General features: G+C 44.8%; 1 long non-coding RNA gene across 1 annotated transcript; it reads left to right on the plus strand.

Moving 5' to 3' along the window:
* The first annotated feature begins 15,584 nt into the window (after positions 1–15,584).
* On the plus strand, positions 15,585–52,063 carry LOC134480164 (uncharacterized). The gene is made up of 3 exons (XR_015627241.1): positions 15,585–15,745; positions 50,368–50,478; positions 50,653–52,063. It is a non-coding gene; the product is annotated as an uncharacterized LOC134480164 (long non-coding RNA).
* The last annotated feature ends 20,026 nt before the right edge of the window (positions 52,064–72,089 follow it).

The raw sequence follows: 72,089 nt of genomic DNA on the forward strand, positions 1-72,089 counted from the left end.
GCCCCGTCTACTGTCTCCTTCCTAGAACTTGCCAGAGCCTCTCAAACATACTTAGATTTCTTCTCAGCCTCGTATAAAGTCTAAAGATGGAGCTAAGAAAGTGTGGTCTGTCTTTTCAGAGCACACGAATCAAAGCTTGGAAGACTTGATTCTTTAGAGCCTGCTTAAAAGTTGGCTGGGTGACCCTTTAAGAGTCAGATGCCTCTTGTCAGCTGGTGACCCTTGGGCAGGTGTGGCGACTTCTCAAGGTTTAGTTTCTTCATTAGTTCTGCTTTACACAGGTGTGTTAAGAATTAAGTGGTTACCACAAGAAAGTTCCCAGTACATGAAAATCACCCAACGCTAGTCAGTGCTACTGTGTTATCAGATGGCAATTCCAGTACATTCTAAATGGAACTCAATTTGCAAGCATTTAGTTTAAACAAAGCCCCCTTGGAACACCTTTATTGTGGAAGGCATAGTTTGCCTGTGGACTCAAAATGTCTGTAGGGTCTTGTTCATCGGGCTTCCTTTCTGACTGAGGTGCTCATGGAGAGGGCACAAAGCTCAGAGCCAACTGGGATAGCTCTGAACTTAGGAATGGTCTGGTCTGCCTCATCTCCTGGCATACAGACCCAGATATAACTGGCTGGGTCTGAGGTGATGTGAGCAGAGTCTGGGCCCAGTGGGACACTGGTTGAACAGGTGAGTAGCATAAAGGGTCTTATTTAAGGAACCAAGAATCATGGCTGGGAAGATGACTAAGTCAGGAGATGCCCAGGGTTTGATCCCTGGCACCCATATAAAAATCCTGGCATGGTGATAGAAGCTTGTCTCCTTGTAACTGGAGAGGTAGAGATAGCAGAGCTCTGGGGTTTGCTAATCTGCCAGCCCAGCCTAACTGGCGAATCCCAGGACAACTGAGGGGCCCTGTGAGGAAAAACAAGATGGATGGTACCTGAGAAAGAACCCAACTCAGGCTTGTCCTCTGTCCTTCATCTGTATTGACAGAAACTTGTGTGCTCATCTGAACACACACACACATGCCTCATTGCCACTTATTAAAATCACGCAAGCACATGCACACACATGCACACACCCCCATAAGCATGCACTCTCACACACACACATTACCTGCCCACCCACATCCACAAACAGAAGGAAGCCAAGAGTCTGGGCAAGAAGAACTCACACCTTACTTTACAGAGTTTCTGTAGCTCTTTGGGTAAATTCCCAACACGGTGCTCAGCAGTTCTGCCTTTTGGAACTTGATACTAAAACCCCAGACTCCATAGGAGCCAAATGACCTGGGTTCCAACTCTTGTTCTTCCTGCCATCGACTCCTCTGTTCCTCTGAAGAAGTTATGTCCTGCGCCTCAGTTTCCTGGTCTTTGAATGGTATAATAATGGCACTTGGGTTAAAGGTAATAACAGAGTTGAATGAGATGATGTGCAAAGTGTCCCCAGAAGAGCCTGGCAATTATAATCTTACAGTGTCAACTGCATGACATCTCAGTGGCCTTCCTGTTGTGGCCTCTGACATCTGACATACTGAGCTCCCCCTTACCCTCCACCCCCACTGTGGGGAATAGGGACTTGAAATCATTGTTTCCATGTTGTGAAAGTCCAGCCCAGGGATCATGGACACCATGAGAACTGGGTACAAGACACTGGAACTGTCGGGTTGAGTAGGGTAAATTGCAGTTACATTGGGGCTGTCCTAAACTTGCCAAGGAACAGCAAGGTCCAAAATGGAAGTGAGAGCAAAGACAGATGTCAGCTAGGAGGCTGCCAGAATTCAGAGTCGAGGTTAGGGGTGGAGGTGGTGGTGGTAGGGTTTCCATATCCAGGGAGCACAAAATGCAGAATCAGAATCAAAGGAAGGAAATCAAGAAGAGGGTAGTGGAGGTGCCAAACCTTGGGAGGAGCTTTGAGTGATTCAAACAGAAGAGATCAAGGGCGCTGTCCTTTGACAGTGGCTGGGTTTCAGGCCAGGAGCTTGGGTTTCACACAAGGAGCATGGTGTAGGTAGTGGTGAGGCTGTTGTGTAGGGAGTGGTGTAGGTGGTGGTGGGGCTGTTGTATAGGTAGGCTCCGAATGGAACCCCCTCTTTCTTGCACATACCTAGACATCTGGTACCTGCCAAGAGGTCCAAAGATCTGGGAGGAAGGGCATGGCCAAAGGCTGCTGGAACCTCTGCTATATGAGTATCCACAGAAACCAAAAGCAAAAGGCCCCAAGGCTTGTGAGTCTTTAAAACAACAAACACTACGAAAACAGTTCTGTAAAATATTTACATAATAACCAGAAGATTAGAGTGGAAATTAAAACAACTCAAACCCTGCATCTAAGAGCTAATCATCACTAATGGTTTGGTCTCTTCCTTCAGCAGACTGAGGGGCTTCCAGGCTCCCACAGGGTCCCCCTTGTTGTCCTAATCGAAGGTACTCCTGAGAAACAAAAGAAGCCCCTGATGGTTGGTTAGCAATTGTAGTCTCAGAGTGAGAGCCCAAAGCTGTCCCCACAGCCCCCTCCCACTCTAGCCAGATTTCAACCTTCCAGCCCCTCTTAACTAAGCCAGCAATGCTTGGGGAATTTTGTACTGTAAGTTTCGTACGCATCTTCGCATGTGATCACACACGAAGGAGCCCAGCTCTGCAGGTTGCCCTGTTATCTGTTTCCCCCCACTCCCTTTTTCGACACAAAATGTCAAAGACATCTTCCCAGGTCAATAAGTATAGAACCACATTATCATTTTTAATGATTGCGCACCATCTCTCTCTTGTATGTCTCATGCTTTACTGAATTGCTCTCCTATTGATTGGCACGTAAGTAAAATTTTGCTGTTACAAATAAGGCTTTCACAAACACTCTTGTACTTATACTGTTTCCTACTTAGGCAATTATTCCCATAGGGTAAATTCGAGAACTATTAAATGAACAATCATACACAGTTTATACTCTGATAGATAAAACTGTATAGGTTTTTACCTGCTAGCCATGCAAAAGGAGAACCGTCTACTTTGTCATCTGGGTAATAAGCAAGGTGCAATTTGTGAGCTTTAAAGAAAGATCAATGCTGATCAGATGTGTAAAACCATCTCATTCCTTATCTTGGATTATGGCAGAGGCTGTGTGTTTTCTGTGTTTCCCAACCATTTGTATTTCTTCATTTGTGATTTGTTTGAACATTAAAAACCACGAGGGCTGGTGAGCTGGCTCAGCGGGTAAAGACACCTGCTGGCATGCCGGGTAACCTGAGTTTGAGCCTGGGACCCACAGAGTAGAAGGAGAGAACTCTCCTGAGTCAGTCTATGACTCCCACACATGTACCTTTACACACACAAACATACATAAACACACACACGCACACACACGCACACACACACATGCACTTTCGTGCTCATGCAGGCATACACAAAATAAATAATTAAATAAATAGGAATATTTTTAAATCATGAGGATAAAGCACAAATAGAAGAAAGTGCCATTTTATAAAAGAATATTGATTTAAGAAAAATAGTTATAATGAATTCCAAAATAATTGGAGTATGGTCTATATAATATTATCATTAAAAGGTCTTTTTTTTTTTTTTAAGAAAACATAGAGATAGATAGATAGGCAAAGACTGAAGACCTAACACATTCCGAAGGGTTAACAGGCCTGGAGACATGCAATTAAAATAGTGTTAATAAGAGGGCAACAGCAAAAGCCCCATAGGTTAATGGAAACCGTAGCTGGGATACTAGGAACTAGGTATACGTTTTTAAATTTTATTTTTTAATTACCTTACAAACAACAGGTTTCCTTATGGTCTTTTCACACCTATTTGGTTTTGGTTGATTTTGTCTCCTCCCGCAACCAATCTTCCTCGACCCCAACCCCATCTTTGGACTGTCCCTTCTGTTTTCATATCAAATATGTTCTCCATTTAAAGAAAAATAACAACAACCAAGACAAGCCGGCTGGCAAAGCTTGATGTCTGGCCACTGAGTCTGGCGATGTTAGTTGGATCCCTGGGACCCACCGGGTGGAAGGAGAGAGAACCAACTCGCACAAATTGTCCTCTGGCTTCCACAGGCACGTGAACACATACAAGGACTAAATAAACAAAATCAAGTACACCCAGTAATCATTTTAAAGCATCCCCTTTGTTTCCAACTTCTCCGCGATGAGAATGATGAGTTTTCTAATTTTAAAGACCCCCCTAAAATAAATAAACCTCTAGAGCCATCCATAAAGCCTCCCAGCATCCTTTCTGTGGTTGGCTCTTTCGTGCAGCTCCTTGTGTGTGAATAGCCACAAAAGAAGACATTTTGTGCTAAGAGGACCTTTAAATGACATTTATTTGCCTCTTCTCCCCTCATTTAAAAATGAGCAGATTGCAGCCCGGAGTGGTTCAATGACCCAGCCAAGGTCTGCCAGCCAGAAAGACCCGGGGAGTGAGGGAGGGCCACCTCTGGAGACACCTCCAGGGTGTCACGCCCCACTCCCCTCCCCTGTTCCAGGTGCCTCTCTGCAGGAGCAGATCTGTACTAAGCAGTAGGTGGCCAGTTGTGGAAAAGGAAACCTGGAGTCTTTACTGAACAAGAGAGTGCAAGTCTGGTCAGGGCTGGAATGAAGCCAGCCTGAGCGAGCGTAGAGGAAACCAAGGCAGTTCCGACTGACTTTGGCTTTGTGGCCCGCAGACTAGTCCAGGCCTGCCGGCTGGGGCTGGAATTTCAGGTGCGGTTGGGGGACTTCCTCCAATCTCCCTGACCTAAGAACCACAGAGTGGAGCACCTGGAGCGGGGCCTGGGTTCAGCCTGCTCCTCAAGCCTCCCTCTCAGAGCAGGATGGTTTTGCTGAGGGATTTGCTGTTGAGGTTTTTTTCCTTTCCTTTCAGGACTCTGTCTGAGGCTCTGCTCCACAAGGGTTAGAGAGCAGCGTACAGCCTCTGGAAATCGGTTCCCCTGCCACATGACATCAGTGGGTTATATTGCAACTTTCCACATGGCTGCCCCGACACAGGCTGCTATGTTTATGAAAATTCTCTTGATACCAGCTAGGAGCCTCCTTGGCGCCGGAGGCTGTGTGCTGCTTGGGCTGTATTCTGTGCCGCTGACACAGGTTCTGGGGAAGGCCAGCGCCCTGCTCTCCTCACCCAGCACAGGGACACCTGTCTACAAGCTTTGGTTACAGAACTTCTGGCGCCTAGAACCGGGTCTCCTGACAGGAGGGGACAGCAGGTGGGGGTCAGGACCCCTGTGTGGCCAGTTCTCTCATTCTTTGTGGCTTTGGCTAAACCGTTTTACTGAACCCAGTGGCAACTTTTTCTTCTAGTCCCCCAAACCTGGGGAAAAGACCACTGTTCCTCATCAGTGATGGGAACCGGGACTCCGTGGATCTGGGAGAGAGGTCTGGGGAACTGAGGCAAGACATGCTGTCTCTGCCAGCTTTTGCTCTCTTTCTCCAAACGTGAGGGGTAAGGTTATTTACTTTCTCAGGTTTGCTGGCCTGCTTCTCTCCCTCCCTTTCCTCGTTTCCTTCTTCTAGCCCCCATTTCCCCCTCACTTCCTCTTTGTCACCACACCCACTTTCCTTTTAACTTGGGTTATTTTGAGATCGAGTTTTCCAGTGTTGCCCAGGCTAGCCTTTAACCCAATGACCCAGGCTGTCCTTAACTTGCCATCTCCTTCGTCAGTCACCCAAGTGGTGGGACCATAGGTGTGCACCACCATGCTTGGCTTTCCAGTTTTAATAAATAAGCACACCAAGTCACTATGTTGTGACACTTTCAAATCCTCAGCCTCTAAGATGAACCAAGATGATCCTACTGCTGATGCTCGAGGACCCACGTGTCCTGGGCAATCTCCACTATGTGTTGGTGCTTAGAAGGTTAACTCTGAGTAAACACACACTCTTCTTTAGCACAGGAAGCCCTTGGACGTGAGTGTCTCTCAGTGCTCCCGAGTGCTGTGATCCCAGGAGAGGGCCTTTCCTAGCCTCAACTGCCTGGTCCCTCTCTTAGTACTTATGGTGTTGTTAGTCACATTCTATCGAAACATTGTCTGTGATGGTAGCTAAGCTTAGCATGCAGCAGCCATGATCTGTAGTAGTCATTCATTCAATACTCACTAATTCATTCCTAGGCCTTGGACACATGATCCAGTTGGGGGTCCACCATGATTCAGTATGCATTCTGAGATCCTCTCCACACCACCTCCCCCTGACCAAGGACAAGAGAACTGCAGCTAACATGAGCTGATGTCTCAGCGGGTTCCAGTTCCTGCTCTGTAGCCTCTGTATGTGCAACCCTTACAGCGACCCATAGCGGCGTACACTTCCCTTATCCTGCTCTCTGCTGCTTAGTAAATGGAGCCACGGGGAGGAGAGACGCATGGTCTGAGAGCGTCGATGATGCAATGTAGGTTCAAATGCAGACCGTCTGCCTTTAGATCTGATGACCTCAACCATCACATCATCTGACACCCCAAAAGCTAAGAGCAAATCTAATCTCCAAGACAGGACTACAAAGGGTCTCCTCGAGGAAGGTGGGGAAGGTCAAGGTCTAGTGAGTGGGGGCCTCTAGAGCAGAAACCTAGTCTGCACTCTGAAGATACACATGGCGAGAAGCCTCATCTCTGACCAGAAGTTGCTATGGTCTCCTCTGCCAAGAAAGGGAGCCGGCAGCAACTCCACCTTTGCCTACCCTGTCCCAGCAGAGCATCGGGCAGACGTTTATCATCCCAGGAGGACTATACTCCTTGCCCTTGGACATGTTATCATAGACACGGTGGGGTTCCTGTGCTTGGCGTGTGTGAGCTATGTATATGTGTGTGTAAGTATGTAGGTGGGTGTGCGCATGCGTGTTCAGATGTGCGTAAATGTGTGTGCATATGCAGGCTCTCTCACTGTGACTGAACTCAGCAATTCAGATAGAGTGGGTGGCTGGATTATAGGAATGTGCTATCACTGTGCCTGGTGCTTTACTTGGTGTCCTGGCTAGGTGTATGTCAGCTTGGCACAAGCTATTGTCATCTGAAAGGAGGGAATCTCAATTAGGAAAATGCCTTCATAACACCCAGCTATAAGACATTTTCTTAATTTCTGGTTAGTGGAGAAGCCCCTGCTCATGGTGGGTAGTGCCATCCCTGAGCTGGTGGTCCTGGGTTTTATAAGAAAGCAGACTGGGCAAAGCTATGGGAGCAAGCCAGTAGGCAGTACCCTTCCATGGCCTCTGCATCAGCTCCTGCCTTCAGGTTCCTGTCCTGTTTGAGTTCCTGCCCTGACTTCGATTGAGGATGAACCATGATATGGAAGAATAAGCCAGGGCTGGAGAGATGGCTCAGTTGTTAAGAGCACTGACTGCTCTTCCAGAGGTCCTGAGTTCAAATCCCAGCAACCACATGATGGCTCACAACCATCTGTCATGATATTTGATGCCCTCCTCTGGTGTGTCTGAAGACAGCTACAGTGTACTTATATATAATAAATAAATCTTTTTTAAAAAAAAGAATAAGCCATATAAACCATTCCTTCCCTAAATTGCTCTGGTCATGGTTTCATTGAAGCAATAGTAACTTGGTTTCTGGGGATCTGAACTCAGGTCCTCCAGATTGCACAGCAAGCACTTTACAGACTGAGCCATCTCTCTAGCCACACACTAGCTTTCAGGGACCAGCTTCTTGGAGTTCTATAAGAGGACGATACTGCCAGAAAGGGTTAAGAGGATACCCAGAAGACAGAAACTACCAGAAGGCGAACTCAGAACCCTGGAGTCCCTGATAGTGGAGACTCAGGTCAGATGAAGGACCTCCCATGTTTCCTCGCTCCCTGAAGCTCCATCTGTCAGTCTAAACCACTGTAGGCTCAGTCCCAATCTCCTTAGGAGTGATTTAGAAGGGGCCTGCAGAGCAGTCATCCCTTCTATTATAATGGGCATGAGTCATAATTCTCAGCCACCGTAGGCCTCTCCCTGTCTCTGCCTCCTCCCTAAGGCTACTGCTCAGAGGCATTTAGGGTAGATTTAAGGTCAAAATCAAATCAGAGTCACCAAATTCGGTGTCAGGCCAGGCAGGAGGGATGGGAAGCTCGGAGTTATAGTCTGGAAGGTTTCGCAGCTCCTTGGAGACTATTAAGTGAGTATATTTTATGGCCAGACACAATGCTGAGCGAACCATCTATAAACCAATTACCAGAAACTTCCCTGCACACCTTGGAGAGCGCTCGTGGACTCGCGGGTGGGTGGGTGAAGAGGACCTGTGCCTTCCTGCCAATAGGTGTTCCCCAAGGTTCCACCTGCTGGTGGCATCCTGTCGGGCTCACCCCTCACAATGCTGAGGTTCCAGTGGGAGGGCTCCACAGGAAGGGTCAGCCATGGAGAGTCCTTATTCAAGGCCACAGGAGCGACTGAACTGGGAGGCACCAGAGGGCCTCCAGCCTCTGAGTTCAGCTTTCTCTGCTTCCAAGACACCCAATCTTTCCTCAAGTCCCATGGGTGATGGCAGAAAGCAGATGTCCCCTAGGAATCCCATTACCACTCCACTCCAGATGTTGTTCTTAAAAATCTTACAGGTCTCAGGCTCAGGTGGTGCCCTGGATGTTGACAGCTGGAGATGGTCCATTCTTCACCAGGCATTCCCTATCCAAGTCCTGGGCCATTTGATCTGAAGTGCATGCATTTCCTCATCAGAATCCTTCCCTCCCTCCCTCCCCCCTCCCTCCCTCCCCCCTCCCTCTCTCTCCCCTCACTCCCCCCCTCTTCTCACTCATATCATAGGCCGCACCAAGTCATCTCCATACCACTTACCACAGTCTGGTGAAGGAGGCAAAGTCTGTGAACCTGGTAGATGAGGACACCTAGGCGGTGTGTGGAGGTGGACAGTGGTCACACGGGTGAGGGAGATCACAGGGGAGGGAGGATGCTTGCCTAAGCTCACATAGGTAACAGTGAGCTCATGCTTTTCCCTCTATCCAGACAGGGACGGAGTGGCCAAACCAAATGAACTAGAATGAAGTCGCCATGGCCTTCTGGTACAGTTTGGATGCTGAGTATCTCCCAGAACTGCATATATTAAAGGCTGTATCTGGATGCCGATGTTGGGAGGCCCTGTGGATCTTTAGGCATTAGAGCCTCAAGAGAGCTCAATAGTCATTGGTGGCTGTGCCTTCCATGGGTCCCCCATTCCTCGTTCTCTCTCTTATTTCTGGCTGCAAGGTGAACTATTGACCCCAGCACACTTCCCATCATTGCCAATCAGGACACCCAGCATAAGCCCAAGGCAGTGGGTCCATCTTAATCATAGACCGGGACTTCCCAAAATGAGGTAAAAATAGACCATTTCCCTCCTTATTAGAATGTTAAGTGTTCTGTTTCAGGGGGAGAAAGGCTGACTGGTACCCTCCCCTCAAGAAACTCCAGGTATATCATCCATTCTAGAAGTTATCTCCTGTTTTAAATAGATGGGACTTTAGGAGAGAGTGGAGCCTTAGAAAGTGAAGAGAGAGCCAATGATCTCCCCTCCCCTTTGCAGTCCCTAAGTGTGAGTCACCCTGAACAGCATCTGCTTCCTGACTACCCCTGTCCTGGGAATTCAGCTCTGAACTTGTGTTGGCCATCTCTGAGGACCTGGCAGAGGCTCAAGGGAAGCAAACCCCAGAGGACCCAGATGCTTTTCTGTCAGGTCCAGCTGCCCTGAGAGTTGACGGTTTGACAAGTGGCATTAGCATAAGAACCTCCACAGTGGCAGCTGCCAGCTCTGTGCCAGAGCCTACGGTGCCCCCGCTTGGCACCACTCACTGTCACAGGGGTGGATGCTTGCCCACCAAAGGTGCATGGCTGTCTCTCACACCAGCACCTTAGCCTCTATGCCTGAAGTAGGGAAATCTCTAGCTGTCTCCTCAGCTGCCCATAGCCTTGCCTCTCTCCAGTCTCCTCACTTCTTATCTACCTAGAAGGCTCTGCTCTATTTCTTCACAGAGTCTCCTCTCTAATCTGGATGCCTCAACTTCTTTCTATCCAGGGCAAGAGCAGGCTTTCCCAAGGTACTCCTTGAAGATCTTAGTCTTGTAAAGGCACAAGGGTCAGGCTTCCTGGATTCCATGCTCAGTGTCCTCCCAGGAAATGACCCTTGGGACCAGGAATGGAGACATTTGAGTTAATGGTCTTGTTAACACAAATGGCAGGGATTCCAAGGTCAAGTGAATGGAGGAGCTGGCGTGTAGACAGGATAGTGTGAAGAGACAAGGAGAGCTCTTGCTCTGGGAGTTCCCTCACTTCCACTATCACAGCAAGGTCTTAATGCCCCTTTTCCAATCTTTGTGACTCTGGCCCACAGATAGAAGCTTCCATAAATATTATCAGCACAAAGTAAAATTGGGAGAAAACGAAAAAGTATCAGTCACTGTTATCAAATAGCACAGGAGTCCTCTGGGCAGTACTGTGGCCAAGCTGTGTGAGCAGAGCCCAAAGCTCAAAGATCCAGTATCTCTTTGTCCCTTTTCTTTCCCTGCTTTGCCATACACCTGGCCCACTGCCCTCCTTAGTCCAGCCTTGAACCTTTCTGACTCTCTTCTTATTTGTCTGTCCCTACTCACAGAGCCTTCCAGAACTCTCAGCTAAGGAGCCCCAGGTACCTCTCACCACCATGACCTCTTGTTCTTGGTTTTCATTACAGTCATGAAGAATGAAATTGTACATTTTTGTGAAGACAGTTAAAATGATTTAATAGACATCTCAATATAAAAGCCCTCTTTTCTTTTGCAAATTAGTGCTATAGCTGGGGTTACTTATACACAAAAAATTTAAAATCAAATAATATCGTAAGATTTTGTTGAAAATTTATCTGGGCTGTAACTCCTCTTTCCTCATCCTCTAGTGACAATCACTCTGACTCTTGCCTGGTTCTCCTGTTATCTAGATCTTTTCATTTAAATAACACACTGTAAAAAAATATGTTTTTAAACCCAAAATTTTATTATATAGTTTAATTTAGTTTAGTTTTAAATACATAAAAATTTCAAAAGGATTTTTGGTGACAAATCATAAATTCTAAATTTTGCAATTAATGTTTTTAAAATTATCTACCCATTTATCCATCCACTATCTACCTACCTACTCACCCACTCATCCATCCATCCATCCATCCACCCACTATCCACCAACCTACTCATCCATCCATCCATTCATCCATTCATCCACCCACCCACCCATTCATCTATCAACTCACCCATCCATCAACTCACCCATTCATCCACCCATATACCCATTCACCCATACATCCACCCAGCCACTCACCTATCCTCCTACCCATGCACCTATACATCCACCCATCCATCCATCCAGCCACCCACTCATCTCTCCATCAGCTCATCTACCCATCCACCCAGCTGTCCTACCTTTGTTGCATGTCAGTCAGCTGCAGATACAAATGCACTTTATCTTCAGAAGCTTCACCTTGTGTCTCATTAGAGGTCAGTATTTGCTTCTGGTTTGTTTTGTTTTGATTTTCTTTTGAGATAAATTTTGCTTGTAATGGAATGTGTAGAGTGTGAGTGTACCAACCCCTGGGTTCAGAGAAATACATCCTACTATGTAACTAGATTGTCACAAAAATCAGAAGTGCTCCATTGCCCAAGGGCTTTCTTATCTACCTCAGAGAGTGCCATCTGTTACCTTAGGAAGTAGGTGGCCATTAATGTGTGTTCTCTTTGTGTGTCCTTCTTTCCCTGTGCTCTTATCTCTGTCCCCCCTCTTCCTCTTACATCAAATATAAGTGAACAGCTTCTGACCCTATCTACCGACTTCCTATTATGCCTCAAATCTTAGCTCATGTTGAGTCACAAGGCTTGTCATGACTTAGATAGGGAAGTGCAACTCAACCTGGGCTATAAAGTAAGACTACATATTTTAAAAAGGCCTTAGCTCACAGCTTTGTTTTCCTTCCTATAGGAAAACACCACAATCTAAAAACTTCAGTCAGTGTCATCTTCATACACAACGATAAACAAAAACCTCTTTCCTGAGACAGCGCTGTGCAATGGTCCTCTTGGACAACTTTGTTCTCTTCCTCATTTCTGGTTAGCTTTTTTTTTTTTAACTATGTAACACACACACACACACACACACACACACACACAGAGTGATTTAACAGAACAAGAAAATTATATCACCCTTATTTGCTACCTGAGCAAATGTATTAGATAATCTATAACTTATTTTCCCCTGAGAAGCTGCATTCCATCAGTTGAGAGCGGCTTTCTCCAGGCTTTCAGAAGCCTCTCATCTCTGGTGCGGGAGACATCACCATCATATACCTTAGACCTTTAACGACCCTTTCAATCTGCAGACCAACATCTCTCAGCTTGGGAAAATTTTCTTCTATTATTTCTTTGATAATTATCCCCTCCATTTTCTCTGAACCTTTCTAGCATTCCTAACGGTCAAATGACCAACCTCCTGAACTGATACTTAATGTTCTCATTTTCTTGGCCATTATCTGCCTTTCTCTCCCTCGTATTCTCTCTCTTTCTGTTCCACTTTTGGGGAAATTTCATCTATTTTATCTTTCAAACCTTTTATTGAATTTTGAATTTTTGCTATCACTTTTAATAGCCAGGAGCTCTCTCCTGTGCTTTGATTGCCATGTATGATAGCCCGAATCTACACCTATCTGTGATCTCTCTGCCTCTCTGTCTCCCATCCACTGTTTTTTATTTCAGGTGGGAGCTCTGCTTTTATTTCTGTGAGGACATTATGTATACATATATGAATGTGTGCGTGTACATTTGTACATGTCTGTGATATGTAGATGTGGGTGTGTGTGCACAGGTGTATACATACATACATGCAGAAGCCAGAGGACAGCCTTGGGTGTCATTCCTCAGGCACCATCCACTTATTTTGGATATCTGGACTTTTCTCTGGCCTGGAGCTCATTAAGTAGGAAACCTTACTGACAGGAGTTCCAGGCATCTGCCTATATCTTTCTACCTAGTACTGGGATTATAGACTAACACCACCATGCAAATATAGCACATATACTTATATATAGTTTTGATGGTTAAGTTTGGGTCCTCGTGTTTGTAAGGACAGAACTGTACTGGCTGAGCCATCTTGCCAACTCTTGTGTTTCAAGTTTTCTTCTACTCTTCTATTGCCTCAACTTCTTCTAACTTCCTTCTCTTCCTTTCAGCTTGAGTGGCATCATGATGATATAATATATATTGAGATCTATAGTAAGAGTTCCTTGGTTGCCCATATCTCAGTGAAGGAGTCCTTAAGAAAACCTGATTGGGGATCCAAGAGATGGTTCAGTGGTTCGAAACACCTGCTGCTCTTCCAAGGGACTTGGATTCCCAAGACCTTCATGGTGATGAACAACTGCCTGTCACTCCAGTTTTAGGGAATCCAATGCCCTCTTCTGGTCTCAGCAGACACCAGGCATGTGAGTGGTGCATATACATGCATGCAGGTATTCACACATACACAGAATCAAAATAAGTAAATCTTAAGCCCTAAATAAAAGTTAGAGCATTACTAATTCCCTATTATGTTTTTTAAAAACAAAAATAGAAAAAGAAAATCTGATTTGCAGTTCTCTGGGCATGAGTGGGTCCCATCCACTGGTGGGTTCATGAGATGAATAGTTAGGGAACTGACTTTCCTTGGAAGGACAACCCTAGATCAGTAATGTCTTTCTTTCCTTAAGCCAACTGGGGGAGGGGATCAACAGTGGCCCTGTGGTGCATAGGTTGTCCTGATGATGTCTTCAATGATGTCTTCCTTCTGTCTGAAAAGTGCCTTCCCTCCACTCATCTTCTGAGAATGGCTCCTCCCTCTCAGCCTGGGCAGAAAGAGAGACGTTTGCTTGTCTGCACAGGTCAGGTGAACAAGCTTCAGAGCTAGCCTTCTGTCTCTCCCACAGTCCCCCATGTCAACCACCCCTAGCTCCTCAGGCCTCCTGGGATCCACAGGGCATGACTTCTTTTCCACCCACATTTTCCTTCTCAAGCTGGCCATTCAGACTTCTTCCATTCTGTTAAGACAATTACCTGAGAGCATGTGCTTAGATCTCCCCCCAAATAAGACATTTCCTCCCAGTTTCTGTCACTTCCCTGTCCCTTTTCTTGGTGGGATGTTGGTGTCCTGAGTCTCACATTAGTGGGACATCAGGAGGGAACTGTGATAAACAATCATGGCCGACCTTCCGGATCTAACCTGACGTCTGTGGACCTAACATCTACCTTCCCCACAGCCTAGCACAGCCCTGAAGATAGACCCTTACCAGCTTCCTTTCTCGGCATTCTCAGCACCAGGCAGAGTGCTGGACACACAGTGACAGCTTAGGGAATAGTGTTGACGAAATAAAAGCATGGAGGCAAGGAGGTTTTACAGGGAAGAGTGCTTGGTGGCATAAAAATCAGGACTGAGTTCGGGGCTTGGCAGTGAAACTTGGCCACACTCAGAAAAAAACCAAACCAAACCAAATCCCCTTAGTTCCATCCATTCAAATATTCTGAACAGAATCCCCCAACCAGGCAGGTGAAGGTCCTGGTGAGCCCAGGAGCTCAGAGGCACAGTCTGGCTCCAGCGTCACCCTGACCCCGCCCCCCTACACACACACACACACACACACACACACACACACACACACACACACACACACACACACACACACACACCGGCATGCAGTCCCACTCACTCTCCACCCGGGGAAGGGCCTTCTATCTCATGCCTGCAGGGGAAGGAACCAGAAGCCTCCATTCTAGAAATCTGGAGTAGAGAGGGAGGAGGAAGAGGAGTGGGTGAGGGGAGAGACAGGAGTGGGAGGGAGGAGGGAGCGTTGGAATAAAGGAGGAGGAAGGAAGAAGGGTAGAAATGGGAGGAAAGGGTGGGAAAGGGAGGAGCAGGAAGAAGAGGCAGAGGAGGCCTCGAGAGCCAGGACCAAGCACTGATGCTGGATGAGAAGCTAAAAACACAAGGCTTCCTCCCCACCACTGTCTTAATGTAGTTTTTTTAAAATAAGGCAGCCTCTTTCTAGTTCTCCCCTTCCACTGTCATTTATTTCAGTTTTTATCTCCACAACAAAAATTCCTTCCAACTTTCCCCCCCTGTCTCCCTCTAATGCTCTTCACTCTCAAATGCTAATAACCTCCAGCTGCAAACGGCTTAGAAGTGGCTCTAGATTGTTTGATCTTTGGCCTGTGATCCGCTTTCATCTTCTGCTTTCAAATGTTACTTTAGATTTACTTTAACCTATTAACATGCTTGGTATTCATAGACACGCACACTCCAAAGCAGCTTCTAAGCTCCCCCCGCCTCACCCCCTCCCCATTTCAGCCAGGCAGGAAACTGAAACTCCCAACGCAGACCAGAACTTTCCAGTGCTGGGTGGAGGAGGAGGTCTGAGAGGCAAGAGACTGAGTCTGAGGAGGCTATGCAGGAGAATGGTGGGAAGGGAAGAAAAGGAAAAAGAGAGGAGAGGATTGCAGAGAAGAAAACAGAGAAGAGAAGGCAGAACGAGCCCGCGCAGGGGCGTGGGGAGAGGGGCAGAGAAAGGGACCAGGGCCACAAAAGCCAGAAAAGTGTCCAGGACTGGCAGTCTCCCTGCTAGTTACACGCAGTCTAAATCTGCGCTCTCCAGGCAGAAGATGGGGACCCAGAGCCCGCTGAGTTAGCGCCCGAGATTTCCAGCTTGTGTTGAGCTGGGATGGCTGGCGTGTTGTTTCCACAGGAAATGAGAGGCATGAATATGGATGAAACTCCTCACCGAGACCACAAGGGTACAGTTCAATTATTTGCCATATAAAGTAGCACGCGAGGATACTTGGTGCTTGATCATTTCTTCTGTGTACAATTGTGTGTGTGTGTGTGTGTGTGTGTGTGTGTGTGTGTGTGTCTGCGCATGTAGGGGTGTGTGACTGTGACAGGGTGTGAGGAGGTGGCTGGAGAAGGTTCCCCAAGCACCTACGGGAGATCCTTTGAAAGGCATCATGTCATTCTGTCCCTTCTTGAATGCTCCTGTGACCTGAGCCCTGGAGATGATATGGGTGAGGGGGCTTCCTACTTTTCCACTTGCACACCACGGCAAAACACACATGCACTCACTACACACACACACACACACACACACACACACACACCCCACACACACACACATATATGTGTACACACACTCACACATAGACACACATGCATATACACACAGACTCACAGCACCACAACACACACACTCACTCACAGCATACACACACACACACACACACACACACACACACACACACACTCAGTCACTTTCCCCACAATAACTACAGCCTCCAAATTCACCAATAGACAGAGGCCCAGAGGACGACTGCTGATCTTAAATGCTTGGAAAGCCTTGAAGCGGAAGGAATCCCAAGCCCACCATTTCCCCAACTCTACTCTATTGTCTGGGAGAAGCAGATGTTTCTGTCTCCTCTGAGCAAAACCTGGCTGGCTGTAGAAAGACTCCAGAATCCTCCTAGCACTCTCTGCAGAGGAAAAGCCACTGAAAGGGGCAGTGGAACCTCATTTGTAGTTAGAAGTCTCGGGTGCAAGTCTCAGGCCAGTGACTCAATGTCTCACCTCAGCTTCCTCATCTGTGAAATGGACTAACACCCCTCCTTGAGCTGGGCTAACAAAAATAATCCCAGTGAGGCTCTAACTGTAAGTCACACAATGCTCGTCATGTAGCAGGTACTGTCTAAAGTGCCTTATAAATATTAACTTTCATAATCCTCCGTTAATCCCGCTTAATCCCCCTTTAACCCTATGAGGTGGATACTGTTATTAGTCTCATTTCCTAGATAAGGAAATGGAGACACAGAAGGTTTAAGTAATTTGCACAAGGTCACACAGCTAGGGCTATTATGTTCATTTTAGACTAATTAGGCTGTAGGGGTCAAATGAATTCATCAATTACCTCATCCCGTTCCTTGACATGCCTTGGAGATGGGGCCACTGCTACTAGTTCATGTCGAAAGGAGCGGGCCAATCTCACCCTAGAAATCCAAGTTCATTGCCACGGAAACCCAAGTTCCTTAACATGTTCTGACGTGAGGGCGGATCTCCCAGAACAGGACTAACCTTGCTGTTATTATCATTCATGAGTATCGGTGAAGCTGCAACATGAGGAACTCTTGTCTGGGCAGTTAGAAGCCAGGTGCTAAGGAAAAGGCAGTGTTCCTAGGCTGTCTCCTTGCTTGAACCTTCTTTAGGGCTGTCTGTGACCTTCCTAGTGTGGCAGGTAGGTTGCTGTCCTGTACAGGAAGAAGGACAGAAGCTTCCCTGATGGACCCACAGCACAGGGGTCCTAGCTCAGTAGATTCTCTTCTGTGTCTTGACTCTTTGGTTTCCCATGATGATGAGGGCATTAGCTCCAGGACTAAGAGACAGGCGATCCTGGCTGGGCCCACCCATAGGTTACTCTGGTCCCTGAAGCAGTAGATCCACCCACTTGAGATCCATTGACAGCCATAGTCTTGCTCAAACATCACTGACCCCGCCGTCTTGCAGACCTTGAGTTTAAGTGACTTCAGCGTGGTCATACAGAATCTCCTTGTCAAACGCAACAGCACATCCCTTGGCACTCTACAGTTTTACCATGATCATGGTTGAGAGTTAGGCTAGGAAGTCATTTTGTAGGCCTCCTGCAACTGACACACCCATGACTCCACATTTTCTGTAAATGTCCTGGACCTGGGTCTGCTGGTGATCTGGTGGAATCTAGGTTTAAGGTATGGCTTCTTCTTCTCTCTAGACACTCTCTCCTCTAACTTGCCCAGCTCTCCATAGCAGTGGCCTTCATGGTGCCAGAGCCCCTTGCCAAAATTGAACTCGGCCTTTCTATGTATGCACCTTGTGCCACCATGTATTCAGCTGACCAAGGCTTCCCCATCTCCTTAAATAGTGTGGTGTTTTTAACGAGTGGTGACTTCTGGATGACAGGGCCTTGAGAGTGCAGTTCTCTTAGAAGGATCTCTTTTTACACACTGACTTCCCATACAGCCCATTGAGGTCCCCTGGGAAAGAGCTGAATGTCAGGCAGAGCTTCCAAGTGAGGGGCTTAGCGAAGGCACATGCTTGCAGGGAGGGAAGGGCATCCGCACCTTTCCTTCCACTGATAGCATAACTCCAACTCTGTCACTGTTTACAAGACAGTTCTGAGCACCGTGGTCAGAATCCAGATGTGCCTATTCTGGGCCGCAATGAGTGCCCAGCTTCTGTTCTCTGCAGTGCGAGGTCTCCTACCTCTAACTCAGAAGATGGGACTGCAGGCCAGGAAGAGCAAGTCTCCATTTTGGTGTAGTGGTGAGAGCAAGGCTGGGCTAATCAAGGTTCTGTTTTTGCAGCCACTTGGCATCCGTTGGTGCCAGGCCCAGCAGGGAGAAGCTCAAGGAAGCTGGGAGGGGCTGTAGGCACAGAGGAAGTGAGCCCCTTTCTTCACACCACCCACCAGCCCTCAGTTACTGGGAAGAAAGGCAAATGAACCCAGAGCACAATACCCAGAATACACTGCCACTCTTGCTTCCTAGGGGGCTTGCTGTAAGTTAAAGCTGGGCTCCTCCTGGGGGCTGACATTTTCCCTGGTTCAAACAACATCTGTGCCTCGCTGAGCTTGGCAAAGGTGAAGGAGTCAGTCACTGCCATTATGAGACAGAATGGAGAGCCACCCCATGTCCCTGCCACCCCCACCGAGGGACGGTGGGCAAACCCACGCAGATACCCACACATGTAGCTATATATGCCCCCCATGTTATACAACATGTATAACTGGAGATGCTTCTCACACTCACCTGTGACTCTAACAAGCTCCACGCCTACTGATGTGCTGTGGTACAAGTATGCTCTTCCACAAACCCTTAGGCTTATACAAGCACACATGTTTACATGCATGTGTTTGGCGCGAACAGCAGACAGGTTCTTGCAACTTGTCCACCCTTGTTCTTCCCTACCTCAGGTCACAGCCCCTTCCCTGCCACTTGCCTCCACGCTCTGACTGGGCAGCGACAGTAGGGGCTGCTGAAGATTCAAAATAAATGCATTCTCTAAGAGGGACCGGCTTCCCCTCCAGGCTCTAGGCCAAATCTCCAAATGAAATCAGGCTGGGGAGAAATGAACAAGTGAGATGCAGAAAACAATGTGAAGAAGAAACTCTGAAGATAGGAATAATAATAGAAAAAAAGGTGAGTTATTTTTCAGCTCACTGGCTTTCTGAAAAGTAATATAAAGTTGGCCAGTGTCTTCTTGGAATCGACCTTTCTGAGCCGAGACCCAGGCCACACGCACATCTTTTTCCTCTCTTTCTATTACCCGAAATTTGTATGGTTTCATCTCCTCTGATTCTCTTTCATTTGTGCGCCTGTGCAAACCCCTGTGTCAGGGGCTTGTTCCTAACCTGGCAGGCCCACCAGGCTGCCAGCATTCTTCCTGGGCCTCCTGCAGGGCTGAGAATTGAGATCCTCCCAGGGCCTGCAGCCTTCCTGCTCCAGCTCCTCCACCCACCTGGCCTCCAAGCTGTCTTTGTTCCTTAGAGGACTCTCTTGTTCATTCCTGTAGACTGTCCTGTTCTCTCTGTGGGCTTAGGGGACAGGTCCTGGAGCAAAGCCGAGCCCAGAGTCTGCTGCACCCTGAAGCAGAGCACATTCCTGAGGAAAGAGTGTGTCCTCTTCAGTGTGGCTGCTTCAAATTTTCTAGGATAAAGATTCAGAAGGGGCCAGGGCCATTGTTAAGAGTAAAAGCATTGTTTGTTTGCTGCAGTTCCAGGGAACCCTCTCAAGGGAGAGGTGTGAAGGTCTTGCCTAGAGGTATTATTTCTGCTGCTCTCTCCTCTGTCACCTCCTACCCAAGGTGTGTGCACACTCACACATGCACATATGCACAAACACATGTGTGAGGTCTTCAAACATATCCATGCACATATACCCACACCCTCCTCAAACACTCCTACTCACCTATGTGTGTATATACTTTAAATGCATCCCTTTAAGCACAGGCATGTACCTTTTAAAACACATGGATGCAAGTACTTTAAATACATCCACACAGATACACATACATGCACATCTCACAAACACATACAATTACATGTATATACCTCTAAAGAGACCAACCATGTGTGTGCATGCACAAACACACACACACACACACATACACACTGAGATACATGCATATGTGTGTGCTGATACATCAATCATATGCACATGTATACACCTCACGAACACATGCAAATCTATGTGTGTGCAGCTCTAAAGAGACCCAAACATACGAATAACCATCTCTAGGTGCACACACATGTATTGACACATCTTGAGCACACCCTCACAGTCACTCTTATGCACCCAGGTGTACATTCGTGTTCTTCTGCAGGGGTGCCTTGCCTCTCAAGGCAATCCTGATACTCTTTTGGTAGCCTGTTTCCACTCTCAATGTCTTTCCAAGGAGGGTGTGGGGGTGCTTGGAAGTCCGAATCCCTGTTGACTTTTGCAATAAATGTATCAACATTGAGTTTCACTCTCCCAGCCCCATGTGATTCTTTGCTGAAAAGATAAGTGAAAGATGACTTACTCCATATCACGTGTGGTCCTGCAGCTGGACCAGTGTGCTGTGCTCTCTGGGTTCACCTCTGTAGCTTGTCTTTTGCTACTTTGGGGGTTCTTCTCTCTTCTACCCTTTTTCTTTCTCCTTTTCAACCCCGTAACACTAGATAGGAGAGAGAAAGGTTAGAGAGAAAAGGAAAGAGATCCCTAAATAAAGTGGGGGGTGGTTTTGGAAAGGGAATGATGTTATTGTTAGTTACTTCCGGCTGATTAGGGGCATTGAGTTCCTTGGGGCAAGTTTGATCTTTGCAGTTAGGATACCTAATTTCTTCCTTTTGTCTCTTCTTTGCACACGACTATGTAACAAACTACAACCAATAGCAAGCAATGACAACCAGCAACCAACCTACAAACCCTCACTTCTCGGGGCCCTAGCATTCATATACACCCGCCCCCCAATTCCAAATGTTACACAATTGTAAGAACAACCTGCAGCTGGAAAAATCCTGCCCCTGCTAGAGCTGGAGGCAAACAATCATAGTCAGCTGCTACGGCCACTCTGAAGCAGCCCCAAAGCCCACACCTGAGGTTAAAATGAAAACGTATTCTTATATTTCTGTGTTTTTGAAGAACCCCAAATTCCAGAATTTTTACCACACACAACAAGAGTTAAGAAAGCCTGCATGGGTAGATATTGAGTCGGGAAATGGAAGAATGGGGATACAGGGAAAAGTGACCAATTTATCTGTCTATCTATCTATCATCTGTCTATCTGTCTATCTATCATCTATCTATCTATCTATCTATCTATCTATCTATCTATCTATCTATCTATCTATCTATCTATCTATTTTTGCCAAAGGAAAGTAGAAGGAAATAACCACTTCTTGTGGCCTCCTCCTGTGCCAATGGTCCTCAACCTTCCTAATGTTGCCACCCTTGAATACAATTCTTCAGGTTCTGATGACACCCCAACCATAAAATTATTGTCATTGCTACTTCAGAAGTGTACTTTTGCTAGTGTTATCAATTGTATTGTAAATATCTCATATGCAGATGGTCTTAGGGTTACCCCCATGAAAGGACCATTTGGCCTCCAAAGGGGTCACAACCCACAAGTTGAGAACCATTGTTTTATGCATTTCGTCACCTCATTCAAATTTGTGAAGTGGATGAAGTATATGAGGGGCTCAGGATGTGTCTTGAGGGGTGGAGTGCACAGGACAGTGCTGCTTACTGACGTTAGCTCATTCTTGGCTGCTTTCATGAATGGACCCTTCCATCTTTAATGCTATTCTATCATTACCCTCACGATTCAGTCCTAACGAGAGAGGTATTGGCTGTCAATCTTACAGGCGAGAGTTATGGGTCTCAAAATAGGTGAATGACTTGAGTCTATCAAGTGAGCACCCCCCCAGATCTCAGTGGGGCACACGGTTTCTCCAGCTTGCCCCTTCTCAGTGGGAGTCGGTAAGATGCTCTGACTGAGTTAGTCTGGAATCCAGGCTGCTTCTGTCTGAGGCTTTGCTGCCCATCAGGTTCTTGGAGCATCTCAACTAGGAAGGAAACAGCAATCAAGGATCGTATGTGGCATCCTTTTTTGATCAATGCCCTGAGATGGCACATGTCACCTATGCTCACACTCCACAGCTAGAATATAGTCATGTGGCTGTAGGGCACACCAAGGAGGCTGGGTCACACACCCTTGTTTGGAGGAAGAAGGGGAGAATGCAGATATTGCTGAGCGGTGCTCAGTGTCACACAGCTGGAGCCCACTCTCAGACACAGCTCTTTGTCTTCTAGGCTCAGCGATCTCCTGTTCTATAGTTTACAGTGAAACCTTAGGCTTTACCAACAGAACTTGGCTCCCGCTCTTTGTCCTAGGTCTAGAAGTGTTTTCATGTATAAGCATATTAACAATCATGAGCATTGTGTTTGATGGCTATTTTGGCTTCTGTGTGCTCTGTTATATACACTCTATGTAACCTTAACTACTTCCTCATGAAGTAGATTGGCCATTCCACTTCAGAGATCCTAGGCAGCTCATCTGAGTTTGAGAGGTAAAGAGGCTGCAGGTCTAGGGCTCTTAAATCTCAATCTTTCTCCTTTCCACTACATTGCTATGGCTCCCATCAGACATAGGATTGGTGGTGGGGTAGACAGGGAGCCATCTTTTTGTCTAACAGGATAGGATACCCTGATGAAACTGCTAAAGTTGTCAGGAGTGAGTAAAGTTCTTGCAGCCTCTTTGTGCTGGGGATACCTGGAAGCCTGTAGCTGTTGTAGTTCATCTGGATTGATAGCCATAAACTTGGGAACACTGGGTCATACAATTTTGTTGGGTACAAATCTTGGATACAATCCCCCTCCCCATTAGAAGATGAAAAACATTCATTCCAAGAACGATCTGTAATTGATGGTAACTTAGAGCACATCACTTAAAGTTCCCGGAATTCGGTTTCTCTACCGTTTCCCTTGAAAATGGAAGACTGCAGCCCCCATTCTTAAGTCTGCATCACAGCCAACACTACAACGTGCCTCTTTTCATACCCTTCCTGCATACCCATGACAGAATAACCTTTTTTTTAAGCCACACATGCAATTTCTCCACACTACTCTTCTGCTCCATAAACTATGGCTGTCCTCTGCTATAAAATTAAGTCCAGAGCCCCTGCCTTTCTTTGGGCTGAGTGCTTATGTTGGCGTAGAAATCTCAGCTCATGTCTGGACAAACCATACCAGGCCAACATGGTTTCATGTGGTGAGGTTTAATATGAGGACGAGATAAGGGAGAGGGATGAGAGAGAGAAGAGTAGAAGAAGAGAGGAGTAAAGACTGGCCTTGAGCACGAGGAGGGAAGGGGGGGAAGGGGGATGGGGAGAAAAGGGAGAGAAGGGAGAGAGGGAGAGAGGGCAAGAGAGCCAGAGCAAGGAGCAAGAGAGAGGGGAGGGGGCAAGCAGCCCCTTTTATAGTGTCAGGCATACCTGGTTGTTGCCAGGTAACTGTGGGGCAGAGCATACCTGGCTATTGCCAGGTAACTGTGGGGGTGGAGCTTAGACAGAATGCTAACAGCTTATATTCCCCCATCCAGACAAAAAATCCTTCTCAATTCCCCTAAAACACACCAGATGCTCTCACTGAGATGCCTTTTTCACCCTCCTGTGGCCCTATGAATAGGTGGCCCTCCTTGCTTGTCCATCAGTGCCACCTCTAAAATCCCTGGGTTAATCACTGCTCACTTTCAATCTTATGTTGGCACCTTTGGGTATCCAGATAGCCTCTGTCCTGGAGAGCTTCTTGGTGTGTGGTCATTTCCACCCCTAGGTATGTAGACACACGGACGATCACAGACTCTCTGTGGTACGTAAACGGAAGATTTGGGGCTGAGGCCAAACAATACTTCAACTAGACATAAGGAGGCAGCCTTGGCAAAAAGCCCTGCAATTTCCCTGCATCTGTCTGCGGAGCTCACTGTGTTCATGAGCTGAGTTCAGATTTCCAAGCACGTTGGGTTGTATTTTCTTTGCCTACTGAGGGGACAAACCCAGGTGTCCCATAGGCTAACCTGTCAGGAGAAGCAAGTGGGTAGCTACCTTTAGGGAGCTCCTCAAATTAAGCTCTTTGGCTTTTTGCCCACACTCAACCTTTTTTTTTTTTTTTCTTTCCACAGCAGGCTGAAGCCAGTGAAGAAAGTAATAGATTGGGACTGGGGTGCTCAGGTTAAGTGGGCCGCTTTGTGGAGCTCATCTATAACCCTGCTGGAGCCCAGAGAACAATACGTTAATTAGAGTCGACAGCACGGCTCCCATCAGCCATCCATCCTGTCCACGTCTGTAGGGCCTTCCCCATGGACACACTAGCCCACTCCCTACTCTGAAAGAGATTTATTCATTATCAATGTGTGTCTATGAGAGGGACCTAGTGGGGACTGAAGAGGGAGAGAGGGAGATGTCAAGAGGGACAGAATTCGAAAGAGGCTGATCCTGATCAGCTGGCAGAAGATCAAGGGGCGTGTTTGGGGGCTGGAGATGGGGTGTCCCCAATTAGGGGGATAAAACAAAGCCACCTGGTTGAACAAGTGAGCCAAGAGCAATGAGAAGAAATGCCGTGTGCAGGACGGACAAAGTCTTGGCCAGGTTTGAACACAGCTCCCTTTAAGGCCGGAATGGTAGAAAAAGGAAGTCACAGAAGATGATATCCTTTTCCCCTAGAGCTGTGTATCTCCAAGATTCTACTTCCAAAGCACCCAAAGATGCCCACCAAAGGAAGGAGTGACACCCAGAGTAAGCAGAGGAACCAAGGTCAAATGTCAGGGGGACTCACTTACCAAGGGGCTGAGAGAAAGAGGACTCAGGAAGGCCAAGCATGGCTTCTAGAAATTTATTATTTTATTAGTATTCAACACAGGAAGGTTTTTTTTGGAAGAAAGTGAGCTATATCTCCTTGTTTCTGGGTTTTGTTACTTGTGTATTGCCAAGAATTTTAGAGATGACATAACCAGATCTCTTCAAGGTGGCATAGGAGCCTTGGGGTTGATAAGTGAGCAGGTTGGAGATGACCAATCTGACCAGTTCCCTCTCCTCCCCTCCCCTCCCCTCCCCTCCCCTCCCCTCCCCTCCTCTCTTCCCCTCTCCTCTCCTCTCCTCTCTCCTCTCCTCTGCTCTCCTGTCCCCTGTCCTGTCCTGTCCTCTCCTCTCCCCTCCCCTCCCCTCCCCTTCCTTCCCCTCCCCTCCCCTTCCCTGCTCCCCTCTCTCTTTCTCTGCATCTGTGTGTCTCTCTGTCATTGCCTCTGTCTTTCTATGTGTCTAGTCTGTCTCTCTTTATATGTGTGTGTCTAACTCTCTCTCTCTCTCTCTCTCTCTCTCTCTCTCTCTCTCTCTCTCTCTCTGTGTGTGTGTGTGTGTGTGTATCCAGAAGTCAATATTAAGAATTTCCCTTTATTGCTCCATTTTATGTTTATTGAGACAAAACTCCCTCACTGAACCTGGAGCCCACCAATTTGGCTATAGGTCTGGCCAGTGACCTCCAGGGAACTCCCTGTCTACCTTACCAGGATTGAGATTATAGTTTCTCACCACATACATCTTTTTACATGGGTGCTGATGATTCAAAATCAAGACTTAGTGCTAGCATGGTAAGCCCTTCACTGAGTCATCTCCCCAGGCCTCGGTCAGGGAACTTTGATGACCTTTAGTAGTCAGTAGTCACTTGGGATGAAGGACAGTTGAACTTGTGCAGGACCTGTGGCTTTGCACTTTTAGCAGGCTTCCAAACTACACCCCTATTTCTGCTGTGGGGAACCTTAGCTTGAGAAACACTGGCCAGATGATTTCTGAGGCTTCTGATTCCCACGTCCTATGACTCAGTCCAGCCTCAGGACAGAATTAGCTACCCCTCTGTCACTCATCTTCCAATGGTGGGAAGACTCATGTTTGTGGTGTCTGTGTCTCTCCCAAGCGGACGGACTTTTCTCCGGTCATTTCTGAATTCTCCCAGTCCAGGCAGTGAATGTCACGTTCTGTTCCCAGCAATTCCTGAATGGATGAGAAAAGCCCTACAAAACGCAGGGAAGGCAATTCAGGCAAAGTATTATCAACAAGATTTAGGAAGAAGCCCACGGAACACAGCAATAAAACCTGGAAATAACTATCCATTTCCTCCCTACAAAACGTCTCATTTCCGAGTCCATAAACGCTCCCCCCTCCGGATCCCAGGCCCATCTGTTTTGTAAGTGTGTATAATTATTAGCATCATAAAATCAGTTGCTATACCTAATGTAATTATCAGGAGCCAAAATAATATCAGGTAAAGGCAGGGGAGGGAGGCGGAGGCTTGCTCACTGCAAACTCAGACTGGTTCTTAAATGAGAGGGAAGTAGTCACATGAGAAGATAAGAATTCTTTATGGGGAGATTACACTTCCAGTGGAGGCTTCGAGACTGCTTTGAGAATAAGGCTGAGCTAGCTCATCTCCGAGGAAAGAGCAGCTACTTGGCACATGCCATGGGTTTAGCTGGTGTTGGGAATTGGAAGTTGGGATCTGTGCTTCCTCTGTGACCAATCTACAGCCTCTCTGGAGGCTTGGGGAGCATGCCCTTCCTTCCAGAGGCACTGCCAAAGCTAGTTCATTCTTTTCCATGCTTTGGCTCGACCTCCGGAGGGTTCAAAAGTAAGTTTACAAAGCTTGGCTGAGATACTAAGTCTGCGGTGAGTCCCTGACTCAGGAAGAACTCAGGCCTCCTGCCTTAGTGTCTGGTCACAGTGTCAAGGCTGGTTAGTTACCCACGGAATGACTGAGCCGGAGAGTCAATGGATGGAGTGATGGATGAATGGAGAAGGTACAGATGGTGACAGCAATGGCTATTACAGGAGATGGTAAGCATATGCCGGTTCCTCCGCCCATGTCTTATGGTGCTGGTGGGAGGTAGTACACTGCTCACCGAGGCATTCTGGAGAGGCTGGCTTTGATTTACTTCAGCATGCTGACCACTAGATCAGTCCAAATGGGACAGCCATCTTAGCACAGGGGTGGGCTCTATACCACCAGCGTACCAGCTAGTGGTATCCAGAGCTAAGATCCAAAGGAGGCTCTGCCTTCTCCAAGGTTCAGCACCTTCCACAATGGCATGGAAGACGACCCTGAGCCCTTAGAATCTTCTGTGCACTCGTTGGGCCAGAACTCAGTGTGCCTGTCTACTGAAAACACAGGCTGTTACCATTGTTGGCTGAGATGTTGGTCTGCCTTCTGGATCCATCCCTGAGGATTCAAAGCTGTCTTAAGAGGGCCTGGAGGGGAGGGGGTGACAGTTCTCAGTGCCTATTGTCTATTGGTTCAAATGGGTTTGTCAAGCTGCCTTAGCAATGTCTCATTTGCTCGTTTGCCAGAATCCAAATCCAATCTGATGGTGGAGGGATTCACTCTATGGCCCTGAGATCTGTGGCTAATGTGACCTCCCCGTCTCCTGCATCCCTTTGCTGCTGAGGACCAGGGTCCCTTCTCCAGGTCTAACTCCAGGAACATTAGGGATGGATGGGGAGTGTGTCAGCCAGAGGGCAGATGGCTGGGGTCCAGGCTGTTGTACTGTCACTTGTTTGTAGGGATGGTGAGCACCAGAGGCACTAGCAGTGCGATCTGGGAGAGGTGGGACAGCTGGCCTGGTAAACTTAAGTGTCTCTGCAGCCTTTAGAGACAGCTCCATGTAAGCATGTTTCCTCCCGTCTCTGTCCCTTGTTCCCATGCCAGTAACCTCTGGTGGTCCCCCAGGTCTCTTCATGCCTAAAGGCCTCTCTCTAGTCTCCATTGCAACTACACAGCAAGGACTCCCTCCTTCCTCCTACACTAGCTGAGTAGGTGAAGAGCAGGGGAGGGTTCTGGGAGCTCCTGGCCATGGGCACCACAATGACACCTTTCTTTCTTAAGGCTTCCCTCTTTCTTTGCTTCCAACATAATTTTTTATTTTTTTATTTTTTATTTTTTTGCATTCAGTACCTTCCAGTCTGGCTTGCTGCAATGCTAGGACAGGCCCTGCCAGAGCGGGGCACCAGCCAAGCCTCGGGGAAGCTTCTGCTTCTACTGATAAGTGTCCCGTCTTTTCCTTCCCCTCTGGCAGGGTGGGGATTCATGCCCTCCCTTCTGAGCTAGGGAATTAAAGCAGGGAGCTGGGCTTTGGCAACCGGCCTTCTCCCTGGCTCTAGGCCTGCACTGTCTCCATGGGTTTCTCTCTCAGACTCACTGTTGCCTGATTAAAAATGATTCGTTCTTGCAAGACAAAATAGGGTCTTGTCTGGAGTCCACCCCAAAATGAGATAGAGACTTAGAGTTCCAGAGCGTCAGAACTCAGTCCATAGGAGAGAGGGAGCATGGTGGGCAGTGGGGTGGAAGTGGGTTCCCACTTCCTGTGAAGGGAAGGGTTGCATGTAAGAAAATCTGTTCAGGCTGTCTCATGTCCAACCCAGCCTTACCTGTTTGAAGAACCACAGACAGGGTGCTCTCGAACCATGGACGCACAAAGCAGGCACAGTGGGTGATACATGCCAACAATCCCAGCCCCTTGAAAGCTAAGGTAGGAGAAGTGTCATACATTTGAGGACAGCCTGGGTTACATAGTATGTTTCAGGATAGCCTGAGCTACAGTGTCTCAAGCAAAACAAAGAAACAAAACAAGCCAAAAGAAGTTGCTTGACCTGAGGGTTTGGTTCCTGCAAGGCGGTTGGCGGCGGGGTGGGGGTGGGGGGTGGGTGTAGTCTGGGTCTTTGTATTTGGCTTCCAGATGGCTGCCTTCTCTGTCTTCCTACACTGATGTTCCAGCTTTCTTTGTTGGGGCTCATGAGTTGCATTAGCACGCTCAGCCGCCATAACAAAGTGTCAGCCATGATACAGACTAAGCAACAGTACTTATTTTCCTAAGTTCGGGAGGCTGAGAAGCCTGAGCTCGAGGTAGGAAAGCCTGTCCCTGTTGTCAGAGGGCTGTCTTCTCCTTGAGTCTTCACACAGGAAAAGGAGGACATCCCGGAACCTCCGGGACAGTACCATCACTAGCCCTGTCAGGTTAAGTCCTTACCTTCATGGCTTTCTTTCATCCCCATCATCTCAGAGGTCCTGCTTCCAAGTACGGTGACTCTGAGGGCTGAATTTCAAAATAAGAAAATTTCAGGGAAAAAAAAATTCAGTCCTTGGTGCCAGTCATACTGGGCTAGAACACACACTGATAACCTTACTTCAATGGGATTTTCTTGGTAAAAAAAAAAGTGTCTATATACAGATACATTCTTAGACAATCAGGGGCGTTATGGTGTTAACAGAAAAATTGGTGGGAGACAATGTCACTTTGTAATACCCAGTTTCCACAGACTGACTGAACCCCAGTAGAAAAGACACTGTGATTCCTTTCCTTGGCCCTGCTTGGTTTTCTGGGAACATGGTACATTTAGAGTCTCCTCAGGGGCTCCCTGGGCTGAGCCTTGGTACCCAAGGCCCTTAAGGTTGTTCTGCTCAGTGTTTCCAGATTCACTCTCAGCTGCCACTGCTCACGTGGTCAGCTTTCAGAGTCACACCTTCACTGCCCAGCCACTCAGTCAGTAGAAGACAAACACACAGAGTGGTGTGGTTGTCATTTCAGGAATCCTTTGAGATGTTAGTACAGAGCCATTCTGAGCAGGAGAGAAACACATTATAAGAAGATCTGGGATGGGCCTGCAGTTTAGGGATCGGGGAAGAGATGAAGACAGGAGCAAGAGAAGGCAGGGCTGAAAATTAATCTAACTCTCCATCCTTCTGAGCTCGCCATCACTGTCATGAAGGAAACCTCTCTTCATATTTCTCTCTCCTAGTAGGATTATCCCCCGGACATCTCGAGCAAGAGATGTTTTAAATCTTCATTTAGAATACACAAACACTGGAACTTTCCTTTCTGAGCTAAGTAGCCCTTACATGTTCTTTGTGCCCCATTATTTCCTTGTAGAAACACTCAAGAGTGGCTACCATCATCCTGAAGCCCACACCACACTGTGACTCTGAGTCATGGAACTGGGGAAGGGAGTGGTCAGGGTTTGGGGGTGCCTTTACTTTCATCCTTTCGGCTGATCTGTCATCTGTCACCCTGTCTGCTGTTGTTTCAGGACTCCCGTAGGGCTTCCTCCCATCCTTCAGCTCCCTGGCTAGCCTCATCTGTCAGTCAGTATCCTTGTGCAAGGGTTGGGGACCAGAAGAGCTCACTTGACGTGACAGCTAAGTGGTAAAAATGGTGCGGGCCAAAAGAGAAGCTTATGGACCAAGTATATGCAGGTCATGTGACTTCACTCTGGGGGCACTTGCCCCTGCTGATGCTTGCATAGAAAGGCTACATTAGGCCTCACCATTTTCAAGAAGAATCTGGGGACTGGAAGGATCTTTGCAGAACACAGAGCTCATGTCCCTGCTGGTTGTCCCAGTGCTTCTCGGAGGCTTGCTCACATAGTCCCAGGGGCGGGAGGACTTTCTCCCAGTCTTTGTTAGGCTTTATAGCTAGGCATGCTGGGATATCTCTGAGTAGGGTGTGGGTCTTCTTGGATTAGGCAGGGCTCTCCAGAGAAGCAGAATCAACATATATATATACATATATATATATTATAATAGCATATATATATATTATAATAGCATAAGGAACTAGCTGGAATGAGTCTCAAGGCCAACAACTCCTACATTGGAGACCCTGAAGAGCTGTGGGTGTGAGTTTCAGCCCAAAGGCTCGAGAGCCTTTGAGTTGGTGGTGTGGTTTCAGCTATAAAGAAGCTGAGGAAGTGTCAGGCAGAGAGGTTCTTTCTTCCTTGGGCAACAGCTTAGCTTTTCTACTGAGTTTGTTTTGCTCAACTTTCCCCTCCCTGTCTGGATGGGGCCTCTCTCACAGTGGGGAGGTGGTCTGCTTTACCAAAGCTACCAATTCAAACACTGTTACCCTGAGACATGCTGACACCTCTTAGAATAATGTTTGACCCACATAATGTTTGACTAAATATATGGCCTTCCATGGTCCACTCAAGTGTATAGTTAAAATAACCACCTCACTTCTTGTCTGCCACTCTCCACTAGTCTGGCCCTCCTTATTTTATGTTACAGGTGTGGTCTCAGTCCTTTATGAACCTAGAGTGCTCAGTCTAGCCATTTGCTTCGCAAAAGGGACCATGACACCCAGGTGGGAGACATCATTTCCACTAGTTGCCTTCTTCTATACAGTAGCTGTCAGGTCCTCTTGCCTCAGCTGGCCATTCAAGATGTCTGCCTGCCCACTTCTCCGTGCCATGCGTGTGGCCTGGATAGATGCATCTGAACTGCAATAACCAGAGATCTTAGAGTCAGTACCTGGCTCTCAGGATAGCAATGTTTTCTCTGTCCCACTCTTTTGTTAAACCCCCAGAGAAGCAGCTAGGGCCAATAGGAACCTGAAACTGGTCTGTGGGAAAGTTCACTGCTGTCTCGAGAGCTGTTTCTGCCCTCAGTAGGGTCTTCAGAGAGGGAGGTGAGCTTGGTTACTGCTTAGATGCCTAAGACTCTGTGTGTATCCTATCCTTTTGGCCATGAGAACACCAGCACAGATAGTCTTAGCTCTATATATCAACAAAGATGCTGGCACGCAAGAAGAGCCTCCATCACAAACTGGTCACATAGTTCTCTGCTATAGGAACCGGGACTTGAATCCAGCTTGGGTATTGTCAGACTGTGTTAACTTTGATGGGTCAGGGTGGAGAGGCTGTGGTTAAACTGAAAGAAATTTCAACCTTAACAACCTTAGTCTTCTTCTTAGGAGTACCAGGAGCTCAGTTGGTGGCCATTCTAGGAAATCACCATAGGTTGGACACTGTGACATCTTCAGGAAATAGCAAATGAGGTGGCTGGAGGGGGTGACTCCTAAATGTCACCTTTGGCACTGCTGGCATCCTAGGGTGACAATCTTCCTGCAGACAGGAGGATTCCTAGAAAGGGTGGCTATAGAACTCCTTAATGTTTGCTCCCTGGAAGAATGAGAGGCCCAGGGTCTCACAGCACTGGCTGTTGCTGAGGGAGGAGGTGTAGGCACAGCCTTTGCAAAGGGCACAGCAGAAGTGAGGCCGCTTCCTGTTTGTCTGGGCCCCTGCCAGCATGTTCTGCAGGGACTAGGAAAAGGAAAGCAAACAAGGGGATTTTCAGATGGTCTTTGCCGGCCTTCTACTTTGTTTTCCCTTGGAGGGAGAGGCAGCCACGATTCTAAATCTTGGCCTGGAGGAGCTGGGCAAGAGTAATTGGAGGGGAGGATGGCTTATGTGAGATGAGGAGACAGAAGCCCCGCTAAGCTGAGCTGGGGAGCGGTTGATCTGAGCCCTGATCAGACAAGCTTCAGCTTCTCTGAAGAGAATGCGGGCTGACCTTTCTAGAGGCTGTTGCTTCTCTTACAATGGACGTTTCAAAGGAAACTTTGGGGTGTCTGGAGAGGATCACCTGATACTCACTGACTACCAACAGAGACAGGAACCTCGCTACCCTCTCAGGGTTACCCATTTTATCCATGCAAGCCCTCCTAATGGCCTGCCTCCAGGTGGGTAATGACAGCGTCCACCCAACATTCCAGAGGCTCCTGAGACACTCAGACCATGTGATCTATCATCTGATCCCACTCGGACGTTCCCCTCAGAGCACCTTCACACTTGCTGCTGATGTGGCTGGCTGCTCCACATTAGTCATTTCGTTTCCTCAGCTGGACAGTAAGCTGCTGTCAGCAGGGACCAGATCATCTCCATCTTTTATATCCCACGTACTCACTCCCAGCAGGCCAAGCATATGGTGAGCCTTAATCACCGAATGGAAATAGGGAAGGAAGAAAAGAAGTAGGGGGAGGAAAGGAGATCTGCCTTTACCCTTTTCTCTACTAGATACTGGGGTTCCCACCAGGGACAGAACAACCAGTGAGTGCTGGGAGGAGGAACAGCTCCGTGGGTAAAGTATGTCCTGTGCAAGCATGAGGATCTCGGTTCGAATCCTCAGCATCCATGTGCAAGCTGAGCATGGAGGGGGTAACTCTCACCCAGCACTGGAGCAATACAGACAGGCAGATTCTAGGGGTTCACTGGCCAACCAGTCTAACTGAAACAGAGAGTTCCAGGTTCAAAGAGAGACTCTGCCTCACAAACAAGATGGACAGTGGTTGAGGAAGACACTAAGGTGAACCTCTGGTCTCCACATTCATACTCATGAACTCACACACACACACACACACACACACACACACACACACGAGTGGTCAGTTGTTCCTGACAGAGGTTAGCAGCACCTTGGTGTGGAAAGTGGTCCAGGATTTGCTCTCTGTACCTAGGTGTCTGCTTTGGGATTCTTAAAGCAACCCAGCAGAGTTATTTTTCTGAGTTTACAGGTGCTGGGCAGGACTCGGATTTTAGCTGTGGGGATTCCAACAAGGGCCATGTTGCCACCATTGGTTGACTAATTTCCACTGAGAAGTTTCTTTATGTGCAGTCTCAGAGTGCACTGTTTGCAGTGGACAGTTGACAAGTGAGGATGCAGAGGCTCAGAAAGATTAAATGACCCCAAGACTATGATTTGAATCCATGTCTTCAATAGTCTGCAAGCTCAGACAATTTTTTATGCAAAAACAAAACATTAAATGTGTGTGTAAGTGTGTGTGTGTGTGTGTTGTTAAAGGCAAGTTAGGGACAGTAGTAGCCATGGGGCAGGGGAAGTGTGTATGTGCGGAGTGATTATGTACTGGTGGGGGTGTTGGATTAATAGGGACCAATAAATCCTGTGACTTAGTGATTTCCCTACATAACAGCAACACACACACTAAAAGCTCATTTTTTTCCCCCGGGCTGATTTTGCCTTGTGTCATTTGTAGTGAGACTCTGTTCTGATAGCTAGGGACTACCCCCACCCCCACCCCCAGGAATCAGAAACTGTATTAGGATACGGATTTCCTGAAGAGGTGTGGGAGAACTCTAGAAACCAGGCAGAGCAAGGGAAGATTGAGTTTTAAGGCAGTCATAGATGGGTCATTCTGCAAACTTTATTGAGCAGTTCATATGTGCCAGGAGCTGTGCAGAACCTCACTAGATTGAAGAAATAGGGGGCTCTGGTCTCCGAGAATTTAAAGATTGACTGGGAAGGCAACAGATGAGGGTTCATTATGCAGAAAGATGGGCAGTGGAGGGGTAGGAAGGCTGGAGGGCTGGTAGGGGAGAGGCCCACACCTGGGTTTCCTCACTGGAATCCTCTACCCTGCATCCCCCTCAGGCCTGGCTCTGAGTTTAAGTCAAATAGCTTTGGTCCCCAGTTGCCTCCTGCCTGCCATGTTCCAACTCAATCATTCTTTGAAATTTGGAACTGGAGCTAAAACGCCTTTGCCCTGTAACGGGATTTGCACAGTCACCACAGCAGTGCCTGCGTTGCTCATCACCTGCTGTTGTAATCTGCACCACTAAGCCTGCAGCTAGAGGCGGAAAAGCTTAACTCGTTCCTCTTGGCATGGGAGCCATATTCAGGATGGGGAGCTAATCCATACCCCATCTCCACACACAGAGGCTTGCAGAGGAAGTACCCATGGCACAGAGGGAGATGGCTCCTTCTTTCCCAGAGGAGTTCTGAAGACCTTCACAGGAATTGTGGTGTCTGAATCTGAGGGTTAAACTACTCTGGGGAGCCTCTTTAAGAGTGTTGGGAGCAGAAACAAACAAGATGGCTAATTTTCCTGATGACTGTGATCCCTGGGCTTGACTGGGTGGGTCTCCGTATCTGCACCGGGAGAGTTAACTCTGTCTAAAGACATACACAAGTGGAGTTTGACCGTATTTGAGTGCGCATGTGCATGTATTCATGTGTACTGTATACCTTCTCATGGATGCTGATTAAATACCTAGATCTTTTCTAAAGCCAAAACAACTTCTCATGGTTTGTTGTCTTTTAAATTTATCCGAACTCTTGGTGCTTTGGAAGAAGGGAGTCCAGAGTAACACTAAGCAGGAATTTACTAACTGCTTGCTGGAACTCAGCTCTGTTTGAGGCACTGTGCTTAAATGTTTGAGACTTTGTAGGCCGATCATGGGTTAGGGGATCCAAACACATGTCCACAAAATGGAAAAGCAATCTAGAAACAGAAAAAAAGTTGCATATTCCATAGAGGTAGGGTGCAGACATGTGTGCATCCGTGCATCCATTCAGAATATATTTACTAAGCCTAACACATGCTTAGTATAGCCCTTTATTGCTGCTGAGAGACACCAGAACTATCCTAGTTCAAGTGGAATGTGCTGGAAGGACTGGGCAGTGAATGGGATTTGGCTTGTCCTAAGCAATGAGTTTCTGAGAGGCTGACTATCCAACAGGGCAGTAGGGATCCACGTGAGGAAGTAGTTTCTCATCTCTGGAAACATAAGTTTGAGTAGAGGCTTTGTAGGCTGATCTCTGAGATGCAGAAGAGACTATACTACATCCTTTAAGCACCCACTTATTCCCACTGCCCCCATTTTCCAGTGCACATGGATATCCTTCAACTGCCAGCACTTCTTAATGTGTGAGAGCCCTCTCTGTCCATTTCCTGATGACAAGTTGGAAGTCTCAAGGTATGGATGGCACCTAGGAGCAGCCCTTCTCAGGTGTCTGCTAGGATCCAGTATCTAAATGATCCAGTCTCTTTCTGTCTGGCATGGGTCCCTCCATCACCACTGCTTTCCAGAGTTCCTAACAGCAAGAAGCGCTGCTCCCTACAGTGGAGACTTTCTCTGTAACCAGCTCTCTTGGCTGCTTTCCTACCCTGACTTTCTTCCTTCCTGGTTATTTCCTGATTTTTCTTTGTACTTGCTCATTGGCCTCTCCTTTTTGGCTAACCTGGAGAAAGACAAAGGGTATCTTGGTCTGCATGAAAGCTGAGACCTCTGAGAATTCTTTCCTTCCATTTCCACCAGACTCTGCTTGAATTAAGAGACAGTGTCACACTGAGCCTGGAGCTTCTCTCCTCTGCTGGGGAACGGGCATGGGACATTTATCCCTCATCTGACATAGATGCTCAGCTTGCCTTCTCACCAGGTCAGGGGGGGGTCCTCTGAGAGCCTCTGGTTGGGACTGCTTTAGAGATGCTTGCCCTATCATCTATCCCATTGGAGCTCAGGCTTTGTGACCCATGATGCCTCACAGACACTTGTGACTATGGCTCTCCTTGATCTTCCGATCTCTCAGTCTGCGATAGCTCTGGGCAGGGCTGAGTCCCCACATGTACCATTCCTAAAGAGCTCTGTTTCACAGAGTTGATGATCCAAGGGTTGGGCAAGTCAAGTCTGAAGGTCTTTTCTTTGTCACCTGGCTAGAAGGCATAGAATGGAATAAGCAACTGAGCCAGGCTAATTGCCTGCTACTCCACAAGATAGGGCACAGCTAGCGTGTACAGTGTATACGGTACATCCACAGAGTATAATGAAACTACTTTTTACAGAAGCCGGAAAGGATGACGGAGATAGCTTACTCAGTAAGGAGGGTGGACACTGTGATGGCCACCTGTTCCTCATCAGTGAGGAACTCGCTGTCCCGATGCTGGAAAAGTAGTCTACACTTGGGACCTTTAGGGAACAATTCAGTGGCAGAGCACTTTCTACCCTAGGCTGAGACCCTCTGGGATTGCTCACATGCAATAACCAATTGATACACAAGTAGGAAGATATGCCATCTTTACTGGATTCAGAATGACTTCAAAGCCCTTTCACAGGAGGCTGGATAGACAATGGCTCAGTGGTTAAGAGCACTGGCTGCTCTTGCAGAAGATCCAGGTTGTTTCCAGGGCCCACATGCTGGCTGACAACCATGTGCAACTCCAGTTCCAAAGGATCCAATGCCCTCTTCTGGTCTCTGATGGCACCTGCATGAATGTAATACACAGACATACACTCAGGTCAAATACTCAATCACGTAAAATAAAAATAAAAGAATCTTTAAAGTCCTTGCATGCTCCAGAGAACCTGTTGGGTTGTGTAAGGGAGCCCCTGGGCTGCATGGAAGGTGGTTCTCTCTCTGCCCAGGTTTGCTTTCTATCTTTTGTTGTTGTTACGGGTGTGAATTTTGTGACACTCTTTAGTAAGTACCTTCTTGGTAAAATTCAGTTCAGAGGTTGCTTTCAGAGATTTACCTTGGGACAGAGGGACATTGTCCTTGCTGACTTGCTTGAACCTCTGAGTCAGTCTGCTGAATCCTAAAATTGTCAATTTCTAAACTGTACCTTCCAGAAAGCCCATGGTACCTTAGAGAGGGTGAAATGAGGTCAAGGCCCACCTCTCTCTCTATTGGTCTCAGAAAGTGTGTGTGTGTGTGTGTGTGTGTGTGTGTGTTTGTACACACACACACATGTGAGTGTGTATTACAAGGAGTTGGCCCTGCAGGTCACATTTCCTCCCCCTTACACACATATGCCATGACACCCTCAGGTGCATGGATACCTGTCTCACAGCATAGCCATTCTATGTAGTCAAGGGTCCTTCAGAAGATGTAACAGATACCCCAAGCAACAGTGTGTCTCAGTTCCAGGCGTATTCCTATAGCGGGGACTACAACGGGAGCTCGCTTTATTAGATCCCATTATAAATGGATGATTTGCCATCTCTGAAGATAAATGGGAAGCTTAATGCAGAGGTACCCTGTCTAGGGAAACTGGAGAGTTATGGATGTTAGCTTTGTAGCTTTGTGAAAGCACTTTCTTAGGGAAACTGAAATGACCAAGATGAGATTGAATTAGTACGTACTGGTATGAGCTTTTTCTCCCCCTATCCATCTTGATTTTTTTTTTTTTTAAGGAAAAAGATTTGCCTCCTCTGTGAGCAGTTTCATAAAATGCAAAGCTGAATTTGGGGATGGTGATTAGCAGGGTTGCCTCCTGGAGCTAAGGATGCTGCTGCCCTGCTGGAATCATCTGTGGGGGTGGTTAAGGAAGCACCCTCTGCAGGCCTCCCTCCTGGTTGTGTCTGCTCTCTCCCCTCTCACTGGGCTCCCACGCCTGTCGGGAGCTCCTTTTTCCTGTGCTCACAGAGTCATTAGCAACACCTTCCACTGCAGCTGTGGGTTCCTGGCTTCTGGGTCTCTCCCAGGCACCCTCTTTATTCCCCTGGCCCATTTTAAATTTCAGACCCAGGCTTAGCTAGGACGTAAACATCTTGTCAGTAGGCAACTCCATCCGCCCAAGATGAGGCTGCAGGGAATCCTGCCTTTCAAGAGAGGGATCGAACGGAGTGAGGAGGTGCAGACGTAGATTATTTCCAAACCAGTGCTCCATGACGGAGATGGCTAAGGTGACATAGGTGTGCCATGTTTGTGGAATCCGTTGTGGTCCCTTGGGAATAAGAAGGGACAGGTATCTGAGTCTTCAGCTAACTGTCTTAGGACCCTGAGCAAATAGCTTCTGAGATTTGAGTCTCCATGGTTATATATTGCAGGATTACACTGTGCATCTGGAACCACCCTAAAACCAAAGACCTACTCACATAGTCCCACTTCCTCTAGAGATGGTAGAGGGTGGGGAAAAGGCTGTGACCTGTCTAGTCTCCTGATAAGGAAGAGACAGAGTCAAGACTGCAGCCCTCATTTCCTTTTTTTTTTAAAACTCCAGCTGATGAGATAGAGATCAGGAGTCAAGGAAGCATTGACGACTCTAGGAACAGCTAGGACTCTGAGGCTTCTTTTGAAGCCTCCCATCTAAGCCATCAAAGACTCAAGACCAAGTATTGAGGTCCGCTGTGTATTTGAGGCTTACAGAGTAAATGTAGAGGGGCACTTATTAGTAATATTGCTTTATCATCTAGGACCAGCATTCCCACCCCAACCCTTACCACCTGGCCAATGTCTGTCCCAAATAGCTTCATCACCAAATAATTCCATGAGCTAGGCTTGGAAAGAGACAGAATAGTGTGTGTACTAGTTTAGTTAGGACCCTATATAGTGGAAGTAATGGGAATTTCTGTCTCTCAGAGACTTTACTGGGGATTGGAGTTATCCTCTTGGGTAGTCCCCACTGGGCAGTGAATGGGGAATTCCAGCCTGGTTTCTGGGTTAATTTTCATGTCAAACAACTTTGTAGATATGGAGAATAAAAAGGGATAGCTTGCAACGAAAGGACTTAGCCTCTACTCTGTCCCACAAATATTTATGAGCACAGATAGAATCTATTGACAGCTTTGCATGCATGGCTGGGAGCTGGTAGGTTTGGAAGCAGTTAGCACCAGGTGGATTTATTGGAAATTTAAAGCACAGACTACATATTTTTTGTTTGTTTGTTTTGATTTGTTTTTTTTATAAAATGCTAAGCACTAGGCCTACCCCAAGTCCCAGAGTATTCTTTGTATGAGGATGCTGAACTCGGTAAATGGAATGGTCCTGATCACCTTAGATCCCTAACCTCCTCCATACTAAGGCCTGGGGTGAGTCCTATAGTGAGTACCCATCAAGGATGTCTTATAGAGGATACCCATCAAGGATGTCCTATAGAGGACACCCATCAAGGCTCTGGGGAAAGGCCAGAACCCACCTGGACAAAGAGCCTAGGCTTTTTCCATTTCAGGCTTCCCACAGTAATGTTCCTCATGTTGATGAGAGCCTTCTGGCCTTTAGTGGAACTATATAAAAAACATTACAAATACTAGTCTATTTAAACTTGTCTATGGTTTCTTATTTTGGAAGTGGGGCGTGGGAGTTGAGAATATTTCATCCACCTAGGACGTGCATCTTCTTATAAAATTTATGAATTTAAATTTTATTTTTTATTGTTATGTGCATTCATATGATGTGAGCGTGGAGCATGTATGTGCCACAACATGTGTATGAAGGTCAGAGGACAACTAGGTGGAGTCTGGTCTCTTCTTTCACTTTCCTGTGACTTCCAGGGACTGAACTCAGGTCCTCAGGCTTGCATGACAAGTGCTTTTACCCACTGAGCCATCTCACTGGCCCAAGTGTACATTCTCTTAGTGCTGCTGGCTGTGGCAGGAGCTAATCTGGAAGAACATTAAGGATCATTTCAATGTTCTCCCAACCTTTCCCCATGTGACTGAGGAGAGGCCAAGAGATCCCAAGTCAGGTAGGCGCTCATTCAAGGTTACACAACTGGTCAGCAACAAGGTTGAAATTCAGGCTGTCTAAATCATCCACGCATGTGCTCAGAAGGTTTTGTAGTAAACTCTCAGTGGGTATCCAGAAACCATGATAACCAAGGGGACAACAGAGGACAAGAAGACATAGTCCTCATTTCCAGAGCTTGCCATGGACTGGGGAAGAATAAACCGATTCCTATTTGTCTTTTCCTACATGTCATGAAGGAAATAGCAGAGTGGTCAGAAAATAAAGAGCCCCTATGAGGAAACCATATTTAAATTTGGGTTCACATGATGGTTGGAGAACCAGCGAGAGAACTAGGGACAGAGTGTCTTGGGCCAAGGGAACAGTTTTCACAAAGCCCAGGGGAAGCAGCTCATTGTCAAAGTTAGCATGTTGGAGCAGAGTGAAAGAAACAGGGTGGGGCAAGGGTGGATAAGGCAAAGGCAAGGTCACATGACAGCCTCCCTGGGTCAACAAAAGAGCCTGGGTTTTACTCCTTTCCACTATGGGGTCTGATTGAATTAGCTGCGTTCCTGTGGTGAACATCCGTAGAAACAGGGAACTTGGCTGTTCTGAGAAAGGAGCTTCTGAAGACACTTAGTCCAAGGAAGTCCTTTGCCATCTGAAGGGAAAAAGAAAAGGGATCTTGGAGGAGGAGCCCCACAGTTGGCTGAAGAGGTTGTCAGTGATAAACCAAGAAAGTGATTTCACCAGACCTTCCTGAGGACATCCAAGGACTGGGGCCAAAGGGCTGAACCCACCAGCCCAGGGATTAGCAGATCCAAATGCAAGGGTCCAATCCTAGGTGTGCCAAGTGAATTTGTCATTCTAATGAGCTAGGATGGTTTACCTCCTTGGGTGAGACTCTTGTCCTTGGGAGTCCTGGCCAGTGACTCCATGAGGCAGTTAGAACGTGGGCAATGTTAACAGACCTTTTACCTGGTAGATGGGATGCTGTCTTAGTAGGGTGCTTAGGGCTCAATTTTGCCTCCACTCTCTTTCCTTGGAGTAGGATCCTTGGTCTCTCATTGCTCAATGTCTTCCTGCCCTTTTGTGTTTTAAAATTTCTATTTTATTTTGCTTTATGTATATGGGTGTTTGGCCTACATGTAGGTCTGTGCACCACTTGTGTGCCTATTACCTATGAAGGCCAGAAGAGGGCACCAGATCCCCTGGAACTAGAGTTACAGATGGTTTTGAGACACCATATTGGTGCTGGGAATTGAATCCAGGTCCTCCAGCAAAGCAGCCAGTGCTTGTAACCACTGAACCATCTTGCCAGGTCCCATTTTTCTGCACAAGAGAAGATGATATCATATAAGAAACTCCAGCCATCTTCTCTGGCCTGGCCCAGGGAACACTCCAGCTAAGTTACCTTTGCTCTCCAAATCTTGTCTCTCAGTGGAAGAGGTTGTCCTAGGTCAGTTTCTCTGCAGGTATACTGTGACACACTGCTGAACCAAGAAGAGGGTGCCCATGTTGGCACAATGAGCCTTTTCTTTGAAGGGTGGGGATAGCCCCGGGTAGAGTCTCTTCCAATTGAGTTTTGTCTGTGCTCTATCATGTAGAACAAATAGTCCCACTTTCTCTTTGTGCTGTGAAGAAAATAAATACAGGAAAAGCAATGCCTAGAAGAATCCTAGAAATCATTACAAGGTCTCTGCTGAGATAATACAACTAATGTTCTGTGAGTCATCTTTCAGCTTCGAAACTCACCTCTTCTGAGAAATCTGTCCCTACAACATTATACAATGGCATCCTTCCATCCTGTCTTTTTCAATAGTTACAAGCTGCAATATCCTGGAACTAATTCAATTATTTATGCTTCTTAATATGTGACCCGTGGGTTGTTTCCCATAACAACAATAACAATGACAACAGCTCCTGTCAGTTATCATGGATGTAGGTGGCAGACATCTTAAGAAGCACCCTTGGGAACCTGGGACTTTGGCAGCTTAAAGTGCTTTCCAAGAGTCAACAGTTGAGTCAGGATTTGGACACAAGTCTTCCTGATCTAGTACAGGCTAAGCCAGATAAATAGCATACATTCTTTGTGTGTCCTATTAGACCATGGAAGTCCCAGGAAGAAACAGTTTTCTGTACTCTTCCCATCTCTTATTTTAAAACTCTGCTCAGTAGTTGTCTTAGTTAGGTTTCCCATTGCTGTGAAGGGACACCATGAACAACACAACTCTTATAAAGGACAACAATTAACTGGGGTTGGCTTATAGGTTCAGAGGTGCAGTCTCTTGTGATCATGTCAGGAAGCAAGGCTTCAAAGCCCATCCCCACAATGATGCACTTTCTCCAACAAGGCCACAACTGCTCCAAACAGGCTATGCCTCCTAATAGTGTCACTTCCCATGAGCCAAGCATATTTAAGCCACGGCAGTAGTAAAGTCAAGATTATTGTTGGGTGTGTCAGATTCCTTGCTTGAAGTTGAAAATGTATATATAGAATACCTTCGTGTGTGTGTGTGTGTGTGTGTGTGTGTGTGTGTGTGTGTGTGCATATATGTGTAACTGTAGTTTTTGTTTCCTCAGATGAAGGAGATGAGATGAGAGCTGGACTTAAGCTGTGCAAATACATAGCTTAGGCTGAGTCCAGATTCTGTGTTCTAACGATCCCTAGGCCTAGGCCTAGGTTTGGAAGCTTCTAGCCTCTGTACAATCTAATTTCTCAAGCTTAATGATTTGATCTGGCTTCTCTTGGCTTCTGCCTGAACTGCTGTGTCTGGCCTCATACTAACTTTGGTAATATGTTCTAATCTTCTGACTCCTTCTTATTCTCTGATTTTTCTGTCTTCACCTGTGTCTAGCTTGTGTTTTCTGTAACCTGCCTCTGTAAAACTGTCCCAGTAAATTGCTATACACACTCACCACCCACCAATTCTCTGTCTGTCTGTGTGTCTGTGTCTGTCTGTTTCTGCTCTTAAGTAGCCTCTCTTTCCTGCAAATTGTTTCTGCTCTTAAGTAGCCTCTGTTCTACTGCAGGTTGGGGGTATTCTATCTCTGACTCATTCTGTCAAATCTTTGTCTGATTTATCACTTTGTCTGCCCTTCAATTAGATATCACTTTCAAACATAGCTAAATGTTTCACTCAGTGAAATACTTGGTTTTGGTCTCCAAATGAGTTATCTGTGAGTGTCCTTGTGGAATTCCCACCCCTCTCTTTCTTTACTTGAATTACTAAATCCATTACAAATCTGCTTTATTGATAAGGGTAAGGTGGCCATGAATTTAACTTTATAGGGTTCATCACTCGTCATTATATAACCTTGAAGTTCTCATCACTGTATAACCTTGAACTGATATGCTAATGTTTATTCAATAAATATTTACTGAGCACCTACTGTGTGCCACACACTGACATAGATATTGACGTATGGTGGCATGATGTGTAGACTAGGATAGAAAAATGCTGTGCTAGGACTAGCAGAGCCTAGAACATCACTGTGAAGGGCAGAGAAGGCCATTCTTGGTTGAAACCTGAATGATGATGATGAATAAAGAAGTGATGGAGATTCAGAAAATGCTATGGAGACACAGGAGACAGCAAGGCCAAGGCCTTAGAATGCAAAACAGGGACCCACGGACAACTCTCAAGTTTCTAGTTTTGCTGTCACAGACAGTGAATTACAGAGTCTCAAGACGAAAGCAGGGAATACAGGTCTTGGTAAGGGTCCAGGCCAGCCTTAATGCTTGTAGCATCTACTCTCTGAACCTCGGTTTCCTAAATGAAGGCAATAAGAGTACCTTCTAGAATAGTGATGGAGATTAAATGAGTAAACACTTGGTGTGCAGGGCACAGAAACCATTAGTAGTAGTAGTAGTAGTAGTAGTAGTAGTAGTAGTAGTAGTAGTAGTAGTAGTGGCTGAGTTGAAAAGGGATAAGAGAAGGGCTTAGCTAACAGGACAAGCAAACTGGGATGCAGAAGATGTGAAGACAGACTCTTCCTGTCCTTGACTTCCCTTCTGCAGGGAGGAGTGCATGGGAAATAGAGGACGAGAGAAAGAAGAGATGGGGAGATTTCTTCCCTGGCTTCCTGTCTGTCCTCTGAGGTGAGGGGTTGAGATGAGAGAGGCTGAGGTTGCAGAGAGGGATTTGGTGAGGCATTCTCAGTATGCAAAGACAGCAGCTGGACCCGGAAGCATATTTCTGCTCCAGTGAGCAGGGTCTTCCCTCCTGCAGAAACGCACCTCTTTTGAGTAGTACTGGGCCAGGCCGAGGGGCTGGAGAATTCTGATGCCCTGCAGCCACACCTCGTACCGCTCTGGTTGTCTGTGGTAAAGGGAAATTTTATAAGCTCTTCATTCCTCAGGTCCTATGAGGCCTTTGCCTTGCTCAAACCATCTCGGATACACACATATATCTTCAAAAGAAAAAGAAAGAAAGAGAAAAGCTATTTTATTTCATTGCCAAACTATCCACTTTAAATACCCTTTTTATTACAGTATCTGCATAGTAATACTAATAATAGATCTTGTTGGCAGTTCTAATGAGGCTGGAGAATATAAGGTTCCCAATAAAGTTAATTGTTGCCTTTAATATTCTCATACATTTATACATGGTAAATCTTTAAAGGAGAAAAAACACTCCATTTCACCCCTGTTAAGCAGCGGGTCCCAGACTGGAGACAGACCAAGTATAGGAACACTGAACTGGGAACTTGGCTTAGGGGAACTTTTGGGTCATCAGCTCCAAGCTGATTTTGATCAGGAAGAGCCTGGTGTTTAAGCAGGTAGGAGCCAGACTTCTAGACTGTCTTGGATGCATCTTGACTTTGTAGCTTGGCCACTGAACCTCTCTTAGCCTCATAATAGTGTAAGACATGGGATTCATGATGTGTGTACATTGGCTCAGCGCTGTGCTTGGTATAGTCCCTGTGCTTATCCCATGGAAATGGTTATCATTATTACCACTGTTCCTCCTCTCTGTGTGCATGCACATACATGTGCATGTGGAAGACAGAGGACAATCTTTAGTTTCATTCTGTACTCACCACCCACTCTTTAGGACAGGGTCTTTGGCTGGCCTGGACTCACTGACTAGGTTGGGCTGACTGGCCAGTGAGCCTCAGGGTCTGCCTGTCTCCTCCTCCCCATTGCTGTGATTACAAGCGCACACACACCGCTGCACACAGCTTTTTACCTGGGTTCAAACACAGATTCTTGGCATGTACAGCAAACACATCACTGAGTCAGCTCTCCAGTTTTTTCATCAACATTTTAAGACATGTTAAACACAATTATTAGTTTACCTACCCCTATGCATTCTCACCGAGGGTGAAATAAGTCACCTTGTCACAAAGACTATATGTGAACTCCAGAGCTGACCACAAACCTCTCCCTTGGTCAGTCCTTCAAGGTTGCACAGTGGTAAGTGTTAACCAGGGCTTGAATCCAGGGTTCTTAGTAACCAAAATATTGTATTAGTTATATTAATATTTATTAGTTGTTAGGTGACCTCTGCACCTGTGACCCCTAAGAGGGTCTTACCAAGTTTGCTTTTCCTCCACCTTTTAATGCAACCCAGTTCTCTACTGCTTGGGTCTGGACCAAACTTGATTCCGAACTGTGATAAGTGGGGGCACCTTCTCCTGTCTTGGGACAGACACTCCTGATTCCTGTCTCATGACACTCAGGGTCCTTTCTTCCCTTTTGTTTTTTCTTGGAGGAAAAAAAAATCACATGAGTTTTACAGGCGCAGAACAAAGAAGAGTGTGTGTTTCACCGTTTATTCTGTCTCCAGTTCCATGTATTTCTGACAGTTCCATTGCACTGCTGACACTTAGGATGCTTTTCCTCCCAGGAGGAATACCAGAGGGAGATTTAACCGGGAGGCCCACCCCTCAGGATAGGGGAGAGGGAGTGAGGGACTGAGATATCCCAGGTTAGGGGTAGCCCCTGTGACCTTGTGTTTCAGCAAACAGATCACAAACAAGGCTCTTCCCTTCCTGACCTTCCCCACCCAACCAGGGCTCTCTTCTACACATCAACGCCTCTCCTACTGGCAAGTGGCAAGAAATACTATGTGACAGGATGGTTGCCATGGCAACTCTCATTTCCAGTTAAACAACCGGGCACTGATGAAAGGGGTCTCGTTTGCTTTGGTTAAAGGGTTTTTGAGAAGGGTGTGGGGCTCCTTCGTTCCTTTCTTTCTTCCTTCCTTTCTTTCTGCTGCCTTTCTTACTCCTTGACTTTTGTCTTTGTGTGTGTGTGTGTGTGTGTGTGTGTGTGTGTGTGTGTGTGTGAAAGAGAGAGAGAGAGAGAAAGAGGCATGAAGTAGAGGCTCTGATGAGCCAGGACTGCTCAGTTTCTGGAGAAAAGCAAGGTAGGATCAGGCTGGACCCAAGGGAGGCAGATGGGGTTCTGAGGCTCAGAGAAGAGAATGTGCCTCACATCCCAGCATCCACGGTTTTCTCCCAGACCTACCTGCTCATGCCCATGTTCTGTCAGAGGAACGAAGGACCTGTTGGGGGAAGAAATGGGCTGGTGGAGGACCCTGGGTCCCAACAGGTGGTTGGGTAATTAAGTGAGCTTTATGCACACAACACTGTTTTGCCCGATGTAATTGCAGTTTCCATATAAATAATTCACGGGAAATTATTAGAGTGAGGACATTGCCCGCCTCTTCATAATTTGCTTAACCGAAATAGGCCCTTTCATCATGCACGTTGATTTGCCTTAAGACCACGCACTCAGCATCCTTCATAGGGCTGCTCCTCTGAAAAGGAGAATGCAGAATTTAATTAAGTTATGCAAATCGGGCATCCCCTGCCTGGGGAAAGGCAGGGTGTTTGCCCACATGGCTGTGGGGTGGCACAGGAAAGGGGAGGTGGAGCCAAGGTGTGCCCCAGGGGGTGGGCAGCTGTTTGGGGAGAAACTAGACTGCTCCCTCCCATAATAAAAACAGCATAGGATAAATGAGGGTTCAGGTCTGGACTCTATGGGTGGCACAGAGCAGACCCCAGGGATTAGACCTCCTGATTGGTTGTTGTATCTTTGGAGAAGTTTGTAACCACTGTCAGGATTCTACCGTGTAAAATGAGGATAATTAAAGGCACTGAATTGGGGCTGAGGGGGCAGGTCCACGTGGGCACTTGTGTACCGTGTTTCATGTGGTCCTAGCTCTAGGGAATCTGAGAAATACCGGCCATCCTGTGATTGTCATCGTTTCCCTTATAGTTTTTCTTACTGTTCTTATGTAATAATACTGAATTCTCTGATTCACGTTTTCATTGTCTTTCATGGAAGTTTCTAGCCATCCTGCCTTCCTACCACAAGGAGGATCAAATGTACAATTTCCTCCATAAATTGATCCATGATTTAGGGAAGAAATTACGAATTAGGGGAGAAAGCCTTGCATTTTAAAGCTGTAATAATGAAAGTTCAAATCCCAGGCCCATTGCTTGAATACTGTCATAGGCAAGTCAATTACCTTTATGACCCTTGAGGGCATCTTGCCTAGAGGAGGATGAGTGTTCTTTGCTTGGAATGGTTGGGAGGAACTTCTCTAAAACACTGGACATATGCCTGCTTTGTGGTTTATGATCTACAAAAAGGCAGAGCTCTGCCAGTGACTCCAGTGCATGCCTTAGTCTCTTCTCTAGACCCTTCCTTTACCATGACCCTTCCTCTCCCTCCTTCATACCATCCATAAAAATATTGTCTTTTTGTTTCCTTTTCTCATTTCTGGGACAAAGAACCCGCACATCAGAACTTAGAGGGAGAAGAATGTATTTTAATTCAGCTGACAGCAGGGGAAACATAGTGGCTTCTGTCTGTGAACAGGGGGTGGGATATCTGGTTTGCTCATGTCTTGGTTGTCAATCAGTAAGTAGAGGGTTCCACTAGAACCGGAGCCAGGTTGTGACCTATAAACTTGGTCCTTATAACCCTACATCCGGCAGCAGAGATCCAGTCTAAAAGGTTCTATAACATCAGAAAACAGATCCACTTGCTGGGGACCAAGTGTTAAAAGCATAGGAGCCTGTGAGGGACCGTTCTTATTCCAACAATAACAGTGACCATAGCATCTAATCAGACATCTACATTGAGGGATAAGTAACTGATGACTTTAAAGCTTTTTTCCCTTCAAGGGGACTGACATTATTTCAAAGGATTCAAGGGAATAAAAATGCTTAATTTCTTAATAACCAAAGGCTTGCTAATAGAGATACTCTACAGACCAGCCATCAAGTCAGAGGTTCTCCTTAATCTTTCTTAGAAATATGATCCTTAGAATTTACTAGACACTAATGGGTTCTTTACAAAGGAAGCTCAGTTTGGGAATTTGTTTAATGGCAGGTTTCATCTCTCTCTTTCTCTCTCCCCCTTCTTTCTCCCTCCCTCTGTCTATGTGTTTCTCTTTCTATTTCCTTATGGCTGGCCATGTCTCTCTCTCCTTCTCTCTTCCTTCCTCCTTATGTCTCTCAACCATTTTCACAGAGCCAGTTGTCTCATTCATTAAATAAATCTCTATTGATCACCTACTATATATAGGATAACTTGTAAATCATTTGGGTTTAAGGTTTTTGCCCTAATTGAACTTAAAAACTTGTAGGCACAGGTCTTAAAGCAAAAGGTAACACCTCTAAGCATATAGCACTATACTCAGTAAGGCCTGTGAGGGAATGATGAGGGGAGACAGGATAATAATGGGGGTTGTTTACATAGCAAACATTCTCCAGCAGGATTAGGAGTGACGTCATCAAAGGGAGATAGGCAGTGTATTCTGGGCAGTGGAAATAAGTGTATAAGGCTTGGGGTCAGGAAGAGGATTGATGCCCTTGAGGAGTTGGATGGACATTATGCTAACTTCATCCAGTAGCTGGGCACAGCAGAAGGTCTCAATAAATGTTGGGGTACCTCATGGCCCAGAAAAGTTGATTCATAAAATTAACCACCACACTCACTAAGGGGATATGACAAGGATGATACAGCACTGAAGTTGGGGATAGTCAGGAGCCATTGCCTCTCCCCATCCCTTGGGCTCGTGAGACTGAGAAGGAAGCAGTGACCAGACCATCTAGTAAGGGTTAGGAGGCAGCGGGTCAGGACAAGGATAAGTCATCTTGAGCAGAGATACAGATAAAACTCTCAGAAGTTGTCCTTTGGTACTAAAACCAAAGATGTTCAGTTCATCCCAGAAGAAGGGAAGAACAGGACTGCCTATAAGGGGACTCATTGTCAGACAGATGTTTGCTCCCAGCTCTAATTGTACATTCCTGAATTAGCCGCTGATATCTAGTGTCCTCACCTACAGTGGGATGTGCTTTGTGTTTCTTCTTGGAGCACTCCATGACTCTAGTCACGATTCTCTGGATTCTAAGAGGTTGACTTTTTGGGGCTGTGACTTAGTCAGCTCTTAATCCCTATGATAACGTACTGAGAAAAATCATCTCAAAAGGATGAAAAGTTTAATTGGGTTTGTGGTTTTTCAGCCCAGGGTCACTTGATCTAGTTCCTCTGGGTCTATGGAACCACAGTGCTTGATGGAAGCGGAGTGTGTGGAGGAGAACTGCTCAGTTCATGGTGGCAGGAAAGCCAAGACGGGAATAGGGAAGGTTCTCATATCCCTCTCAAGGGCAGGCCTCCAGTACCCCTCAACAATACCAACAGCTGGGGACCAAGTCTTCAACACGTGGTGTTTGGAGGGACATTGAAGACCCACACCACAATAGACTACATTGAAAGGATAAGATACCCAACAGTAGATCTTCTCCCTTCCGGCTTGACTGAAGTGAAGGATCAAGAAAGCCTAGAAAGGCAAAAAGGTTAAGGCATACATTTCTCCTGCTCCCTCAGTGCTGGGCTGTGAGTGGGCCGCCTCCCTCTCTAAACGGCTATACTCCAGTTTCCCTTGTGTTACAGATCCTGAGTCCAAGTTCTGGGCACTACTGCCTCCCAGTCTTACCTGTGGTCACTAATCCCACAGTTCCGTATCATCCTTGTCATGTCTTCTTAATTCTGCCCATGTATTTGAAGAGTTCCCTCAGTTAGCGTGATGATTAATTTCATATGTCAACTTGAACGGGCTATGAGGTACTCTAATATTTGTCCAGACATTTTGGTGTGTCCTGTCTCTAGATGAGGTTAGCATTTGATTTAGTGTGCAGTAAAGATTATTCTCTCTAACAAGCCATATGCTATTCAACCAAGAGATCGGATGAGGAAGAACAAATGCTTGACCATCTTGAGTTAGACATGAGCCTTCTACCCTCAGACTGGAACTTACCCCATTGATTTTCTGTTTCTTCAGCTCGCCAACTTAAGGACTTGTAAGCCGCTCACTTCGTGGGAGAGAGACAGAGAGAGGCTCTGACGCTTCATATTGATTGCCAGCTTGACAGCACGTACAATCATCTGGGATGTGAGTCTCTAGGCATGCCTCTTAGGGAGTTTCCCGATTAGGTTAATGGAGGTGGGTGGGGAATAGTTCACCCTAAATGTGAGTGGTACCATTCCATGGGAAGAGATCCCAGGCTGAATAAAAAGAATGCAAGCTCAACACCAATATTAACCTCTCCTTGATTCCTGACTACAGAGGCAAAGTGACCAACTGCCTCCCTGCCATGATGGATTTTGCAATCAAACTGTGAACCAAAATCAACACTTCCTTCAGTTGCTTTTCCTATGTGTTTTCTGACAGCCATGAGAAAAGTGTTAATACAGGTACCTGGGACAAGATACAGCACCCAAGGACATATCCTTGGGGATCTTCTTGCTGTACCTAGATGTGGAAGTTTCCATTGCCTCCCAATGCTGTCACATCATGAGTCCATCAAGGGAAAAATCCATGGATTAGGTCACACAGCGTCCCCACTCCCTTAAAACAGGAATCTCTCTTTCAATGACTGGATCTACCAACTGGAACCAATCCCAACTCTTTTTTTTTTCCTGAGAGCATCTCCTATTCAGACCATCTTAGAACCTCTCAGCTTCGATAACCGTGTGGGCCAACCTCCTCCCTACCCCTACCCCTGCCTTTTTCCCTACACACCAGCCTTGATTGGAAAATTAGTACCAGGAAAAGGAAAGAGACGAAACAATTATCTCCATTACGGCTCCTGTACCTCTCCACAAATGCCTTTACCTTTCACCTCATTAAAACTTAATCGACATACAATAAACTGAACATATTTAAAGTGTATCATATGATGAGTTTTGACATATGTGTGTTCAAGATAATGAGCATATCCATCATCCCCCAAAGTTTCTTTGTGCCCTCCTCCTTTGAAATCCTTGGCTCCTGCTCCCCGCCCCCAGTCCCTAGGCAACCAGATCTGCTTTCTGTCACTACGGGCTCATTTGCATTTCCTACAATTATATAAATGGAAGCATCCAGTATTATGCGCTGTTTGCTTGTCTTCTTTCACTCAGCATAATTATTTTGAGCTCCATCTGTGTCGTAGTATGTATCGATAGTTCACTCCTTCTCACTTGATGATATTTTGTTACATGAATATCCTGCGATTTGTTTATCCGTTCACCAGTTGATGGACCCATGATATTTCCAGGCTTTTTTTTTTTTCCTTTACTATTCTAATTCATGTTGCTAAGAGCATTTAGGTGAAAGTCTAGACCTGCCTATTCTGTCCCTCTTCCTGGGTACACTCCTAAAAGAGGAATGGTTGGATCACATTCTAGGTAGTTGTTTAACTTTTTGAAAAGGTGCCATACTGCCTTCTAAATTAGTCGTACCATTTTACATTACCCAGCAGTGTATGAGGATTCCAATTGATTCACAGTCTTGGCAGCACTTGGTACGTTCAGGCTGCTTAACTTTAGCCATTCCAAGAGATGCACACCAATATGCCTGGTAGTATCCATTTGCATTTCCCTAATGAAGAGCGATGTTAAATATCTGTCATATGCTTCTTTTTTGTGTGATGTACCTTCTATGGTAAAGCCAGATTTCTTAAAACTCAATTTAAAATTAAATTGTTTATGCTCTTATTATTGTTTTGAGTGGTATTTACACATTGCAGATATAAGCCTTTCATGAAATGTAGCTTAGGAATGTTTTGAACTGGGGAGATGGCCGAGTGTATAAATGTTTGCCATACAAGTGGGAGAAGCAGAGTGTGAACCCTCAGAATCCACATCAATCTGGATGGAGTAGCACACATGGCTGTAATTCCTGCATTCCTACAGAGAGATAGAAGGTGGAGCTAGAGGAATTCCTGCAAGATCACAGCTAGCCTGGCATGCAAGGTGGGGAAAATAGGAGGGGCACTGGCGAGACCCTCTTCCAAACAAGGAGGAAGACAAGGACCGACTCCCAAGGTTGTTCTCTGACTTATATTTATGGGGCATGTTATGCACATGCTTGAATTCTCCCACACATGTACAAAGATAAATAATAATAAAAATAATATTTTCTTGGTCTATGGCTCCTCCCTTCATTCTCCTTTTCAACTTCTTTGAAAAGTGTACATTTTAAATATTGGTGAAATCCAATCTACCAATTTGTTCTTTAATGCCCTTGCAGCTAAGAAATCTTTTCCTTTGCCATAAGGGTCAGACCACAACTCTTGTTTATGTCAGTTGGCCATATGCAGTGATTGGTCCATTCTATCAAAGTCTGTGAAGCATACTCTAGGATGTTTGCACAACAAAAAAATTAATGGGGATAATTTTTCAGAGCTTAAGCTTCGGCTGTGGTTGTGGATTTGTCCACTACTCTGTGTATTTCTGCCCCTCCCTTGCTAGCGGAGGTATAGCTACTTGGGATTGTATCTTACTGAATCAGTCCCTCTTTTAACTATGTAATAACATTAAAGTCATTCCTGGTAATATATTTCTGTGTGTACGCTGGAGCCTACTTTCCCTGATATAATGTAACCCTCAGAGTGCTCTTCCTTTTTAGTAGCTTTATTGGACTTCGTTATATACAGGGTAACTTCTAGAAGTATTAAATTTTGTTGGTAAGTGTTGTTGTGGTCTGTATATAAAGTGTCTCCACAAAAGGCTTGGATGTTTGAAGACTTGGCCCTTGGCTCAAGCACTGTCCAGAGGTAGGACTTTGCGGAAGTTATTGGATAATAAAGCTTTGCCTTCATCCAGGGTTCGTAATTTGATGACATCACTGGGAACTTATGAAGCATTAGGAGAAAAGGCATGTAGGTCACTGTGGTAGCCTGTGAAGGATATATATCTTGTTCCACGTCCCTTCCTGTTGTCCATCCCCCCTGTCTCTGCTCCCTGGCCACCATGAGCATGAGGTGAGCAGTGTGCCTTCCCACAATGAAGGACTGATCCTTCTGAAATAAAGAGCCAGGGTAAACTTTTCTCCTTTATTCAATTTCTATCAGATGTTTGCCACAGAGATGAACATTCAAACCAACAGAATTTTGCATGCTCTTTAAGTAATTGTTTAAAATATCATGCACAGAATCACTCAAAATTTGTACTGTGGCATGTAACCATCCAGTTGTGAGTCATTTACTTGAAAAGATTGACCTCTCTCTAGTGAATGGTCTCTACAGAATTGTCAAAACGGTCCTGTGTCTGGACTCTGTCTTGTATCAATTCATTTATTAAGCATTTCTAACCGGACCTCAGCTTTTCATCACTGTACCTTTATAACTCTGCAGCGAAGGTGGTGTTAAGTCTCTAGCTTTGCCCTCTTCAAAGTTCTGTTTTCTGCTTCGGAGTTTATTCATTTGTTTGTATTTTCATCAAATTAAAAAAGTCAATTTCTATTAAGCAGCATGGTCCAGCCTTGTCTGGTGCTGCATGCTTTAATCCTAAACCTAGCAGCTAAGGAAAGGATGAAAGGGATGTGAAGGCATCTGGGTTACAGTGTCAAAGCCCTGAATCTGGAACACTGATTCATATTATGTTGAATCTAAAATTGGCATTTTTACATCAGAGAGTCTTCCAAGTCATGAACAGAGTACCTATTACTAGTTGTTAGGCTGTTTAAGTCTTCATCCCAACAATATTTTCGGCTCTCTGCTGTATGTATCTTTCAAATATCTCACACTGCTGATAACATCATAAATAATAGGTTTCATAATTGTTATTTTGATTACATATTTTGGTATTTAAAAATATTTGGAATTCTCAGATTTTATGTATACATTTCTACTTTGGTGAACATATTTGTTAGTTCTGACAGCTTTTCAGAGATTCTATTGTACTTTTAATCCATGAATAACCATGTTGTCTTCGAATAAACACAGTTGCTTGCTCTTTTCCATTCCCCACTCCTTTAAAAAATTTTCTTACTGCTAGAACTCACAGCACAGTGTCTTAACAGAAAGTGTAACCTTTGTTCAGTTATGGTTCATGTGAGGGCAAAGCATGACTTTTAAAAAATACATAAATACCCTTTTTGGGTCAAGGAATATTCTCTTCTACCCATACTTTGGTCTGAACTTACGTTTCAAATGGATGATGGATTTTGCCAAATACTTTACTGGCATCTATTGAGAACATGTGTGATTTCTTAAAAATGTGTTCATACATTAAATGACACTGGTAAAATTTGAATATTAAACCAGCCTTGCATTCCTGGACTAAATCTCTTCTTACTCACCATAATTACCTGTTTTCATAGACGATTCAACATGTGCTAATTTTGTGTAGATCTTTTTCAGCAATGGTATCGATCTGTAACTTTCTGATAATATATCTGGTTTTTAGATGTGGATGACAATGGTCGTATAGAATGAATTGTGATATTTTCTTGTCTTCAATTTTCCAGAAAAGAATGTAAATATTGATAATGTTTTGCAAAGCTATTCAGTAGAAAATTTGAATAAACCCTTTTTAATCTTGAAGGTTTTGCTTTTTGGGGGTTATTATAACAAGGTCTCACTACGTAGTCTAGACTTCTCTTAAAGTCCCTATGTAATCCAAGGGTAGCCTTGAGAACATGGTCGTCCTGCCTTAACCTCCTAAGTGTTGGGATTCTGGTCCTATGACATGATGCTGATCTTGAAGTCTTTCACTTTCCTCTTTAACTGCAGTTTCTTTAAGAGATTGATGTCCAGATTCTTTCTTAAATTGAGAACTGGTGATTTTAATCTTCTAGCTTATTTATTTTTCTAAGTTGCTGTATTTATTGGCATGGTTATTGATAATGAGCCCTTACTCTTTAATGTGGAATCCATAGAGTTGCGATGTCTCTCATCATTTATATTTGTAGTTTATCTCTTCTTTTTATTTCTGATACGCCTGGTTAAAGATTTAATTTATCAATTTTATTGATAATCTCAAAGAATCACATTTTGGTTTTATTGATTTTCTTTATTGTTTTTCTGGTATTGATTTCTGTTATGATATTTATGAGTGACTTTTCTTCTTCTGATTTGCTTGGATTTCATTTATATTTTAACTTTCTTAAGGTGGAAGTTGAGTTCTTTGATTTAATAATTCCCCCTCCCTTCTTTCCTGGTGGTGGCTTTTAGTGCACAATACCTCTTCTCTACTAAGTGCTGCATTTGTGGCTTCCTCCAATTTTAGTTAAGTTATATCATGTTCTCTTTTTAATCTACCCAAGAGAACTTTATAGTTTTCATTTTGAATTCTCCCCAATTTGTAGGTTATTTGTTTACTGAGTGTTTGGGTATTTTTCAGAGGTACTTCTATTAATTTCTGATTTAACATAATGAGTATTTGGATGACTTGAACTCTTCATATAAACTGACTTGTTTGTGACACAATGTTTGCCCCCACTTATGAAAGAGTCTTCGTGCCTTTGAAACAAGTTTCTCTACAGTATGCCAAATATTGCTGGGTAGAGTGATCAGTAGTGTTCATTGGGTCAATTTGTTTGATAGCACGATTCAGATGTTCTTCATATTTCCTGCCTACTGATAAAGGAGTATAGCCAGCCACTGGAGAGCGTTATTCCAGCCAGAAAGGACTCACACACATGGCCTGTGTCCCATACAAACATAATGGAGGTGAAAATTCATAGTGATGTAGCCATCAGAGTGTAATTCGCTATTCACACACTGGTGGTGATGCTTGTAACAGCAAACCTACTGTGCTGACAAGCACATACAAGTCTAGCAAACACAGTTATTTATAGTATATTCTAGTAATGAGAATAAATGATATATTGCTGGCTTTTGTGTTTGCTGTATTATACCTTTTATCATTATTTTAGAGTGTATACATCCTATTTATAGAAACATTTGCTGGAAATAGCAAGTTGCCGCATGGGTAGCAGCAGTCTCATGAGCTCATCTTCCCAGCATCTCTTGATTGTACCAAGTAAGCACACAGAGTGACTGGCACCTACTACCTAGGTTTTGTGAGCAGACTCCATGTTTGCACAGTGACATAGTTGTCCATTGTTTCTCTGTCTACAAATCTGAAAGTGTCTCCTGAGTGTATCTTAATCTTGATTTGTCCTTCATTCCTGATAGTTCTGTTTTTACTTTAAGTTATGTAAAACTTTGTCATTAGCTACATAAACACTTAGGTTTATAAGTCCTTTTAGCAAAAATCAACTCTCTTTTCATTACAAAGCAATATTTATTTAAAGGAAAATTCATGATGGCTTTGTGGTGGAAATGACTTTGTCTGATATAATCACCACTCCTGCTTTCTCTCTTTCTTTTTCATGGAGAACATTGTACCGGATAAATTCCACTTCACATGTGGAATTCAATGGGTTCTAGTGTAAGAGTTGAAGAGCTAATGCTGTAATTCAATCGTAGGACATTTTTTAAATCACCCCCGAAGGAAGACCATGCATGTCCACAGCTACCCTAGCCCCTTCTCCCCACCTTCATTTATAAACTTCCCTCTTCACCTTTTACTGATTTTATAGTCATGCCTATTCTAGAAATTTCCTATAAGCGGAATCATATGTTATGTGCTCTTTGTATTTGAGAGCCTTAAAACTATTTTCAGTTACACATTCTATTCAAGTACAACTACAATTATCCACAAATTCATAGACATTTTAACAAGGTATACAGAGATCCCATATCTCCTTTAACCAGTTTTCCCTATCTTGCAAAGTTTGAGTACACAGTCACACTAAAGCCACAGGTCATTTTCACCACCAGTAGGATACCTCATGACATCTTGTTATATTTTCCTCCTGTCTCCACCTTCTTAACATTTGGCAACCAAAAATCTTGCCTGCTTTTCTAAAATCTTATTCTTTTGAAAATGAATATGAAATGAAAATGAAGTATGAGATTGGGAAAAGATCTTTACCAATCCTACAACTGATAGAGGGCTTATATCCAAAATATGCAAAGAAATCAAGAAGTTAGACTGCAGGGAGACAAATAACCCTATTAAAAATGGGGTTCAGAGCTAAACAAAGAATTCACAGTTGAGGAATGCCAAATGGCTGAGAAGCACTTAAAGAAATGTTCAACATCTTTAGTCATAAGGGAAATGCAAATCAAAACAACCCTGAGATTTCACCTTACACCAGTGAGAATGGCTAAGATCAAAAACTCTGGCGACAGCAGATGCTGGCAAGGATGTGGAGAAAGAGGAATACATTGTTGGTTGGGATTTCAGACTAGTACAACCATTCTGGAAATCAGTCTGGAGGTTCCTCAGAAAATTGGGCATTGCACTACCTGAGGACCCAGCTATACCTCTCTTGGGCATATACCCAAAAGATGCTCCAACATATAACAAAGACACATGCTCCACTATGTTCATAGCAGCCTTATTTATAATAGCCAGAAGCTGGAAAGAAGCCAGATGCCCTTCAAGAGAGGAATGGATACAGAAAATGTGGTACATCTACACAATAGAATATTACTCTGCTATTAAAAACAATAACTTTGTGAAATTCATAGGCAAATGGATGGAACTGGAAAATATCATCCTGAGTGAGGTAACCCAATCACAGAAAAACACACATGGTATGCACTCATTGATAAGTGGATATTAGCCCAAATGCTTGAATTACCCTAGATGCACAGAACACATGAAACTCAAGAAAGATGACCAAAATGTGAATGCTTCACTCCTTCTTTAAAGGGGAACAAGAATACCCTTGGGAGGGAATAGGGAGGCAAAGTTTAGAACAGAGGCTGAAGGAACACCCATTCAGAGCCTGCCCCACATGTGGCCCATACATATACAGCCACCATACTAGATAAGATGGATGAAGCAAAGAAGGGCAGGCTGACAGGAATCGATGTAGATCTCTCCTGAGAGACACAGCCAGAATATGGCAAATACATAGGTGAATGCCATCATTAAACCACTGAACTGAGAACGGGACCCCTGTTGAAGGAATCAGAGAAAGGACTGAAAGAGCTTGAAGGGGCTTGAGACCCCATATGAACAACAATGCCAAGCAACCAGAGCTTCCAGGGACTAAGCCACTACCCAAGGACTATACATGGACTGACCCTGGGCTCCAACTGCATAGGTAGCAAAGAATAGCCTAGTAAGGGCACCAGTGGAAGGGGAAGACCTTGGTCCTGCCAAGACTGAACCTCCAGTGAACATGATTGTTGGGAGGAGGGCGGTAATGGGGGGAGGATGAGGAGGGGAGAAGGGGAGGGAGAGGGGCTAGGGGGATGTTGGCCTGGAAACCGGGAAAGGTAATAACAATTGAAATGTAAATAAGAAATATCCAATTTAATAAAGATGTAGAAAAAAAAAAGAAATTGAATGTATGAATAGGGTTGGCTCTTTTTGACCTAGCACGGTGATCTGGAAACAGATGCAGTCGTTGCACGTGAGAATGGTTCTGTACCTGTTCATTACTGGGTAATATTCTGCAGTATGGGTGTGTCATGGTCGGTTCAAGATTCACACACCGAGCACTTGGTCAGTGATTCCTTTCAACTACTATGAGTATAGTTGCTACAAACACTCACGAGCCAGGCTTTGTGTGAACCTAAGTCTTCATTCCTGTTAAATAGATCCTTTAATAAACCAATAGCTCAGTTGTACAGTAATGACAGGCTAGTTTTCCACAAAACTGCTGACCAGTTTTCCAGAGTGTCTGTGTCGTGTGGCACCTGTAGCTGTACCTGGTCCAGCTTCTCTAAACCCTCGGTAGTGTTTACATTGCCTCTGCTCTTTTAATTTTAGCTTTTCTGATGGGCGTGCCATGATATTTCACTGCGATTTAATTTGCATTTCCCTAAAGGGTAATGATGATGGACGTTTTCTCATGTGCCTACTTTAACCATCTGTCTATCCTTGTCGGTGAAATGCCTCTTCATGTTTGTCCATTTTCTAATTGGATTTTTTTAACTAAAATTTGAGGCTCCCCCTCCTCCCCTGATACTCTAAATGGATACCTTTGCTGCACACACAGTTGGAAAACATGGCCTCTCGCTGGCAGCTTGTCTCCTTAACGTTCTCACAAGGCACAAAGTCTTTTACAGAAGCAGAAATCTCCATTTTAATAAACTCTAATTTATCATTCTCCCCCTTCCAATGTGGCTTTGACTTCAGGTCTAAGAACTCTACAGCTAACTCTAGATTTTCTCCTTTCATTAATTTGTTTTGTTTTTGAGCCAGGGTCTCACACTCTGTGGCTAGCCTGGGACTCATTATATAGCCCAGGTTGGCCTCTGCCTTGCACCAATCCTTCCTCAGTCTCCCGTGTGTTGGGATTGCAGATATGAACTACAACAAATGGCTTGGAATGTTTCTTCAATATAGACACAGTTTCAAATTTGACATTTAACGCTGTAATCCATTTCAGTCATTTTCCGTTCGAAGCATGAAATTTCGGGTTGGGTTCTTTTTGTTTGCCTATAGATGTCCAATCACTTCAACACCCATTGTTGAAGAGGCGATTTTTCCCTCCATTGAATTACTTTTGCACCTTTGTCATAAGTCAATTCAGCATATTTGTGTGGCTCTATTCTATCCTATTTATCTATCTATCTGCCAATACCACACTGTCTCAATTATTGCAACTATATTAGTCTAGAAATCAAGCAGGCAGTTCCTTACACTCTGTTCTTTTTCAAAATCCCTTTACCTATCTCCATTCCTGTGTCTTTTCATATGAAGTTTAGAACTTCTATATTTATAGAGCATGTGGTTGAGAGTTTGATAGTCTTGCTGCTAAAATTCTCAGTTAATTTTGGGTGATAACATCATTTGCTCAAGCCTGCTAAGTCTTCTAACCCATGAACACTAGTGTCTGGTTATTTTCATCTTATCAGTTTTAATGTTGAGTAGCTTTAAGCAGGAAAGTATTATATATGTTGTCATTCATATTGAACACCCAAGTATTTTTTTGAACAATGAGTTTGATTAGTATTGTATTTTAGTAGGACAGTGCATACCTAGAAACCTCAGTGCTCAGGGGGCAGAGACAAGAGGCATGCAGAACATTTGAGGACAGAGTTCTGTAGCAAATTCCAGGCCAGCCAGAGTTTTGTAGCAAGATCCTCTTTCAAAAGAGAATGAAACAAAATAACAACTCAACAACATGGTACTGTATTATAAATTTTGACTTTATTGCTAGCATATGCAAATATTATTAATTCATGTATATTTATCATGTACTCAACAATCTTGCTGACTGTACTACCTAGTTCTAGAAGTCTCTGGTAGGGGGTTGGGATTCATGCATAGACAGTCGTTTCATGTATAAATAGGGATGGTTTTATTCCTTGCTGTCTGTTTCCCACATGTTTTAATTCCTTTTCTTACCTTTTCAACACACACACATATGCACCCAGACTGGTACTGCTGAGAGAAGAACTGCAAACAGCACACTCGTGCCTGAGGACTTCAACATCCCACTTGCAAAAATTGATGCGATATATTGCTAAAGATGGATCAAAATAATGGAGATCATTGTAGGTCCTATATGATTTAAAAGTATGAGGAGCTATAACAATTTTACAGCCATCAATTTGCAACTTTGATTTAGAAATTTTTTAAGGAAACAGACTACCACAGAAGACTCAGTATGAAGAGACCTCTTAAGCAACAGTCTACTAAGAAAATAAAATTTGCAATAAAATATTTGAAAAAAAATTAAAGAAATTTACCAAATACATGAAACATTTGTACCAATTCTATGTACTCTTTTCTAGAAGATAGAATAGGAGAGCATCCTCTACATATTTTATGAAATGGCTCTGATACTGCACTAGAGAAGATAGAACAAAACAAAGTCACAAACTAATGATGTTTGCGTATAGATACAAAATTTAAAAATATACATTATCAAGTAAATTTAGCAATATATGGAGCTTATTATGATGCTATGACTAAGTGATATCTATCCCAAGAATTTGAAATTTGTTCAAAATTCAAAAAGGTAATCAATGTAATTAATCTTATTAACAATCTTAGGACAAAATCTCCTACAACCATATTGATCAAGGCAGACAAAGCTTAATGCCAGTTCATAGCAAAAACTACAAAATAAAATCTTAGTGAAATTTCAGTAGAGAACTTCCCAAACTACATAAAGAATAAACTAAGTTAATGATCTCCAGCTAACTACAGCATCGTGTTAGAGTGATAGTAATTGTTTGCTCAATGTGCACACTCAACACAGTACTGAGGTTGTAGCCTTTGTAATAAGGCAAGAAAAGGATTTAAACCATGAGTAGCTTGGAAAGCAAAATCAAGCTGTTCCTGTTTATATGCCAAGTGGCTGTCTATGTAGAAATCCCAAGCCCACACCAGAGATTTTTGTAACTAGTAAGTCCAATTAGTAAGATTATAGATCACGTGATAAACATACACAAATCAATGATATTTGCATAAGCTAGAAACTAATGTAAGGAAATCAAAATTTATAATACAAGACCATGTTGGTGGGGTTGTGCTGTCTTGTTCTGTTTTGAGACAAGATCTTGCTGTGTAATCCTGGCCGCCCTAAAATTTGCTAAATAAACCTATACTTAGCAGATTCTGAAATATCACACACAGATGTATAGCCATTAACTCAATTATGTGGGTTATATTCCTTAGTATTGTTAAGAGTTTTCTTAGTGGATTAACCCTAGTATTACTAAATAATGCCCTTTTCTTTCTCCAGTAATATTTTTTTGTTTTGAAGTATAACACATATGGTATAACTTTCTCATATATATTTTCACTCTCTTGTTTTCAACTGCTTGAAGACAGTGTAATCAGATAATATGTTTAAATCCTCTTTTTAACTTATATTTTTATATAATTTATATTTAATGTGATAATTACTATATCGATAATCTATTGTTTGATTTATGATTTCCGTCTAATATTATTTTGTGTGTATATATGATAGTGTGTGTTTATGGTATATGATGTGAGTGTGTATGTGTGTATGGTATGTATATAAGATGTGTGTATGTATCTGATTCACGTGTATATGATATACATGTGTATATGATTTGTGTACATGGGGTGCGTGTGTATGTGTGTTTATGTGTGTGTGTGATGTACATATATGATGTGTGTATATGTATATGATTTGTATGTATATATATGTATGTGTGTGTCTGATGTGTAAGTATATGTGGGTATGATATGTGTGTATGTATGTAAACATATGTGTGTATGAAGTATGTATATGATGTATATGTATGTGATGCATGTGTATATATGTGTGTATGATTATGTGTATGGTGTGTGTGGCGTGTGTACCATGACATACATGTGGAGGTCAGAATATAACTTTGTGGAGTCTGTTCTCTCCTCTTCTCACATGGGGTCCAGAAACTTAGCTCAGGTTGTCAAGCATCTTTACCCATGAACCATCTCATCAGCCACTAATCTCATTTCTTTTTCACTGTGTTTATTTTCATAATCTCAATTGGGGATTTAAAAAACCTACATTCATATGTTAATATTTTGAGTGCATTAATGTATCAAGCTTTTCTAGTAAATTCTCTACATATCATACTTTGTATACACAGCTTATCACATTCTAAGACCACCAACCTCCCAATTCCCTCAATGCAGAGAACTTACCTCCTTCTATATCTCTTTGGCTTCTTTGGTTTGTAAAGTATGCTTCTTAAATATGTCTTTCGCATGCCTTTAGAAAGACAGCCGACAATGTTACCATTTCTGCTTCAGCTGTCAGAGAGCCCAGAGCACCCAATGAAGCCCCTTTTCTGCTTGCTGCGTCCTTCCTGGTGTTCCAATCCCTCTGCCCTTGCTTACCTCCCTTCTCCTTTAGCTGCTCTTTTAGGTTAGATATCTGGCAGTATCTTTACATAAAGAGCTCATCTATCTCCATCTTATCCGTGATGGGCCCTTTTGTCTGATACAGAGTATGGAATCCCAGGTAACAGGCGTGGGGGTGAATCATTCTTTTCTTTCAGCACTTGGAAAATAGCGTGACTTCCTTTGCGTCTCCGTGGCTTCAGCTGAGTGTTTTACCATAATTTGAGCTATTTCTCCATTATAAGTGAGACATTGTTCTTTTCTGACTGTAATCTTCAGTTCAATCGCCACATGTGGTGGCGTAGATGTGATTGGATTTCTGTTGTTTGGGATTTTGTAGCTGTTCCAATGTGAAGGCTTGTGTCCCTGGACAAGTTTGGGGAGTTTTCAGTCATTATTCCTTGGAGTGCTCATTCTTGATCTCTCTCACTATTTCTTGAACCCTGGTGATATGAAAATGAGATATTTTGTTATAATTTCACAGGTCTCTGTGACTATACTCCTTTTCAGTAGTCTATAGTCTTAATTTTTCTTATTGTCCTATCTTATGAGCTGAAACTTTGTCACCAATTATGTTAAGGTTTTTAACAATTATTTTATCTTATGCACATATATTTTCCTGCGTTTTGTCTGCACCATATGCCATCTTCAGAGACCAGCACAGGGCATGATATATCCTGGAAGTGGACTTATAGACTATTGTAAATTACCATGTTGATGCTGAGAATTGAACCCTGGTCCTCCGGAAGAGCAGCTGGTGCCTTTTAACACTGTGAGTTTCTGCAGCCCTGGGTTAAGATCTTTTGACACATTTACTTAGCACAATTAGCTTTTAAGAAGCATCATACCAGCAATACTAACAGTAGGACATTTTCATTTCTCTCTCCCAGTTCTATTTTAAAAGACAGGGACACGGGCCGTTCAGCCTGCTCTTGAGCTCATTATGCAGATGAAGATGATTGAAGATGGTCTTGAACTTCAAGTTCCTCTGTTTCTTCCTCCCAAGTGCTAGGAGCTGTGGCAAGTGCCGTCACACTGGGTTTATTTGGTGTTGAGAACCGGACCCAGGACTTTGTGCACACAAAGCAAGCACTGTACCAACTGAGCTTCATTCCGGCCTCTCCTTGTTCTTTCTGTGTTATTTTTTCATGTTACCTCTTCTATCAATTCTGCACTGCCTGATTATTTGCGTTTAGTCATTTACATAATAAAGATGGTATTGCGTTCGATACCATCCAGGTATGAATGGTTAGGGAAAGAGCCTTTCCATGTCTACATAGCTATCATTTTCAGATTTTCTTCATTTCTTTGCACAGATTTCATTTTCCCTCTGATGTGTGGAAGATATCCCTTCCACATTCAGTACATTTTAGAGTGTGGGTTTGCTAATATTAATCATTTCATCTTTTCAAATCCCTGACCATCTTTACACTACCTTTGTTCTTAAGTTACTTTTACTGGATGCAAAATTCTCCTTGACTATTTTTTCTTTCAATATGTTGCTTTAAGGCACTGCTCTGTGATCTTCTCCTTTGCAGAGGGTATTGGCTACTTTTCTTGTTGATGCAGTAAAATACCCTGATGAAAGCAACTTAAGGACAAAGGGTTAATTTGGGTTCTCACTTTAGGGATCTGGTTCATCACAGTGGGAAAGTCATTATATCAGCAAGTTACATTGTCTCCAATCAGAAGGCAGGAAGGAGTGCTGCTCAGCTCATTTCCTCCTTTTTATTCAGGCGACTGCAGCCTAGGGAATGGTGCTGCCCATGGTAAGAGTGATCCTTCCCATTTTACAGCCTGATCTAGATAATCCCTCACAAAAGTATCAGAAGCTTGTCTCCTTGATGATTCTAGAGCCTGCCAAGCAGCAATCAGGGCTAACCATCACAGACATTCTAAGCAGAGATTTGATATCCTTTCTTTTATTCCTCTGCACACTATCTATCTTTCTTAGGTGGTATGAAGATTTTCCTCTTTATGTTTTTAGTTTCCTTTTTGAATAGTTCAATGCTGGTATGCCTTATAATTGATGTCATGATTTTTATGCTTAGAGCTCACAGAGCTTCTTAGAAATGTCAACTTACAGTTTGTATCAAATAGGTAAGTGTTGGCCAATATTCAAATACATTTTCTACCTTTCCTCCCATGTAGACTGTATTGCTTGTATATTAAGGTGTTTGAAGACATCCTACACCTCATTGAAATGTGTTCATTTTGAACGTACTGTTCTTTCTGGTTCATTTTGCTTTCTCTCTGTTTTTTTCTGACTTCAGATTCACTGATCTTTCCTTCTACCATGTTTAATCTGCCATGAATCTTAACTTGTGTATGTGCCATTTTACATAACATAGTTTTCGTCTCTAGAATTTTAAGCTATTCCCCTTTCGTGTTTTCTCCATCTTTGCCTTTTCAGTACATAAAATGCACTCATAACAACTGGATTGATATCATGTGTTGATTCTGATCACCATGTCAGTTTTGAATCGATTGAAATCGATTAACTTTGTCACCCATTAGATTATATTTTTTCTACTTTGACTGTTTGGTGCTTTTTTAGTGGATACCAGAATTGTAAGTTGTTTTCTTTTTATTGAGTGTAGGATATTGTTTAATCCATTCCATGCTACTTCATCAACAAATAACAAATCACTGTGAGTAGTTATTCTATAAATGCAATGATCAGCATTCCCCCTGATACAGTGGTAAGAGTTATAGATACCTAAGACCGTGTGTATGTGTGGCCTGGCTTAGATTGGATGATCAGGAAAGTTCTTCCTGGAAAGGTGGCATTGAGTGTGAATCTGGCAGCCTGAATGGGGCCAGCTATATTGAGGTCCATTCTCTTTTTGGTTGGGCACCAAATGCCAACTCTTTGCCAAAACAGTAGGAGAAAAACAGGATGACAGAGATCAACAGGAAAAGAGGGAGCTTGCTTTCCAAGAAGACCCGTGTAGGTTAGAGTCAGGGAAGGGTTTTTCTAGTGGGAGCTGGGTGAGAAATACCTTGTTAGTCCAGCAGTACTAACAGCTGTCAACCTGAGACACGGAGGGTAGCTAAGGGAGCTGTCAGCACCACCCCGTGGATTGCAGGGAAGAGTGAGGCCTGGCGAGAGAGTAAACTGTCACTACCTGTTGAGACACATCTGCAGCACGGGGCCTAGACCTCAGGCTTGCGAGCTCAGCTAGACATTGCCCTTGCTAACCAGATTATTTGCCTGGGATCTCGGATCTAACCATCTAGTCAACGTCCTAAAAGCCCTCAAGTGTAACTAGCTTTGGAAGAAGGTCTAAACTCAGCCTGACTTCTTTGAATCCAGAATAAAGAATGTGGGACTGCAGTGGGGTCATCTCACAACATGATACTAAAGGGGAGACTGGCTGCCAGTACCACCGCACCATGGAAAGAGAAGGCTATGCCTGCCAGCTCCAGACACCTGGTAGCCAACACTTGTCTTGTGATGTCAGACCAGCTAGGGAGTAGACCATTGAAGGTAAGAGCTGGCTTAGAAGTTCATGTCTTCCCTGGCATTTGCTTCTGCCCACATGGACTCAGTGTCCTGAGAGACATCTGAGAATGCAGTGTCACCTGTATGAAAGAAGCATCTTTATCCATCGACACGTGAGGCCTAGTAGCTTGACAAGAGAATGGGATGGTAAACACAGAGTGGATAAACTATCTTCTGCCCTTTTGACCACAGGAACTGTGTATGCTACCGGTGAATTCACTAAGTCAGCACTGGCTTTGGGACCCAGAAATGTTTAGACACATTCAGTCACCTTGCTTAACGTCTAAAAACTGCTTACATAGAGGCAGCTACCTGGTGACTTAGCAAGATACTGGCCCAGGCCCACTGTGATCACTGCCTCTTGCTTGCACAGAATAAATTAGGCAGTGAGTGAAGGGAGGGATAGGGAACCCATATTTGTACAAGTTAGCACAGAAACCAAGGGGGAGAGATACTGAGGAAACAAAGATGTGCCAGGTTGATGATCTACCTGGCAAGAGAATATAATCATGAATGATGGCGGAATAACTGCAGTCAGTAGATCTGTCAGAAAATATGAATGGAGACACACAGAAATCTTCATGGGAAGCAGAGAAATATCAGGTATTGAGGCTGGAGGTACCAAGAGCTTAGAGAGGGGCTCGCTGGGCAGGATCATGTCTATGAAGAAAGGAGACAGTGACAGGGTTCATTGAGGGATGGTTACAAGGCACTTTCTGGAAGGAAATGCCATGTAGGAGCATGTCACATAGGGGGTGGGGTTGTCTGTGTGTCTTCTGGGGTTTCTGTGTAAGAAAGGAAGTGCTGCAGGAGGAGAGATACCCCAGGGCAAAGGGTCAAGAAAAAATGCTACAGTTTGTATCTGAAGCATTTTTTAAAGGCCTATACATTAGCTATATACTCTTTAAGACAGAATATTAAAGAGTCTGGGCCTAGAGAGTGTTTTTGGGTGATTTAGAGTGTATCCTTTGAAGGGGATGATGGGACTTGTCCCTCCCTGGCTTTGGCTCCCTGTGGTGAAGTGAATGGCTTTTTAAAAATCCTATGTTTAGAGTATCTTGTGCTCCCAGGTCTTAAAAAGAACCTTTTGTCTTTATAACTTGATTGTTGCTGGTTTGTTACCATAGTCAAAAGACACCTAACCCACCTAACTGGCTTCCTTGAAACAATCCGGGCCCAGCCTAGCCCTGATACAGCTACTATGGTGTCAAGTACAATCCTACCTCTCCTGGCTGGACACCATCCTCCCGAAGCACTCTTTCTTTTCTTCACATCTTTGTAGCTTCCATTTTCCAGAGGCTGGGGTCCTCTGTCCTTTCCTTCTTGCCCGTCCTTGTCTTCTGCTCTCGCCTGTGTACACTCTGCTCTTCCAGTATGTGGATTTGCAGCTGCTCTCTAGAAGACGGTGAGACTTCCCTGACCCCAGCCTGTCCCCATTCCCTTGGTTTGTATTTCTGAATAATCTTACTTCTCCCTTGAGACCTAGTTTAACTTACCACTTCTTCCAGGAAGCCTACCCTGGCTTCCCTAGTGTGAAGCAGCATCTACCTTCCTTAAGTTCCTGTGGGATTTGCAGTCCGTACATCTCTTCACACTTGACATTTAGCTCTCAGTTTTTCATTGGATAGTTGTGAGGCTGGAGGAGGAGTTTGATGAACTAGTAAGATCTGTTTTCTTGTGCTTTGTTCATTGTTTTTCAGTAAGACGATGCAGAGGGCTAACGTACTTGAGTTCTATTGTGAGGATTAGAACAACCTGGTATATGAAACAGGGATAATGAACATAGTCCAGTAGGTCTCTCACAGAGAGCAATTCTGCTCACAGAATACATATGGTTTCCCTCTTCTATAAACATCCCCCTGGCACAAGGTACTGTGCACTATGAAGGGTCAACTCTCATCTTCTGGTGCCAGAGAGACACAGACTGACCTCTCTGAGTGTCCAGGTCTATGTGGCTCTGTACTAGCCAAGGCCAACACTTACTTTCCCTGATCCATGACACATTCTAACCCAGTGGCTCTCAACCTTCCTCATGCTGTTAAGTCCCTTTAACACAGTTTCTGGTGTTGTGCTAACCCCCACAACCATAGAACTATTCCATTGCTACTTCATAACTAATTTTCTACTGTTATGAATTGAAATGTAAATATCCAATATGCAGGATATATTAGTCCCCCAAAAGGGGTCACTACCCACGGGTTGACAATTGTAGCTCTAAACTCATTGGGAGCTGTTACAAAGTTGTGGATCAGGGCTACAGATCAGCACTGAGCTCCTTAGAGCTCTCGGTCCCTGAGAATCAGTCCTGTCTTTCCAAGACTCTTAAGCAAGTCCTCAAGGACACTCCCACCCCCAGGGATTTGTTCCCCTTTTCTTGGTCACAAAGAGCCCTACTTTCCTAATGAGCTGTTAAGGAACTGCCAATTATGCATATAAATGAAGAGGCTGGAAACCATTATGGGTCCAGAAATGAGCTGAAAGGAGCAGCCTCCCTCAGCCTCCGGGTTTGCCTTGCTCTTGCTGAGAAAGCTGCTGAGGAGAATGGCGGGGACGGAGCACCGGCAGCAGCAGCTCCTACTTCCTTTCTTCTCACATGGCTCTGTCTGCTCCGAGGTTTGTCCTTCGCTGTGCTGGATAGTTTTATGTCAGCCTGACTCAGCCTGGTATAATCTGAGAGGAGGGAACCTCAATTGAGACAATGTCTTCCCAGCTGTATGACATTTTCTTATTAAGTGACTGAAGGGGAAGGGACTGCCCATTGTGGGTGGGGCAATCCCTGGGCTGGTGGAAGGGACTGCCCATTGTGGGCGGGGCAATCCCTGGGCTGGTGGAAGGGACTGCCCATTGTGGGTGGGGCAATCCCTGGGCTGGTGGTCCTGGGTTCTATGAGAAAGCAGGTTGAGCAAACCATGAGGAGCAAGCTAGTGAGAAGCATCCCTTCATGGCTTCTGCATCGGCTCCTGCCTTTGGGTTCCTGCCCTGTTTGAGTTCTCGTCCTGACTTCCTTCAGTGATGAACAGAGATATAGAAGTAGAAGCCAAATAAAATCCATCGCTTCCTCGATTTGCTTTTGGATCATGACATTTTGTGGCAGCAATAGAACACAGGGACACTCACAATCAGGTGAAAAGACAGAGGAATATCCATATGTTTAATATGTAACTTTATAAATGTCTGAGCTCTGTCATATATAATATACATTTGCAACTTAAGAACATGTGTGATACACATTCTTCTAGAAAATTATTTCTTGTTGACTTTTCTTTTATCTGGCTGTACATATGTCTCCTGTGGAAATCTAGGGCAAAAGTGGCCCAATAAACTTTTAGTTAATTTCACTAAAAAGAAAGAGGAGGGTGAGGAAGACAATGAAGAGGAGAGCAGGAAACTTGCCTACAGGTTGAAGAACCACTAAAGGAACTCATCCCCTTCAGGTATTAGAAGACCATTGTAATGTTCCAGAGCAGCGAATCAACAGAAGAGTAAAAAGAGATTTATGCTATGATAATGAAAACTCCACACCATAGAGTCTCCCTGCCTGGGCCTCCTTTACTGTCTATGGCCTCCTTTCCTACTCTGCAAAAGCTCTTTGTGTAGACCTATGAGTGGAGAGTCTTTTTTTGCATCTCTCTGTGAATAGATGGAGAAGCTTTTCCTTTTTAGTATTTGGTGGACATGAAGGTTTATGATCGACTTTAAGGTCGGATAACTCTTTTTAGGGTTTATCCTTTCTTCAGAGGAAAATTCTTCTGTCTTGATTTTGTAGATGCCTAGGGTAGCATGGCTTGAACCAAGTCAGAGACAATCACAGTGCAGCTTGGATAGGGATCCAGAAGGCTGGGAAAGCATGTAAAGAGTTTAATGGTATCCAAACTCCAATAAGCCCTCGATCAATAGTGATGTCTTTCTAAAATAAAGTAGACCTCAGAGTGAGCAAATATGTTCCTTTATCAAGGCTCATGGAGATTTTATGTGGGGAGAGAGACCTATAGTCCCCATTTTGCCAACAAAGAAACTGAGGCAAAGAGAAATTAGCTTGAGGTCACTAGCAGAGATGGGAGTCTCACTTTCATTATCTGAGTCTGGCGATCCGGTCCTTTCCATTAGCCGTGCTGACTGCTAAGCCTTATTGTGTTTCCTCTCCCAAGGGATTTGCATTTTAATGGTGGCCAGAGGTTCTATGTTAATGCACAAAACTATGAATATCTAATTGTAGAATCTTAAAATACCACCTAGAGGGGTGGGGCTAAGTGGGCAAGGTCAGGTGTTGAGTAGGGAAAGAGGGAGGTTTTTTTTGTTTTTTTTTTTTCCCCCAGCAAGGAGAGAGAGAGAAAAAAAAGTTCTGCTTTTGAAATCATGTTACAGAAGCAACAAATCTTTCTTCTAACCTGATTTGGAAGAAATCTCACCCAGGAAAAGGGAAGGCAAGGGAAGTGGGGGGCCTAAAGAACCATAGTTATGGGGGCTTTGGAATGTGGAAAGGACTTAGATAAACATTGAGGACTAGGGAGAGACTCTGAAGACAGGTCTAAGCTAGAACTGAGGACACTTGGAGGGTGATGCTCTTGCTGACAGTTCTAATCAAGTGCAAGGAATGGGCTCGATTACAAAGAAAAACCTAATCAACTCTCCCACCAGATGTGGGAGAGGCCAGCTAGATTTAGAAGCCCAGATGACGTCACCAGGTTCTACTTCCTCTTCATCTCAGCTGACCTAAGCCTTTGTCTTGAGGCTACTCACAATATCACCTAGCAGAGCCAGGAAAGACCTTTCTTACAATTATTGCTACTGGACATTTTGGGAAGTCTTGGAGTCTCCTATGAGGGTAATGGACGCAGAAGAAAACTCAATAGCAGACAGGAAACCCGTAAGCCTCAGAAGCTTCTTGAAAGAGGGAGATGTAAAAGAGGAAGAGAAATCCTTGGGTTAGACATAAAGGTTGGGCAAGCAGCTGCATGGCAAAAAGGGGTGTAGCTTTGGAGAAAGAGTGGAGAGTCCGAAACACCAAAGAAAGCATGCATACACTCTGAGGCCATCCAAAAGAAACAGGAAAGAGGGAGAGAGCAAGGGAGGGAGGGAGCAGGGGGAGAGAAGGAAAAGGGAGGGAGTGGGGGGAGAGAAGGAAAAGTTATACCTTCCTTTTGCAAGGACTTACAAAGACAGGCAGTACTTACAGAGCTGCATGGTAGCTCCTTAGCAGTTACACAAAGAACAGGGACTTGAGAAGGGAGAGCATATTATATTATTAGGGGAATGATTATTTTTCCTATCTCTTTAGCAAAGTGTTAGGTGAATACACCTTACTGAGGAGTAGCCTTTTAGCTAAGGGATCGACAAATCCAACTAGATTCACTCATGTTTTATGTAGCCTGCAATGTTAGGTTTCTACCCAG

Source organism: Rattus norvegicus, chromosome 8 (genome assembly GCF_021556685.1).
Source record: "Rattus norvegicus strain SHRSP/BbbUtx chromosome 8, alternate assembly SHRSP_T2T, whole genome shotgun sequence".
Taxonomy (NCBI): domain Eukaryota; kingdom Metazoa; phylum Chordata; class Mammalia; order Rodentia; family Muridae; genus Rattus; species Rattus norvegicus.